This window comes from Pecten maximus, chromosome 4 (genome assembly GCF_902652985.1).
Source record: "Pecten maximus chromosome 4, xPecMax1.1, whole genome shotgun sequence".
Lineage (NCBI taxonomy): Eukaryota > Metazoa > Mollusca > Bivalvia > Pectinida > Pectinidae > Pecten > Pecten maximus.
This window is the reverse complement of record NC_047018.1, coordinates 17,718,428-17,790,516: the sequence shown is the minus strand read 5'-3', so window position 1 is coordinate 17,790,516 and position 72,089 is coordinate 17,718,428. Positions and strand designations below refer to the sequence as shown.

Genomic DNA, 72,089 nt, shown 5'->3' with positions numbered 1-72,089 from the left:
GTATAAGTTTCTCCCCTATCCATGGTGTCCGTACTATAGAAACATTACTCATTCCTTGAAGGATTATGGTCAAACTTCACACAATTACAAAGGACCCAAGTATCTTGGACAAATTTGATGTTCAGGCTTTCACTTTCACTTTATAATACCATTCCTCAGTCAAAATGGTAATGTTACAATTTCTCGTATTATCACATTAAAATAAGTTGCAAGCTAATGTGATACTTCTCATTTTCCAAAATTACTACCAAAGGGCACCATCACAAGAGTAGACATTATAAGGTATTGTCCTTGTAACCTTAGGTTGATTGTGACATATTGGTTATAGGTATCAACCCTCGGAACAGTGCCAAGAAGGACACAGGCAGTCCCTGGAATACTGGCATGAACAAAAACACTGGTGGGGGTACGAACATGGGCAGGAACCCTCTGCCGCCACTGGGTGAGTAGCCAGACATTTTCACTCTCAGTGTATGGCAACCAACATGTCACTTTGATCCTAGTGTAAGAAATCTAAATAATTCTTTGTGATCATTATTACCTTATCATTAGTTATTGTTTTAATACATATTACAGCCAGAAGTCTTGTAAGTATTAGAGATTGAGATACTGGTACTGATGATCATTAGTAAATGTACATTATTGTATATTATGGAATGCAGTGGTGAGAAGCAGAATCTGTTAATTTAAGAAGCAGAATCTCTTGATTTAAGAAGCAGAATCTCTTAATTTAAGAAGCAGAATCTCTTGATTTAAGGAACAGAATCTCTTGATTTAAGGAACAGAATCTCTTAATTTAAGAAGCAGAATCTCTTAATTTAAGAAGCAGAATCTCTTAATTTAAGAAGCAGAATCTCTTAATTTAAGAAGCAGAATCTCTTGATTTAAGAAGCAGAATCTCTTGATTTAAGGAACAGAATCTCTTAATTTAAGGAACAGAATCTCTTGATTTAAGGAACAGAATCTCTTAATTTCAGTCTAGTTTAGTTTTCTTTTGTTCTGTGTGTTTCAGGTGGACCAAGCTACAATTCACGGACAAATCAAGATTATTCCTCTCGAAATCAAGATAATTCATATGTTCCATCATTTCTATCACAGCCCAAAGGCAATGGTATGTATAGATGATTTCAAGGATACCAATTCTATTTAAAAAAGTGAATTTTTACAGTGAAGGCAGATCATTTTCCATTTCATCTGAATACATGTATAAATATTTTACAATTCAGCATTCTCACTTGTAACAAACAAATGTACTAGTGTCACATAAAAGACATCAGTGGCAAATCTATTCCCTTTCTTTTGGCTCTGAGGAAATCACATTCATATGAATTTATAGATTCATGCTACAGCTTTCAATTGGGAAGATGAAAAAGGAGATTATTTAAATTTCATGATATCTGACACATTGGCATTCATGTGTTTCATTTTGCATATGAAAATGATCAAGGTTTCTTATGTCTTTTTAAATATTATTTCAGCATGCCATGATAATCTATTTCTCTGTTCGTTCAGCTTATTCCACGATGAATTGGAAGCGAGCACAACCAGCAGGTCCAATGTCGCTGAATAAGAACTCTGCAGGCTTTCGGCAACCTGTGGGTGCCACTAACACACGAACAGATTGGGCCGCTAAGTAAGTATAGGTGTATCAAGTCTGGTGATTGGTTCTGTATAGTTTAACATCCTATCAACAGCTTATTTAATTTAACGACGGCAAGTCAGATGAACTAGATTGATTTCAACCCCTTTCCTTTCACTGCCTCGCTGTCTTACCCAACATTCTTGACAAAAAAACTGGTTCCCCATTCATGAAACTCTAACCTATACATTACAACACAACCTCTACCTCACATTTAACACGGCAACACCATGGGCATCCCTACATTTTGTCCTCAACATCCCGCTAGTTGGTACAAGTTTTCACAACTCTCCCCTCATCGCAATTCAATTAACGCTCAGATTCCCTACGCCACATTACCACTGCCCTACAGTCCCCACGTCCCTTACAACCCCCATCACTACCCCAGTCCTCACAGTCCCCACACCCCTTACAACCCCCATCACTACCCCAGTCCTCACAGTCCCCACACCCCTTACAACCCCCATCACTACCCCAGTCCTCACAGTCCCCACACCCCTTACAACCCCAATCACTACCCCAGTCCTCACAGTCCCCACACCCCTTACAACCCCCATCACTACCCCAGTCCTCCAGTCCCCACACCCCCTTACAACCCCATCACTACCCCAGTCCTCACAGTCCCCACACCCCTTACAACCCCCATCACTACCCCAGGCCTCACAGTCCCCACACCCCTTACAACCCCCATCACTACCCCAGTCCTCACAGTCCCCACACCCCTTACAACCCCCATCACTACCCCAGTCCTCCACAGTCCCCACACCCCTTACAACCCCCATCACTACCCAAGGCCTCACAGTCCCCACACCCCTTACAACCCCCATCACTACCCCAGTCCTCACAGTCCCCACACCCCTTACAACCCCCATCACTACCCCAGTCCTCACAGTCCCCACACCCCTTACAACCCCCATCACTACCCCAGTCCTCACAGTCCCCACACCCCTTACAACCCCCATCACTACCCCAGTCCTCACAGTCCCCACACCCTTACAACCCCCATCACTACCCCGGCCTCACATGTCCCCACACCCCTTACAACCCCCTCACTACCCCAGTCCTCACGTCCCCACACCTTACAACCCATCATACCCAGGCCTCACAGTCCCCACACCCCTTACAACCCCATCCTACCCAAGTCCCAGTCCAACCCCTGTACAACCCCCATCACTACCCCAGTCCTCACAGTCCCCACACCCCTTACAACCCCCTCACTCCCACTACCCCAGCCTCACGCCCCACAACCCCTTACAACCCCCATCACTGACCCCAGTCCTCACAGTCCCCACAACCCCTTACAACCCCCATCACTACCCCAGCCTCACAGTCCCCCCACCCCTACAACCCCCATCATACCCGTCTCACAGTCCCCACACCCTTACAACCCCCATCAACTACCCCAGTCCTCACAGTCCCCACACCCCTTACAACCCCCATCACTACCCCAGGCCTCACAGTCCCCACACCCCCTTACAACCCCCATCACTACCCCAGGCCTCACAGTCCCCACACCCCTTACAACCCCCATCACTACCCCAGTCCTCACAGTCCCCACACCCCTTACAACCCCCATCACTACCCCAGTCCTCACAGTCCCCACGTCACTTACAACCTCCATCACTACCCCAGTCCTCACAGTCCCCACACCCCTTACAACCCCCATCACTACCCCAGTCCTCACAGTCCCCACACCCTCTTACAACCCCAATCACTACCCCAGTCCTCACAGTCCCCATACCCCTTACAACCCCCATCACTACCCCAGTCCCTCACAGTCCCCACACCCCTTACAACCCCCATCACTACCCCAGTCCTCACAGTCCCCACACCCCTTACAACCCCCATCACTACCCCAGTCCTCACAGTCCCCACACCCCTTACAACCCCCATCACTACCCCAGTCCCCACAGTCCCCACACCCCTTACAACCCCCCATCACTACCCCCCAGTCCTCACAGTCCCCACACCCCTTACAACCCCCATCACTACCCCAGTCCTCACAGTCCCCACCCCTTACAACCCCCATCACTACCCCAGTCCTCACAGTCCCCACACCCCACTTACAACCCCCATCACTACCCCAGTCCTCACAGTCCCCACACCCCTTACAACCCCCATCACTACCCCAGTCCTCACAGTCCCCACAACCCCTTACAACCCCCCATCACTACCCCAGTCCTCCACAGTCCCCAACACCCTTACAACCCCCATCACTACCCCAGTCTCTCACAGTCCCCAACCCCTTACAAACCCCCATCACTCCCAGCCTAAGTCCCCAAACCCTTACAACCCCCATCAACCCCCAGTCCTCACAATCCCACCCCTTACAAACCTCACTACCCCAGTCCCACAGTCCCCCACACCCCTTACAACACCCCCTCACTACCCCAGCCTCACAGTCCCCACACCTCCTACAACCCCATTCACTACCCCCAGTCCTCACAGTCCCCACACCCCTTACAACCCCAATCACTACCCCAGTCCTCACAGTCCCCACACCCCTTACAACCCCCATCACTACCCCAGTCCTCACAGTCCCCAGCATCCCCTTACAACCCCCATCACTACCCCAGTCCCCACAGTCCCCACACCCCCCTTACAACCCCCATCACTACCCCAGTCCTCACAGTCCCCACACCCCTTACAACCCCCCATCACTACCCCAGTCCTCACAGTTCCCCACATCCCCTACAACCCCCCATCACTACCCCAGTCCCTCACAGTCCCCACACCCCTTACAACCCCCATCACTACCCCAGTCCTCACAGTCCCCACACCCCTTACAAACCCCCATCACTACCCCAGTCCTCACAGTCCCCACACCCCTTACAACCCCATCACTACCCCAGTCCTCACAGTCCCCACACCCCTTACACCCCCCATCACTACCCCAGTCCTCACAGTCCCCACACCCCTTACAACCCCCATCACTACCCCAGGCCTCACAGTCCCCACACCCCTTACAACCCCCATCACTACCCCAGCTCCTCACAGTCCCCACACCCCTTACAACCCCCATCACTACCCCAGTCCTCACAGTCCCCACACCCCTTACAACCCCCATCACTACCCAGGCCTCACAGTCCCCACACCCCTTACAACCCCCATCACTACCCCAGTCCTCACAGTCCCCACACCCCTTACAACCCCCATCACTACCCCAGTCCTCACAGTCCCCACACCCCTTACAACCCCCATCACTACCCAAGGCCTCACAGTCCCCACACCCCTTACAACCCCCATCACTACCCCATGCCTCACAGTCCCCACACCCCTTACAACCCCCATCACTACCCAGTCCTCACAGTCCCCACACCCATTACAACCCCCATCACTACCCCAGTCCTCACAGTCCCCACATCCCTTACAACCCCCATCACTACCCCAGGCCTCACAGTCCCCACACCCCTTACAACCCCCATCACTACCCCAGTCCTCACAGTCCCCACACCCCTTACAACCCCCATCACTACCCCAGTCCTCCAGTCCCCACACCCCTTACAACCCCAATCACTTCCCCAGGCCTCACAGTCCCCACACCCCTTACAACCCCCATCACTACCCAAGGCCTCACAGTCCCCACACCCCTTACAACACCCATCACTACCCCAGGCCTCACAGTCCCCACACCCCTTACAACCCTCATCACTACTCCAGTCCTCACAGTCCCCACACCCCTTACAACCCTCATCACTACCCCAGTCCTCACAGATTCCCCACACCCCTTACAACCCCCATCACTACCCTTGCTCTCACAGTCCCCATACCCTGCCCTCACACTTCTCACAGCCTTCCCTTACAATCTTCCCTCCAAATCTCTCCCTCTTCTACCCTCACAACCTGCTTCGCAACTCCTCCATTCTCCCTCAAAATACCCACACTTAGTCCCTGCCCTCATAACTCTCACACCCTGCAAAAGTTATAATTGACCTATTCCAAGGAAGCTCTATCGCTATTTATAATTTGTTTGATGTTTGTTTGTGAATCTTGTATATGATATTAACAGTGTCTTTTTTTTGTTACTTTCAGGTATTTAAAGTGATGGACTTTGGTAACATTTAATGACAACTAAGTGCCAAGTGTGGACTCGGTAGTACAGACATTATGTCGGAGACGGCCAGTGCTAGTGATCCTCTGTTATCTTCAGTGAATACTTGTGATACAAGTCCCGAGTATATTCCTCCTGATGTTGATGCAACATTTAGTAGCATTTGGCTTAACCATAGAATGGGAAAATAATGATTTTCTTCAGAATTATGTACTCAATTTTTTGTTGGAAGTAAACTCCACGTAATTTTAAGATTGAATTTCATTATGACGTGTTCATTTTTATAAGATAAAGGAGGTTATCAGTGTCTTTGATAATGAAGTGTTAAATGTGATAAAAAAGACACCTGTTGTTGTTTTGTCTACTTTGATGTGGGAGATGTTTTTGTTGATATGTTATTCTAACACCCTCCATTAGTGTGGGCTGGAGTAAGTTAGGACCAGGCAGAGGAGAGGTGTTATTCACTGTTTCAATGTTTACAAATGTCTTAAAATTCTGACTCCAGAGATGGTGCAACCTTGCAAAAGTTGTTTGTTAATTATATTTAATCATGCCCCGTGGAAAACTTTGGAGAGCAAGAGAGTTTACCCATCTTTACTTTACACATCGATCAGTGATTGTATCCATGTCATTCAACGTGAACTTTATAATATAGGTAATGAATCAAATTCAACCAAAATACACATTTCCAAGAAATACAGGACTCCAACTGTAGTATTGATCTGTAATTAGATGTTTAGTACTCCAACTGTAGTATTGATCTGTAATTAGATGTTCAGTACTCCAACTGTAGTATTGATCTGTAATTAGATGTTCAGTACTCCAACTGTAGTATTGATCTGTAATTAGATGTACAGTACTCAACTGTAGTATTGATCTGTAATTAGATGTTCAGTACTCCAACTGTAGTATTGATCTGTAATTAGATGTTCAGTACTTTAACTGTAGTTTTGATCTGTAATTAGATGTTCAGTACTCCAACTGTAGTATTGATCTGTAATTAGATGTTCAGTACTCCAACTGTAGTATTGATCTGTAATTAGATGTAAAAAGAATGAGTAACCTGTTGAATGAATTATTTAACAGTATTTAAGTAACAAATAAAACCCAAAACTTCAGTTAATATTTTGAAATATAGCGGTCCCTTTCATAAGTATGTTGTGCACCAACCAATTTTAGTGAGTGTAAGGGTTAGTCTGGCACCTGGGAACATCAAATGTTCTTAATACTACCAATGGACTTACTGGTAAATAATTTCATTTTAACGGTTTCATATTTGCTATGATTATTTCCAAATATAATTATAGATATTGAGTACATTTCTCTCATCCATGAATATACATGGTAAGTAATTAACGTATAAACTTGCAATCATAGGTTGTGAAATAAGACTGAGGGGACACTGATGTCCGGATATATAATTAAATTAAAGCAAGTAAATTATTAATTGAGCATGTACATCAGGAGTTCATTTAATTTCCTTTTTTTTTACAATGTGTACAGTATAACTGAAGTCTAGTGGAATGGAACCTAAGTGGATTACACAAAACCTAAGTTTGGTTAAGAAAACCGACAAAATCCCTGTAGGTACAGTCTCAATCAAAACAAGAGCATTAGGCCCATTCATCATTTAATCAGACATACTTGTGGTATGCATTTTAAAAATTTTCAGCTGAAATTGGATATAAAATATTGTTCAAAATGGTCCTGTGGATACTACATATTCCTGAATGCACCACATGTACTGTACTTGACTTGTAATATAGCATACCCATTACCATTTGTTGTGTCCAGCGGTTGTTGATATTACACACTTAATACCAGAGGTGGGGCTGTCTAAAAAATTATCAGGAATGGTTTGGAGACAAGAAGACATGAAATTTTGCTCTTGTGTGTGGGGAAAATTAAATAAATATGATTAAGATTTAATCATTCTGTTCAATTTCAACTATTAATTTCAGAATCTTATTTTTATTAAGAACAGGAAGTGACTACTAACCTATAGTTGGTGCTAGATGCAGGTTATGTAACACACACCATTCCTGTCCTGTGAACAGTTTAATCATGGTCATCAATCATCATTATCATTTCACATTATTTTCACCAATGATTTATTGTACGTAGGTGGTTTCATCTTGTTGAGATCACAATGGTTTTGTCTGTGATACATTTCTTTCCATCCTGTAAATACAGAATTATATATATATATTGAAACAACACTGTGATATATTTGATACAAGACAAAATGATCTTGATTTTCATTGTAAAATTGTTTTAGATATTTTGGGAAATCTAATATGGCTGATCTGATGCTATTGCAGAAAAAAACAATAGAATTTTAGTCAGCAGTTACAAATTAGCTAGTTAGAACCTGACCCGGAGATCTGAAGCTCATGACTGCCATTCCTTCAAAACCTTTGTCTCCTGAATGTGTTTTAAATTATAGATAAAACCTAAGCTTTTAAATATCATATTGATATGTTAGATATTTTTGACATTTATATATCTTACTAGGTATAGGTAACTATGTAGATTTTGTAGCAATTCTTATCAAAATACTTTTGCTCTCCTCATGTTCTTGTATTCCTCACAATCATAAATTGTATTTTTTCTGATTTCCCTCAACTATAAAAGTCATCTCTTAGTAAACCACAAACATGGAAAGCATCTGCATGTGTCCCTAGATTATGACACCAAGTCACCATGTTTCTCAATCACTGACATGTCCCTATTTCCTCAAACACACATATAAGACGTCCTTGCTTTACTTGAACATGAATATCAAATCTTGTATTCCTTAAACACAACTGTTGAGCTCCATCGTCTCAGATCCTTGTATCTCTCACACATATGATACTCCTAATAATTATTATTTTCTCTTTGAAAACCTACCCCTCATCCATTAGATAACACCTGGAGTTTTCAAGCAATTCTAAAAGAATCAACATCATATCTCACTTTAAAATCCACCAACTGGATTGTTGGGCATCCCAAATTGGTGTAGATGTTTTTCCAACACTAACTGGTTCCCTTTTGATGTTGTGATGATGTATTTAAGAAATATTACTTGATATTTTATCAATTTTGATGAAATATCTCTCTTAGCTGTGTAAAACAAATGTTGATTTTAGTGAAATGTGCTTCACAGTTTGTGATGTTGAATAGAAGTGGATGAATGTGTTCTATATATAGACCATGGTTTGTTAATGATACATCAGATCTGGGTGGCTACAACAAAATCAAATAATGATACAATGGTATAGTTGTTATACATTTTGAAAGCAATAAATTCTTAGGATAAAATTTTTGTGAAATTTTAAGTCATTGTTAAGTTCACCCTTGTAAAATATATTACATTTTGTATGTGGCAGATGAAAATTTTAATACATACGCAATTTAGGATGGAAAAATTGTAGGAGCAACATAGACTGATGGTACATTTTGTATGTTAAACATGAAAACAATGCATGCTAGAGAAAGTACATTTTTTTTATCTCTTAAAATGTCATAGATTTTAAACATTAAAGCACTTTTAAATGGTAACGGGGCAAGTTGTTTCCTGTAATTGCATGAGAATGACAGTTGTGTGGTAGCTGCTAGCATGTTGACCAATGTTCATACATGTTTTTTTTGTTTGTTTGTTATATATCAGGTGGACTACATTATTATGTATTAGATAGTTTGTGCACTTTTTAAGCTTATTACAACTGTTTTGAATAATCATATGTCAACAAATATCAGAAACTGCAAGTTCCTTTTAGTATTACCAAAGACAGATGCTGAATAATTCTTCACTGAAGTCAAGAAACTCTATCAATTCAGATTCCTCCAAGTAATATACTTTTTCAGAGAATTTTTTAAAGAAGAAAATATTTTAAGAAGGAAATTTCATACTTGATTTTAGACAAAATTTGATTGATATTATGTGAAGAAACTAATTACATATAGCAAATTAGCTCTGAACAATGCCTAATTTACATATTCCGTCCAAGGGGTTGTTCTAGCAAAAAACAAAACAAAAAAGGAAAAAAATTACATTTCCGTCCAGCTATGTTGTGCTTTATATGTAATTTACATGTAGGTAGATTGCGCTCCACTGTCCCAACTTTAGGTTTGTAAGCATAATTGCAATATTTTATGAAAGACATTTGGTTTTACGTGACACCTTGTTATACATTTGTCATGGAGTAACTACAGAAAGCCAGTCAGTTATATACATCACTCTTTACGACCTCCCACGACATGTGACTTTCTAAGTCCTACTCAAATAAAATCAACAGCTACACATCGTGTTTGACTTGTTTCTTTAGAGGATGCAGACGAGAAACCTGCATCAAGATGAAGAGGACCTAGAGTGTTTGTCCATCTTTTGCTGGACAGAGGTATCTTTCTGAAATTTTGCTTGATAGTACCCTTATGGCCTTAGATGGGACTTTTATTGGATAATTTTTATTTGTTTTTCTTTTCTGTTAAGGTGACAAGAAATTTACTAATTAGTTAAGTATATGTATGTATGACATAAAAACTTGTTGGATGCAAGTTGGATCAAAGGTAAAATCTTCATGGGTTCAAAGTCAAATGTTTTGCCAGAGCTCAGCATTAGGGTCAGACACACATGGGCATCATTATATCTATGAACCTCAATATTGGCATCATTACATCTATGAACCTCAATATTGGGGTCAGACACACATGGACATCAATATATCTATGAACCTCAATATTGGCATTGTTACATCTATGAACCTCAATTTTGGGTTCAGACACACATGGGGATCATTATATCTATGAACCTCAATATTGGCATTGTTACAAAGATGAACCTCAATATTGGGGTCAGACACACATGGACATCATTATATCTATGATTCTCCTGAATATATTGCTGTCAGGCACGCATAGGCATCATTACATCTATGAACCTCAATATTGGGGTCAGACACACATAGTCATTATATTTATGAACCTTAATATTGGGGTCACACACATGGGCATCATTATATCTATAAACCTTAATATTGGGGTTCAGACACACATGGGCATCATTATATCTATGAACCTTAATATTGGGGTCAGACACACATGGACATCATTATATTTATGAACCTTAATATTGGGGTCAGACACACATGGACATCATTATATTTATGAACCTCAATATTGGGGTCAGACACATGGGCATCATTACATCTATGAACCTCAATATTGGGTTCTGACACACATGGGCATTATTATATCTATGAACCTCAATATTGGGGTCAGACACATGGGCATCATTATATCTATGAATCTTAATATTGGGGTCAAACGCACATGGGCATCATTATATCTATGAACCTTAATATTGGGGTCAGACACATGGGCATCATTATATCTATGAACCTCAATATTGGGTTCTGACACATGGACATCATTATTTCTATGAACCTCAATATTGGGGTCAGACACACATGGACATCATTACATCTATGAACCTCAATATTGGGGTCAGACACACATGGACATCATCATATCTATGAACCTTAATATTGGGGTCAGACACACATGGGCATCATTACATCTATGAACCTCAATATTGGGGTCAGACACATGGACATCATCATATCTATGAACTTTAATATTGGGGTCAGATACACATGGGCATCATTATATCTATGAACCTCAATATTGGGGTCAGACATACATAGGCATTATTATATCTATGAACCTTAATATTGGGGTCAGATACACATGGACATCATCATATCTATGAACTTTAATATTAGGGTCAGATACACATGGGCATCATTATATCTATGAACCTCAATATTGGGGTCAGACATACATAGGCATCATTATATCTATGAACTTTAATATTGGGGTCAGATACATGGGCATCATTATATCTATGAACCTTAATATTGGGGTCAGACACATGGACATCATTATATCTATGAATCTTAATATTGGGGTCAAACGCACATGGGCATCATTATATCTATGAACCTTAATATTGGGGTCAGACACATGGGCATCATTATATCTATGAACCTCAATATTGGGTTCTGACACATGGACATCATTATTTCTATGAACCTCAATATTGGGGTCAGACACACATGGACATCATTACATCTATGAACCTCAATATTGGGGTCAGACACATGGACATCATCATATCTATGAACTTTAATATTGGGGTCAGATACACATGGGCATCATTATATCTATGAACCTCAATATTGGGGTCAGACACACATGGACATCATCATATCTATGAACCTTAATATTGGGGTCAGACACACATGGGCATCATTACATCTATGAACCTCAATATTGGGGTCAGACACACATGGACATCATCATATCTATGAACCTTAATATTGGGGTCAGACACACATGGGCATCATTACATCTATGAACCTCAATATTGGGGTCAGACACATGGACATCATCATATCTATGAACTTTAATATTGGGGTCAGATACACATGGGCATCATTATATCTATGAACCTCAATATTGGGGTCAGACATACATAGGCATCATTATATCTATGAACCTTAATATTGGGGTCAGATACACATGGACATCATCATATCTATGAACTTTAATATTGGGGTCAGATACACATGGGCATCATTATATCTATGAACCTCAATATTGGGGTCAGACATACATAGGCATCATTATATCTATGAACTTTAATATTGGGGTCAGATACATGGGCATCATTATATCTATGAACCTTAATATTGGGGTCAGACACATGGACATCATTATATCTATGAATCTTAATATTGGGGTCAAACGCACATGGGCATCATTATATCTATGAACCTTAATATTGGGGTCAGACACATGGGCATCATTATTTCTATGAACCTCAATATTGGGTTCTGACACATGGACATCATTATTTCTATGAACCTCAATATTGGGGTCAGACACACATGGACATCATTACATCTATGAACCTCAATATTGGGGTCAGACACATGGACATCATCATATCTATGAACTTTAATATTGGGGTCAGATACACATGGGCATCATTATATCTATGAACCTCAATATTGGGGTCAGACACATGGACATCATCATATCTATGAACTTTAATATTGGGGTCAGATACACATGGGCATCATTATATCTATGAACCTCAATATTGGGGTCAGACATACATAGGCATCATTATATCTATGAACCTTAATATTGGGGTCAGATACACATGGACATCATCATATCTATGAACTTTAATATTAGGGTCAGATACACATGGGCATCATTATATCTATGAACCTCAATATTGGGGTCAGACATACATAGGCATCATTATATCTATGAACTTTAATATTGGGGTCAGATACATGGGCATCATTATATCTATGAACCTTAATATTGGGGTCAGACACATGGACATCATTATATCTATGAACCTCAATATTGGGGTCAGACACATGGACATCATCATATCTATGAACTTTAATATTGGGGTCAGATACACATGGGCATCATTATATCTATGAACCTCTGTTAATGTTGTAGGTCCCAGGATATGAATTCATTGAGTGAAATTAAGCATCCTAAAAAGTGAATAGTGGTCGTGAATGCACTTATATTTCGCCAAAGCTTACAGAATTCTTGTTTAATATTGGGTCTGGTCACAAGTATAGGTCCTCTCACGACATTACAAAAATCAGTAATTTCATTTGGCAGAGATGTTTAAAACCTGTAAATGTGAAGGAAAGGAACTATAGATCCATAGATTATGAATAGAGTTTCATTGGAATCCTTTGCCTTGATATTCCTATATGGCAGGTTTGACTATACAGTATTCACGATAAACATTTGTATGGAAAACTGAAAAGAAAGAAAGAGGATATATGAAATGAATGGTAAGAAACAATTAGGATATAATAAGGGACCTATTTTGTGAACTTCATAGAAAAAAAATAATTTAGTTTCCAAACCCATCTAAGACATTTGAGGTGTCCGGACACTTGATCACTTAGCTAGCCCACCACCTGTGGGTCGCGAGTTCGAAACCTACGTGGGGCAGTTGCCAGGTACTGACCGTAGGCCATTGATTTTTCTCCTGGTACCCCGGCTTTCCTCCACCTTCAAAACCTGGAACGTTATTTAATGATCCTGGCTGTTAATAGGATGTTAAAGTAAAAAAAAAACCCAAGGCATTTGACAGTTCGTTATACATTTGAGAGTTGGTCTAATGAAAGTCCATGTGCGTCTAGTGGGTAGACATGATGTCTATAATCGTATCTAGGATATTTTATGTAGGATTACATGTTGTTGGCATCCGTGAAATTACTACTTGTAGTGTGATAAAGGTACCCAGACCAGTAGAGAACTGTTTCGCAATGCCTGTGATGTTAGCTTTCTTACACAAGGTTTGCCGAGCACCTCCGAAACTATTGTATGGTCTCAATTAAAGAGTTATAAAACTGTCGTTAGGTTGTCTAAATAACTATGCTATATTAAGTAATCCTGTTAACAATCACATCAAAACAACGCTAAATCATTATAATAAACCGTTGTGTCTTAATGGTCTAAAAGGCCCGATAGTCCAGAAAGGCATAAATATTACGTGGTGGCAGGAAAAATTACATAAAAAGAAAAAATGACGCGAATATAATATACGAAGAAAAACATCAGAAACGAAGAGAATTCTTGACAAAAAAAGAAAAGAAAAGCAAAGGAAAGAAAAAATGATTCAATTCAATGGTATATCGTCAAATCAATAGAACTTATATACTTGTATTAGGGTCATCTATATAGCAGACTAACATTGAATTTCAAACACGAATAAATATATAAAGCTGATTTGCACAAAAATAGTCATGTAATATACCAAAATGTTTGTTTGGACATGTAGCTTCTTACAATCACCAATAATTTGCTGTAGGTGCTACCAGTTTCTTCTATAGAGTAACTTTGTGGTAAAATGTAGCATGGAATAATTCTAAGTCACGCAAATTATCAAACCTGAAAAATAGCCAAATTGTTATGTTCACAAGTGTCTATAGCCCAGGGTAGAAGCGTATAAACACTTATTTTGTTTTGACCTTGAAATGCAAATGGCGGCTGTGAATAACATTACACAAATATGCCTAAAGGGAGTTATTTCAGTTAACAAAAACGCTCCTATATCGTACTTTTAAGACATCTAATCATAGTAAGAAGGACCTTTGAAAGTCAAATTGTTAAACTGGTGAGTTTGCGGCCTTTTTCAGAAATAGGCAAATTTTACCTCAAACTCGACGGTTGAACAATATTTTCCTAAAAGCAGTCTTCTTGCCACTTCAAGAATTAATTATATTGTCTAATAAGAGCATTTTGATGTTTTAAATATCTCCTTATATGCCATATTTTTAGATATCATTCACGACAGCCATTTGCATTTCAAGGTCAAAACAAAAACAGCGTTCATACATTTAATAACGACAAAGCTGGTCAAACCAATGCTCCTAACATGTAAACGACAGGGCAAGTTTGTGTAATATATGGGTTAAATGAGTTAATTATGTCCCCCTGAAACATGCATTTTTCTTTCGTCAACAACATTTTACATGTCAACAGCAAGTCCCACGATTTGCCATGAAACATTCTAAAAGTTCATCATGTTACTATTGTGAAATTGCACTACAGTAGGAATTTATAGGCCTGTAAAATATCAGTGTTTTTACTGGATTTGCTGTTTAGATGCCCCTTAATGTCTCATGAGTCATTACTTGGCATTAATGATGAAGATTTATCAAATGCGCATACTGTGTTGAAGTCTTGGCAGCACTGTATAAGACTTAGGCCTACTGCACTATAGATGATGTGTCTGATGACTAAACTTAACGCTACTTATGAATTTGAAGATTTTTTTTTTTACAATAGTTATCCATTTTTGACCTCCACCGTGCGAAATATTTAGAATCAGCGGCATCTTGGTCATTGTTCGATCGTCCATGCAACAGTGATCCAAGGGAGTTATAACGAGTGATATGATATGAGGGACAGACAAATAGGAATTAACTCAAATTAGAGTTGAGACAAATATGAACATTTCTAACTTGGATTTATATCATTATCATTCTTTACAAAAAAAATCACATATATACAGAACCGTTTACTGTAATTGCTTTCTTATTTTGCCGTTGCCATTTAGTGATTTTAGCAAAAATGTTGCAGCACAGCGCGCAGCAGCCATCAGTCAAACTGTAATAAATCAAAGACGCGTAGGCTCTAACTTATAAAGGAGGAGTATAGGAGTTCCAAGCAGGTCAGCAATTACGTATACTCGGCTAGTAAAATGGCACGATAAAACTTATTTTTTACTAAGTTATCACGACAAATAGCAAGTATCCCTAATTAGAGTCGAGACCAATATAAACATTTATAATTTGGATCATTATCATTAATATAAAAAATGTACATATGCCATATATAACTGCTTTTTTGCCGTTGCAAAACGCTGCAGTCATTTATAACGATAGCCCAGTTGTTGGACATGGTTTTCTACGTCAAATAGATTTCTTGCCATTCTCCTCTGATCTTCATTTAATGTTGCTTGGCAATCTTGAAAATATGTCAGTCATGTGCATTCAAACGTAAAATATTGCCCGTTTCAAACAGATGCCCATACATATATATATGTCCCCGGTTAAAATTTACTGCTTGATACCAACGTCTAGTTTGTAAGAGTTATTTCCCTTGTGATGAAGTAATGCAATAGAACCCGTATAAGGAAGTGACGTGATTCGAGGCGACTGATGAAGTCTGCCGATTATTGATCTGATATAATATCCAGAAATAGAAATTAGATTGTCAATTTATCCAAGATTGACACAGGAAATGACAGAGATTCGAGGACTGTCGAAGTTAAAGTAGAGGAGGTTCAAAGGAAAGAGTAATCTTCTTGCTCTTAACTTAATCGGACTCCGCCATTTTGTGTTATTTGAAAAGTCTGAGATGGCCAAAAAGACATATGATCTGTTGTTCAAATTGCTTCTGATCGGAGATTCAGGCGTAGGCAAAACTTGTCTTCTTTTTCGTTTTTCTGATGATGCTTTTAATACAACATTTATCTCCACAATAGGTAAGTCATCTGCGTTAGTACTATGTTTTGATTCCGATCAGGTGCCCCCTCCCTAATTTTAAATGGCCCGACATCATCATACACATCTCTTCCGATTGTTGAGTCATACTCACGTATCAGTTTTTAATATAAACATCCATGATGGCAAAATAAATGTTATTAGTCATTACGGAAATCCGTTAATGTAGTCTGACAACTGCATCTATTTGATAGAGGGAATTGACACATCCAAATTCTGATAAATGATACAACACATTTTAAGTGGTGGGCCATTGAGTAGCCTATACATAGATGGATGTAAACTTGAGATGATAACTGTAAAAGCAAGTGTATACACTAATAGCTAGGGTGATTAGACCTGGGGATTACTCCTGTGACTATCACAGGTAGTGGACATGCTTATGATGTTTTAAAATGTTACATTATAGACGAGTAAATTATTGTATTACAATTCAATCGCATGCTTAATTTGTAAAAATATATTATAAGGCCAGGGTACAGTATTTTTTCCAGTCCACCACAGATTGCGGAAAACCACCAACTTGCGTATAATACGCAACCTTGCATACTATACGCTAATTGAGGTATAGTTTGTGCATAATTGTACAGCAAATTTAGATAAAGAAGCTTAGGCACGCACAACAAATGAATGATGTGAGTGAATTATTTTCAATGTGTATACGTATATGTTCGTAAAGTTACCAGAGAAGAATATTCTGTATTTTCAGTAATAAAATTATATATTGAGCTTAAAGGTTGCATATTATACAGTGGTTTTCCCCAATCTGTCAGTGTGCACGTGCACGTGGTGGACTGGAAAAAATATTGTACCTGGCCTTATAATATATATTTTCTTCAAATTAAGCCGGCGATTAATTGTAATACAATAATTTACTCATCTATAATGTAACATTTTAATTAAAATCATGTCCACAAGTTTGAGAATAGACTAGGGAATAAAGGGAATTGTTCACATCAAAAAGAAAATACCAAAAAAATTATCGGGCTATCACTACTATTATATTGTAGTTATTATAACGTACACTGTAGGGTGTTTGATTAATGCTCATGTATACAGTACTGCATTCCGCTTAATTGGGTTGCCTGTTTGCGGGGGCATTTTACCCGATTAACCAACTTCTGCAATAAGCCGAAATGCATGTTGCCATCTTGGATTTGGTCCGTTATGGTTGTTTAATGACTTGGGTCGATTTTGGATGAAAATATTTGTATATAATTATATATATAGCCAATTAACTACCAGTTGCGGTTACTGGTGGTCTAGATGATCTATGTATATCTGTATCATGATTAATGTTCTTGTCCTGAGTATAGGATGCATGTATATGTACTTTTGAAAGGTTTGATATCTAGTTGTTTATTGTACAGAACAACACTATTTGAAGTTCTCTGATTTTCAGTCACTTGATCCATGATATGATATGCTGCGCAGCAATTCAGAAGTCATGTCAAAACCACATTTTGTATGAAGTCTGATCATGATGATGAGTTGTTGTCAAATATAGCTATATAATATAAGTCCAGCTTAATTTTGGAGACGTAAAAGCATACATATTCTAAAAGATTAACTGAAACTCTTGAGTCACATTTGTTCATGTATTAATATTCTTCTACACAAAACATCCTGCTAGATCTGTATGCAAAGTCAGGATTTAGAACTAAAGTTCAAATAAATGTACAGGTAAAATGTGATAAACCAGGTATAATTGTTATGCAGTATATTGATATTACAATATCATATACAAGGTACATGTACATTTAATTTATATATCTTCATGATCAGCATATAATTTTCTTTTTTCAGGTATCGACTTTAAGATAAAGACGGTAGAATTAGGAGGCAAGAAGATAAAACTGCAAATATGGTAAGTATATTTAGTTTTGTAAATTCCTGAACTGAGGGGAACTATAGGATAATGTTGGTGTCCATCTATTTTCCTGCATTATAGCTTGTCCAGGATCTATGTCATACTCTATTTGTCTCTGGATGTTCATACTTTGGTCATATTTTATTCATAATTGTTCAGATAATCATAAACGTATAATTATAACCAAGTGACAAGTTTGCGTATCAGGTGTGCCTCTGCGATTTAGTATACTGTTGTGAATGAATGTGATGAGCTGACTTCTCTAAGCGAAGGTGTTTATGTCACCTCGTCCTGAATGTGATGTTTTCGGCCGTGTGTGACTACAATCGGCGTAGTCTACAGCTGGTCAAGCTCGTATTAGGACGTACTTTACACTCCCATACTTGGGTGATCGTAGACTACATCTGCCATTGTTGGCAATCTAGATATTGAGCATATAATTATAACATTGTATATTCGGTCATCTTTCACAACAATACAATACAAATCTAAAAGTAGTCCTATTATGTAAACTGCTCTTTTGAAACAATTTTGCATAGTTGGATGCATTACATAGATATTCTTCTTTATATACATGTATTTATAATGACTAGGAGGCAATAACAGGTTGGAAAACTACTTGTAGTATATATACTTACGTCATGACTGACAAATCACAAATTTCTCTGCATTAAAATCATGATTATCACCACATAACAAGTTTACATGCATTAATCTGAATATAGATTATAATAGTCAATACTTATTCAGTTTATATATATCAGGTATTGATGCGTGATATAATATTGTTTGTATGAGAAGGTAATATGATGAGATTTGTGTTATAGGGACACGGCTGGACAGGAGCGTTTCCACACCATCACCACTTCTTACTACCGTGGAGCTATGGGCATCATGCTAGTCTATGACATCACTAATACAAAGTCTTTCGAAAATATATCCAAGTGGTTAAGGAACATTGATGAGGTATAACTGCTAACATAATTGCATTTCAATTTTACTTGATGTTTTATTGAGAACAATAATTTAGAATTTATTGGAACCCTTGGTTTATATTTCGGTAACCTGATATCTGTATTTGTGAACATTATGATTATATAATTAACATAAATTCTGCATGCTTTTTGTTGGTGCCATTTTCCCAGAAGTTATCAAACAGATCATAATTTTTTATATCAGCTTCATTTTCAAGGTATCTAATTCATTCTATGATTGAAAAAAACAAACAAAATTACCCATTGAAAATGACTGTACTGCAAGTTAATCTTGCTGTCCAATGTCATGTTAGAATGAATCTAGAATGGACAATGAATTGTCCGAGATAATGATATGGAGTAGAAGTAATCATGATACTGGTATTGTCTGGTCGTAGATAGGTAGACCACTGGTTAAAAGGCGGCTTGGTTGTCATTGGATGAGCTGAAATAGTAGATTGTTATCGGGATTCATACACAGAATGATGTAATTGAATGCTAGACATGTGTTTTTAGCTCACCTGGCCCGAACATTTGCTTAAAATCGCTACTGGTCATAAAATACTGAGTGGATTTTAACCTAATTTGGTCAGAAAGGTCCTTGGGGGATGGGAAACATATTTTGCCTAAATGGTGACTCAGACCCCGAGGGGAAAAAGGGGCAGGGCCCAATAGGGAAAATAAAGGTAATTTCTTTAAATCACTAACTAGTCATAAAGTTCTTGATGGATTTCAACCCAATTTGGTAAGAAACATCCTGGGGGGAAACAAAACATATTGTGCATAAATGGTAACTGACCCCAACTGGACAGAGGGGCAGGGCCCAATAGGGAAAATAAAGGTAATTTCTTTAAATCACTAACTAGTCATAAAGTTCTTGATGGATTTCAACCCAATTTGGTAAGAAACATCCTTGGGGGAAACGGAACATATTGTGCATAAATGGTGACTGACCCCAACTGGCCAGAGGGGCAGAGTCCAATTGGGGAAATAGAGGTAATTCCTTTAAATTGCTACTAAAAAGTTATTAATGGATTTGAACCCAATTTTGGTCAGAAACATCCTTGGGGGCAGGGGAACAGATTTTGCATAAATAATGACTCAATAAGGGCCCAATGAGGGAAATTGAAGTAAATCTTTAAAATCCCTACTTGTTCTAAAATTAAATGACTAAATGGATTTTGATGAAATTTAGTCTGAAGTATTATTTGGCTAAGGGGATCTAATGTTGTATAAATGGAGGATATGGGTAACTTACAACTGGAGAAAAGGGCTTGAAAGAGGGGGCCTAATAGGGGAATGTTTCAAAAGGAAAAAAAGAAAAGAAAAAATAACTTTTAACCATAGTTGGAAGATGCAGCAAAAAAGGTAGAAAAATAATTGAAATGTATCATAAAATATTTTTGCAATGATTACTGACATGCAGGCCCTCTTTGCCTCTTGTTCTTGTGGATCTAAAATTTGAGTACCCATTACAATTTTAGAAATTGTGTTCTGGACATGCCTGAAAAACCATAAAAAAATTACTGAGGAGTGTGGATTATTGCAAAACATCCTGAAAATCACATCATTCTGTTGCTGTTGGAATGACTTCATTTTGTATGTAAATTATCATTTTTCTCTTAGCACTTAAATGAATTTCTTTGTCAGAAAAAGTTTTATTTTTGTATTTCAGCATGCCAATGAAGATGTAGAAAAAATGATCTTAGGTAATAAATGTGACATGGAGAACAAACGTCAAGTGTCAAAGGACCGTGGAGAGTCGGTAAGTGAAACATGGCCAAGCTTGAAAACTTTGAATTACTCTTTGTAGTGCATCCGTCATACCTACAGACATATATACAGGCTTATTAGTACTGTACATTTCTACAACAGGATGTGCATGTAGTTTAGTCAATTTGATACCAGACTAATCTGATGTATGAAATGGGTCGGTCGGGGATAGATGAATTAAGCCTGATAAGAAAAATAGGACTCCATATTCCAACCTTAAACAGAATCATTTCCTGACGAGTCTTTGTTTGTGCAGGAGTGAAAGTTACATTACTTTATGATCAGTGTCTGATTACCAATACAGGGCTTTAGGCATCTTGGAACTGATGAAAAAGTCTCCATTCCTAGATAAGAATTGTCATCAACATTTCTCTTCAAAGTTTTACATAGAGATCCGTCACTCAAAAAGTATAGCTCAAAGTTAGCCAAACTTGGTACATTGTATATAGTTAGATCATATAGTGGACATCACATCTTTCATGTACGGAATGTCATGCAGAATTTTTGGTCCAGTAGCTCTGGAAATTGGTGATGCTGGAAATCTGGAGTTTTGATGTTTTGTGTTTAGCTCAGTGTTTCAAAATTTCTTTAGTGTAAATGTTATTATTCCAACCAAACCTGAACTATAGTTGCAACACACCCTACAGATTATGTGTTATTTTCTTTTCTGTATTTTTGGGTCAAAAACAGGGTGGTTCCATACTATCAAGCCGGGACTTTTTTGTTCTGGAAAAAAATACGGATATTTTAGTGAAATTTGGAGTTAGCTTAAAACTTACTGTACAAACCAGACAAAGCAGGAAAGGAGAGGCAGAATATAGATAATAATGTTTAATTCCTGTTAATATGTTATTCAATCAGTTATTTCCCCTCATTGTACCCACACTTGACCACTTTTGAAATGAAAAGCTTAATTATGTACTCTATATCTCATAAAACCTTGGATACATTTTGTTTATATTTACTCCATAATGCCACACCATCAAGTTCTTCACCTGAGTAGATTTTAGTGGTCATCTGTCAAGATCAAAAGTCACACTTGACCACTTTTCAAATATGATGCTGGTACATGTGATGATATCTAATCCACCCCTGGACAGATTTATTTTATTGATGACGGAGGTTGTATTATAGCTCCTGCTCACTTTGTTTTTACTATCAATATTCGTAAGTATTGCTTTGTATTAAAGGGTTTTAGACACAAAAAGGTTAAAGTTGTCTATAGGTTGGTTTTCTGAAAAGCCAGTCAAATTACCCTCACACTCCTGGGGTTGTGTATGTACACGCTGAGATACAGGGCATGGTATGGGTCCATCTGGACAACTGACCTATATGCAAAATTTCATTCTGTTAACGAGGTCGGTCAGCCTCCTACGTCACAGGTTCACTGCTGCCGAGATGATAGTACATTTGTATAACTAACGTTATAAACACCCAAATGTGTGTCGCATTAAATCACTATTTACACACTATCTACCAAAGGTTTTGTGATGTGGGAATACTTTACATTAATATATTGGGTTACAACAGTACATGTACTCCAGTGATGATCCCGTTATTCATTAAACAACTGTATTCAATTCAACTTTATTCCATAAGTTCTACAACTTATTGGATAAAATAGTATATAACATTAATGGACAAAGGCATCCACTCTTACATGATTTATAATTCAATAAACTAATTTGTCAGATTTGTTACAGGGAAACAGAGAAATAATCATTAAAAATGAATATATTCTAATTAAAATCTTATAAAAAATCTTTCCTTTAGTTTAATTATTTGTTGGTGATAAATATTTTCCTAAATTGTTAAGTTCTTTTATATTTTCTACTTTGAGTAACTGAATACGTTTAAACATACTAGAGTATTTAAAATGATATGTTTTAATCAAATCAATACGAATGTCTGCGTAACATTTTCACCACATCAAATACATTTCCTTCATAACCTTCATAAAACATTCTTTAAGGAAATTGTCAAAAAAGGACATTGTTTGAATACATAACTGTAAAATTGATCAGAACAGTAACCGATTTCTTCAAACATTTACCCAAGACTGACAGTTCAAAGTTCCTGATTTAAATAAAGAATCCAAGGATATTTAGTTTCCAACATGTCATCATAACATGCTTTGAGTACAAAATTATCTGGACGCTTTCATTTCAACCAATATTTAAAAATTGTATTTCAAACTACTGCATTTTTATCAAATCTTTATCTTGCAAAATTAAGAAATGGATATTTTTATGTTAATATTACATCAGGAAAGGGTAAAACATGTTCTTAAAGGTGTACAAAATCTGATCAAATTATGCCAAAAATAAAATGGTTAACAAGGCTAGGAAAAAAAATAAAAAGACTGCACAAGTGAGATCATTTTGTCACCTCACTGTATAGTAGACCAGAGATGTATATATCACATATGTGATATTTACATCTCTGAGTAGACCTATAGTGTATATGCCATTGTTTGAGTTTTTAAAATAGAAAAATAAATAAAAAAGATGACATGTGATATTAGTAAATTACCAAGGTTATAATATTGTCGGCTGGTCTACTATTTTGATTATACAATTACAGACATGAGGTGTGGAAAGAAAATCTAAACATGTAAGATGATAAAATCAGGGCATTCACTAGCTGTCATTGCTTTCAATGTTTACAAAATAATATGGGGCTCTTTGAATTTTCCCTCTATAAATGCATATAACAAGGCAGATTCTAGCCTAGTGATACTGGTGAGGTGAACCAGATGACGCGTCGGACCACGTGACCACCTAGCTCATTAAAATTTTTCAGCCAGCAGCAATATCCCCCTACTGGCCTAAAATAGATAAACAGCTTTGTAAGGCGAGGTAAAACCTGTGTCAGCCAACATTTATGGGGTCGGGCTAACAGAAAATGGAAAAATACCCTATGTGTCCAAAACCCTTTAAGTTGTCTTGAGATATATTTCCCGACCATGCAGACAACCATTACTAACTCACTAATGTTATGTTGTCTTTTCCAGATTGCAAAGGAACACTCAATACCCTTCTTAGAAACGAGTGCAAAAGCTAATATAAATGTGGAAAAAGCATTTATGGATTTAGCCAATGCAATATTACTGAAGGTAAGTTAACTGGATAGTGATTTTGTAATATTATCATACAGATCATCAAATATCTATTATGTACAGCAACTTATTCTGGTCAGCAGATTTTGATTTTGAAAAAGTTTTATGCAGGTTTTTATGGTGCAGCATATTCCTTTGAATTGCTACCAGTCCAATAATAATATAGGACCATAACATCTCAGACAATTACAAGTTCCAGGGATTTAGGGTCAAGGTCTTTGTTACTGTTTTAGTAGGTAGTCGGTAGGAGACGTGCATAGCTTTAGCAATCCTCAGTATACTTCATATTAAACTTCTGTTAAATTTTGATCTGGAAATCAAATTAAATGTTTATGATGTTCTTTTTGAGGCATTTCTTGGTCATGCCATTGTTTTATTATGTACTTAAACTGTTTTATTATGCACTTAAATTCTGTAATTTTGTTTTTATTTCATTATTGACTGATTCCTCTTACAGACACCAGGTAGAGATTCGGAACCCAAGGGAGAGACCCTCACAGGTGGTTCAAAACAAGAAAAGAAAAATTGCTGTTCAACATAGTGATATGTTGGGTAACTTTCAAAGACAATTTTCTTTGCTGACTGTTTGTCCCTTCTCCTCTCCCTCCCTTGTAGAAGGGAGCAACAAATGGATCCGACCATTGGTTCTCCCCGTTCTTCCTCCTCGTAGATGGGATTGACAGATGGACCTGGACTTTTCCACAGAAACACAGATTCATATGCTGCTTCCTTACATTGAAGCAGATCTAGTCGTGCGGTTTCTTGGAGTTTTCTGCACCAGACCTTTATCCCATCGTTTCCTTAGTACAGAAAAGGTTCTTTTTAAAAAACCTTGAAATAAAAAATGCTTTCATTAATTAATTGCTATTCAAGATTACCATAAGATATGTTGATTTTTAAAAAATTACGTTGAGTAAACATTTCTGTTTTCTGCGGGAAAATTATCTACTCAATTATTTGGATAATTTCTCTCCTACTCGGATTCATGGAATGATACAAGTAATTTAATGCACTGGCATAAATGTGCTTTTTCATCACATCAGGCTGGTATGAAATGAAAGCTTTATCATCAAATTTACCCCTCTGTATACGTATACCACTGATTGTTCAGAATGAACTTTGGCACCTAATTCATAATGATGTAATATAGTCTTTCGTTGAAATTTAAGGTATGAAGAACTGATTTTATGAATTATTCAGATTGCCAAAATGAGATGTATAATAATTCAAGCTTGTTATAAGCTGTGATCAGGTGTGTATCCTTCCCATCCTATGTACTTCCTAACAGAATCAACCTATCAGCCCAGTGACATTCTCAGAACAGTTTGCTGCCAGTATGTTTTTACTGATGTAACAATGGAGTTAAAAGACACTAATAGTGTTTGGTCAGTATTGATTAGTGGAAAGACAAAATATTCCTCAAAGATTTCATTTACAGTTCAAGTTTAAGGAAGAGTTCAATTTGACATAGTAAAACCTTTGCTCTGCATATTTTCTGTACACATTTATTGCATTTTCACTGAATATTCTCACATTGTAACCAATGGTGTAAAGCTAAATGCACCTGTGGAATTGTGTGGAGTTGTTTACTAGAAAATTGTAAACTTAATTAACTCAAACAATATTTTAACTTAAATTATCTTGACCTGTACATTTTGAAAATGTCACTATTACCCTTCAATTTCAATCGACATTTAAGGTAACAACAGCTCATAAAGAAAAATCTGATTTTAAAAATTTAATCTTAAAATGGAAAGAGATTGTATGATTTTGGGGGTAAGCACCTCAATTAACTGTCTGTAACAGGTAGTAACCATTGGCCATGTGAACTCTAATGCTGTGTTACCAGGATGTTTTAATACGGCTTGCTGTCTATATTGTTGTACAAACACTTGAGAGAAAGTGATTGTGATTGCAAGGACATAACACAAAAGCTAGCAGCCATGAAATGATATGCTTGTCAATGTTTTTGCCGCTTAAAAACAGTTTTTTAATGTGAGTTCTGCACTCGATAACACAAAGATAAAAATTTCAGCAATTGAAATGATCATTATCTATTAGTTTTAACATTCCTTTTAAGTTGAAGAAATTTAACAGGTCAGTGGTAAAATCTTTTCAGTAGATTGTATAACTTCACCTGCATCTAAGAATAATTGTTGAAAATTATACATATTCACAGTCCCAATTGAAAGTGTTGTATTTCTTTTGTTTTCACACTTTATTGTCTGATCATAGATGGTGTCAAACCATGTTCATTTCAGGCTGTGCTCCAAAGTCACACATCAAGGTCAATTATACTAATGTGTACCCTTCTAATGCACTGTTCTGAGGTCAGAAGTCATGGTCAAAGATCTGTCATATATATAGACTCCACTCCTGGGACTTAATTAGTGTTCAAATCTCTGGTCCTGCTTCAAGGTCACACAAGCTGAGACATTTCAAAGATGAAGGCAATGTTTATGATTTTTATTGTGAGAAATAATGTTTGTGGTAATTTGTTAATAACATGATCAGATTGGTTCTTCATCAGTCCTTCACTTTAGAACTTTTGAAAATTATTTAATATTTATGGCATAGAACTTCCATTGCAAGGATTGATTTAAAAAAAATAATAGATCATTCCATATCCTAGTAGACTATTCATCAATAATGCATGTTGACCTCCTTTAAATGAGGAAGCCAGAAGCATTACTTACAATAATAAGGTTGGAAATCCTTATCCAGTGATCCTGCCTGGAAACTTCAAAGTTCCCGAATAGAGAGTTATTTCCCTTTAGCTCAGAGTGATAGGTCGTGTCCAATTTGAATGAGGAAGCTGCTTTCCTTGTGAAACACATTTATGTGCAAGAGATAGAGAGTTGTCTCCCATGTGTAACAGATGTTAATATTGTCCCATGTGTAACTGAGAGTTACGTTGAGAGTTGGCTCCCATATCCCCTTCGAAGGAGATTAGAGAGATACAGTTGCCTCCCTCTTGTATCCTTGTGTAGTGCTAATTCAGTAGTGCAATCACGCGGCACTTAATCTGCAACAGTATTGATATACATTGCTGTTAATGGTGAAGTTTCTGTCCAATGTATCTGTACATTTATTCAAGTCCTGAGTTTACATGTGTTTTGTTAAACCTGTAAAACTGTACATGGTATTACATTTGAATTAGAAGAGTGCCAATGTTGGTCACATTCATAATAAGACAGAGAAAAGAAGTCTTTTTGTTATTATTGTTTGTTTTTAAGCTGTATTGTATAACAGACTTTTAATTGTACACAATATTAATTTATATGAAAGTAGAACTAATCGCATGCAGTAGTATGTAAGCTATGACACTGTAAGTAAGCTATGACACTGTAAGTAAGCCTTGACAGTAAGTAGGATGATGTACCTTTACAGTGATGTTATGTTCCTTATACCTGCTGCTGTATATTCATGATAGTAATTTACTTTGTACAATGTACATGTGTCAGAGTGCAATTTCTTTGTGTTGAATGACAAAATGAATTAACATTTCAGTAACATGCCCCAATTTCTCAAATATTGTGTTATATTCAGACTTAACTTATTCAAACATTATTCTTTCGAATCAGAATTTTCTTGTTGATTTCTTCAATTGGCAATCTTTCGAGCTATGCTTGCCAGTCTATTGTTGATGGTGGCATCTTCAGACACTACCTGGCCTCTTTTAACGTGTGCTTAATTTGTACATGAATTTGGACTTTATTCCGTATGAAGTTATTGATTCAAATATCATCAGAATTGTCTTTATGTGTGGAGTAGCATTATCACATTTGAAGTGATTTCAGTTGGCTCTCATAGTCATTATTAATGCCAGCTGAATTCACATATTCAACATGAAACGAAAGGAACTTTCATGAAATTTGTCATTTCAAGATTGCATTTATATTGATGAATGCTACATGAAAACATGTCTGTCTTTAAATTGGTCAATGTGCAACAAGAAATAAATCATTTGGGGAAAATTTGAGGATGATAACAACTTTTGATAAATCAGGGTTTTAGTTTTCATACTTTAGTACTACTGGGTCCTCCTATATAACATTCTTAACTTTTGAATTATTGGATCTGTCATTTTTTATACCATCTAGCCCAAACAGTTTTGATTTTATTGCAGACCATATTGACTAGAATAACAAATGGTACTAAAGGTTCACTTTCATCAATAATTTCACTAGTAGGATATCATTTACTTGTTTGACAACAATTGCAAGAGAAACCCTCTTCACATGTTAATGAACCAAAAGTTTAAAAAAAAGCTTGCTGCTTTAAAAATAAAATATTCTTAAATAGAAGATTGTGGTTATTATCTGGCAAACCCAGCTTTGTATCTAATTCCAAGAAACCATTTCTGTCTGATTGAACCAGTATTTCTAGATATATGTAGCACAACTAGACTGTACATACCGTGCCTATATTAAGATTGTTGTCTGCCATTTCACAATTTGGACCAGTTCAGTTTTATAAGGAGAATTGTAGGGTCGCTTCTTTATGATTGACACTACCGTAAATGAATCCTGTTTTAAATAATACAGTATTTCAAATTATGTTTGCAATCTTTCTTTTAATAACATACACAAATTTCAGTGGCTGATTGCTACCAATTAGGCTGTCAAAATATATAATTTTAGAATGTGTTGTTATTCTGTATTGATTTAAGTCAGTCTTCTGTCAAAAATCAGATAGGTAAACGATAAAGTTATTACAATGTAAATATCCAGCTGTGAAATGTTTCAATCATGTATGAAAACATTATGAACTACTGATTTACTCCTGTTTATATTTTCTTTGTGGTACATGTTTTCCATGTACGGGTACACAGGTGACTGAATGTATGCTTGTTGTGTATTGTCACTCCCATTTACGACATGAAATGATATAACTGTATTTCTCATATATTGATACATAAAGTTTACAAGTGTTAGTATGAATGCATGAGTGATGCTTTTAAAAACCTCACCTCTTTCCCCCGATATCTGGTAATGTCCCATTTTTTTTCAACAGCAATGCTGGTTTGTCTGACGCTGTCTGGGGATATGGTGTTTTGTTTGTGCTTAAATTTGTGAACGGCTTGGTAAAATTCCTCTTATAGAATTTAGAATGTAACAGGAACATGAACGTATGTATCGAGAACTAGAACCATTTCTTTTTGTTTTCATTTTTTGTTTATGATAGTTATAATTCAATATTTTGTTGACATAAGTTATCCACCACTTGAAGGTTTATGAAACAATGTAATTACAGTAATTCATAAAAATAACCTGATGGAGGTAGGAAGTTAATAGCCCCAATATTCGTAACTTGAGAGAAATTAAAACAAACATATAACAAAGACATACAATTTATTTATAGCCAAACCTGGCTATCTCAAAATCAGTGGGGTCATGAAAAATTTAGATAACCCGAGTATTTGAAAAAAAAACCGGTATGTTTTATATGAATTTGTGTTGTCAGAACTGAGTTTTTACTTCCAAGTTCAGCAGATTCTTCGCATTATCAGAATTCTACATAACAAAGTTTGAGTTTACTTTACATCAGAAGAAGATGCCAAGTATTTTGTATGTTGGTATCGATAAAACAGAGGCTTAAGTGTCATCAAATGTAAACTGTCCGCTGAATTGTGAGCATTACAAGATTGGAAAAAATTTGCTTATATTTCGTTCATTATGTAAGATAATTAATCAATTTCCTTTGGTTTGTTGTGGATAATTAATCCTTTTCACAGGTAACTTGATTATTTATAGAATAGTCAATACAGTTCTATTTTGTCTAAATTTCCCACTTGTCATGCTACATTTATAGACAAATAGACCCATCACCCACACCCCGAGATTTTCATATAGTCTGTCTGTAATTTGAAATATCCCTATATTCAAATTCAGTAATTAAAAGGTGTAATTTAAACACGATACATGTTAAAGTCTTACAGATGTTTTAAAAAATTAATTTATGTCCAAAATCTAACATTGTTTTGTAACGTTTACCAGGGTTCTCGTTATAAGTGCCATACCTGATGCAATATTGGCATCCGGGATGGCACTTATAACGAGATCAGGTTATGATGTGATTTCCTGCATTTTTCACTTATTCCATACAAAAAAATTGACTTATGATATTCCCTACAAAAATTCTCGAGTTACATTAATATTTTCATGAGAGCTACAAAAAAGATAGTATGGTGAATAATCATTGTTTGTGATGAGAAAATTTCTGGATGATGAAAATGCACCAAAGTTACGTATATTGGGACTCCCAACAACATATATATATATATATATATTGATACTTTTCATCTGGTCTGTTATAAACTACATCTTTAGTTTATTAAGTACTTGTTACATTGGTTCATTACAGAGAAAGTTTGTTCTGGGATCATTGAACTGTTTTTTCCCGAAGTGAATAGACCAATATTATTTTATATAACCATATATATATCTATATCCAGTGTGTATTAATATGGCTATGTGGAGCCTTTTAAGGGCGCTACATCGTCTTATATTGTGTTGCTCATTGGATGTGTGTAAAAGGTGTCTAGAATTTCTGGACTTGTCCAAGCTAAAATAATATTTTACATGATGTAGCTTCTAATCAGATAATGTAGATTACAAATTATTATTTAAGTGTACAACATGTATCAGCCTAAATATCATGCATTCACGCATCAAATCAGTATGTATACACTGAGTCATAAGAGGAATAAAGGAATTCTAATTCTTACAATATTGTTTTTTCATTTTTATTGCAATATGTGATATGAAGGATTAACCATAGAATATATGTACAGATTTTAGTTCTTTTAAAATTATCTGAAATTCCCAATTCACCAGTTTGAGATATGGTGGAGATAGTGCATCTCACCCTCCATATTAAAGTGGATTACAATGTTGGCATCTCGCCCTCCATATTAAAATAGATAACAATGTTGGCATCTCGCCCTCCATATTAAAGTAGATTACAATGTTGGCATCTCACCCTCCATATTAAAGTGGATTACAATGTTGGCATCTCGCCCTCCATATTAAAGTAGATTACAATGTTGGCATCTCGCCCTCCTATATTAAAGTGGATTACAATGTTGGCATCTCGCCCTACATATTAAAGTGGATTACAATGTTGGTATCTCACCCTCCTATATTCAAGTAGATTACAATGTTGGCATCTCGCCCTCCTATATTCAAGTAGATTACAATGATGGCATCTCGCCCTCCTATATTAAAGTGGATTACAATGTTGGTATCTCGCCCTCCTATATTCAAGTAGATTACAATGTTGGCATCTCGCCCTCCTATATTAAAGTAGATTACAATGTTGGCATCTCGCCCTCCTATATTCAAGTAGATTACAATGTTGGCATCTCGCCCTCCTATATTCAAGTGGATTACAATGTTGGCATCTCACCCTCCATATTAAAGTGGATTACAATGTTGGCATCTCGCCCCCCTATATTCAAGTAGATTACAATGTTGGCATCTCGCCCTCCTATATTAAAGTGGATTACAATGTTGGCATCTCGCCCTCCTATATTCAAGTAGATTACAATGTTGGCATCTCACCCTCCATATTAAAGTGGATTACAATGTTGGCATCTCGCCCTCCTATATTCAAGTAGATTACAATGTTGGCATCTCACCCTCCATATTAAAGTGGATTACAATGTTGGCATCTCGCCCTCCTATATTCAAGTAGATTACAATGTTGGCATAATTAACTGTTTCCTGACTGTTTCCCTTTTTTCATGAATGAGGGATTGCAATTCGAGTTCAATCCTTGTATCAAATTCCATCCATTGCCGGAGTTATGTCCATACACAATAGTATTATGCAATCGTGATATCATCCACAAATGACCTCAGACGTTGTGTGGACGTTAAACTCCATCAACTAACCAACCTACCAACTAACCGGCAACATAAAGCATATGGCTTTTCATATGGTGACCATGGAATTTTCAAAATGACATTTCAATTAAGTGGGTGCAGGCGACACATCCAAATCAATGTAAGGATAGTCTGGTAATACAGTTGTAACACGCCTGCCTTTCACCCTGAAAAGGTATGTGGTCATCTGTCGGATGACGTGGGTTTCTTCCCATAGAAAAACTTCTTGAATGCTTTCATCCGGACCAACAAGATTGACAAATCGGGTTTAGAATTGCATTATATCGAAAAAAAATTCAGAAACTGAACATTTTCGGATATCAGTTTGCTGAAGTGCCACTAGTTTTCTGACAACGAGTTGAGATGTAGAATCACTTCTTGGTTGCACGCGACGTAACTCTCCTGCAAAGGGAAACAAACTGTCACGTTAGTATGTAAGAAAAATATGATGTGATCGAATTAGGATTTCAGTCAAATCATAAAGATATTAATGTTACATCGCATTGGAGATAATAACCTCAAACCTCAAAAATGCGACCGAAACATTTCATCTAGGAGAGGAAATGTATATTTTGCGAATATTCATATAAAGACAAAACGACAGGTGCAACCTTCCACCAAAGAGAGAACAACTTATATCATATATTACATCACAATGGAGACAAAAGAAGCAACTATGACAACGCTGGCAGTTGTGACGTTGGGAGAAAATACATGGCATTTAAACACGCCACCATCACCAAGACAAGCAGTTTTCTATGTCCAGTCTTGACGAAGGAAGGTACTTTTGTCGAGTTTTTGACTCCGAATCATATTTAATGTACTAAACATCAGACAGATATATCTTTATCGTATGCTAAATTAACAGCTTTGAATCATATTTTGTTCTAGAATAATTGAAAAGGACTTTTTGGTATAAGTCCTACTCAATGAAATATGTAATAGATACATAATGGGTACGAGTGATGTATCGGATATATCACACGAGTGCGTAGCACGAGTGTGATATATGCGATACGTCACGAGTACCCATTTTGTATCTGTTTTATCCAATGACAGCCGAGGTTTTGTCACCCACGTGCCTAGGGGTGGAGCTATAAAATTGATCAAAACCTGTCACTGTGATATGTTTCCCGCCAATTTCTGACACGTTTCATTCTGTCACAGTCTAGTCCATTCATTTCTAGTGAGACTGTCAACCATGGCGGATCATGAACTGATCATTGATGTCGATGTATTTACCGACCAAGTATGAGTATGAACTGGAAGATAGTGACACTGTAGCTACTGACATTGGATTATTTGATACCAAGGAATTAACGTAACCAATTGTTGTAAATAAACTGAACGGTAATGTGAAAAACATGTGAAAGACTGCAGGATTCGAGGGAAATTACACAAACGGTAACTGCTCCGGAAAGAGGACCTGCGCTACTTCCCTTTACCAAGCAGGTAAGTCTAAAATCATATTGTTTGAACAAATTGTAAAATGAAATATTTTTCGTAAATTTCGACGTTCACGATGTCACGAATCTTTCAAAGTCCATGAAATTGTTTAAATACATCGATGAATCGGTTAATCGGTATTTTTATCCACTCGTCCTGTTATCATTTTCATCACTATTTTGCTTATGATAAGATTTTTGTGCAACGAAAATGTATGGTTACATTTGGCGTAATCTGTATAACCATTTTTTTTAAATGACTGAAATTTTATATGTAATCATGAATGCGTTTTTTTACTGATCTGTTAGACCTAAAATATACTCAACAGGGTTTTATATTCTGTTTCGTCAGGTTTTGATGAGCAACTCAATATGGACAGGACGGAACATCGCAGCACGGCTGTATGCATACAAGGTGAAGAAAGAAGACAACAAAGAATATTTCTAAACGGCACTCGTATTTCATTAAATTTTGTTTAAAATGTTTTCCTGTCTTTGTTCATTTGCCACGCCCACATTTGAAATTGGCCCCGCCTCAAGACTGAGGCATGGACCAATCAGAAATGCCATGTGATATTTCAGATATCACATATGTGATATTTGAAATGTCACATAGTATGCAATATAACGCCAACAAAAGATCAAAGAAAAACCGAGGCGTCATTGGATAAATAAAAAAAAGAAAGGCAAGTGATGAATGTATTTTTCCGCCTCGAATTGTACCACAATGTTCAGTGATAGAATAACATGAAATATTTAACTTTGTTTATAAGAAAAGGTGTGTAAACTTACATAAGTGCCAATAAAAGACGGACATCGAAGCTGGAGCTGTCTCACCACCTGAATCAGGCTTGTCCTCTGGTTGAGGTTGATGTTTTCTATGGCATTGGCCACCGTGCAAAATATTCCACATTTCGAGGACCCATTTCTGACAAAAAAAAACCTTTATTTCATCGTATGCTATCACTATGATATAACTTGTTTCGCAATTGTTGTAAAATAAATAAAGTTTAAATTTAGTGTTGATACGATTTATTCATTTTGTAGCCAAACGATGTATGTGGTTATCGGCAAAGTTTAATGTGAAGACAGAGATCTAGCGTAAATTCGATGTATTTTTGTTGATAAAACAATTTATCACTTTTACTTTTATACTGTTCTATTGTCAATTGGTAGCTTTTAAAGGGGTATTTTATTACTAAACACATTATAAATAAAGACATCAAATATATAGACAGGAAACAACACCTGCAGACGACGGTTACAGGACCGGCGAAAGTGGCTTGTTTCTGCCATCCCTGTACCGCATACACCATTTGCGTGATGTAGCCCTCGGAACATGTTTGCTTGTCGTAGGGCCAGTCGCACATTCTTAATATCTTGAGCTTGTGTGAGGTATCATTCCCCTGAAAGACAATAAATAACGTATAAAGTGCAAAGGCGTGAGTTTCGGTAAAATAAGCTGCAATTGAACAACAACAACAACAACAATTGATACCTTAAATCAGAATTAATTTTGTTCAGGTTTATCTTATAAATCTGTCAATTTGGGTACACATTCAAACAAACACTTTTCAAGCATCACTTTATAAACGTAATATATTAATCCTATTCCATTAAGGATAAGATAGGTATTAAAGTCGGCCTACAGGACTGTAGAATAAAGCATTTCGAGCGTGGGTACACCTACAGCTTTAGATAGGTAGACCTCTGTCATGACGATGGAGCCTTCACTACAAGATCTACTGGCAGTTTGTACAGAAAATAATCCCCCTGTTATTTCTGACTCCTGCGACGGCATCAGACTTGGATCCTGTGTGAAAAAAGAAGTTGGCTGTATATGACACTACAGAGGAAGGCATACTGCGTCTCTAAAAATTTGGGTAGGAACTGTATATTGATAATTATTTTTAGAAGATTACTTATACATGTAGTATGATATAGTGCCTCCTTAAAACGAAAGTTAAGTCGAACTATCAGAGTTGTTTATGTGACTAGATTAAAGAAGAATAGTCGATTATACTCATTGTTATTTAGGTGTTCATATGATATTTCTGTGAATATACCAGCTTAAACATACAATATAATATTATATATACAGATGTAGTCTAAAGGAATGTTCTTTTGTGGAGAGACATAAAACGCTGTATTGCATGTGAGTCGACAATTTTACAAACATCGACGTCAGCATCGCTGTCCAGAATGACTACAGCTGTAGACTTGTAGTCGTATATCATGGCCCAGAAGTCACCAGCAGTGTCCGGGAGTGGCCACTGTGTAGCAATGTATCCCTCATAGTTCTGAACGCTCTGTGAAAACACATCAATGTTAATTTCAAAAATATTAATTATCTATCACACACATCGTTAACCAAAGACACATACAAATGATTAAATCCATAAATTCTAATTTGGATTTTACCCAACTATCCATTAACTCTGATTATGTTTTATTAAACTTAGTCTAGACAGAAGCCTTCTACAAAAACTACTTGCATAACGCTTACTTTCGGTCTTATTATTTTCCCCCGTTTAATTTTGTGTATGATAACATGTATGAGTATGACACGATTACATATATGTCATCACCTGATTAAAACAAACGATTGATTAAACGATTATAAAACTATCCTAACCTGATTAAAATAAACGATTGATTAAACGATTATAAAACTATCCTAACCTGATTAAAACAAACGATTGATTAAACGATTATAAAACTATCCTAACCTGATTAAAATAAACCATTGACTAAAAGATAATATAACTATCCTAACCTGATTGAAATAAACCATTTATTAAACGATCATAAAACTATCCTAACCTGGTTAAAATAAACCATTGATTAAACGATCATATAACTATCCTAACCTGATTAAAATAAACCATTGATTAAACGATCATAAAACTATCATAACCTGATTAAAAGCAACCATTTATTAAACGATTATATAACTATCCTAAGCTGATTAAAATAAACCATTGATTAAACGATCATATGAACAACATTTTTTCCTCAAGGGTTACCTCCCGTAAATAATTGGTCAATGCAATAGGTCCCGTATACTTTATAAATACACTGTTTACAGTATATACATTGTACAATTTTAGTATGGGTATTTAAAAGTATTTGACCAATGTAACATATTTACTAAAATGAAATACATTCTATAAATATACTGAAATGTTGTTTTACCGGAAGGAACACGGCGTTGATATAATCTGTCCTGTTGGTTGGCTGTGACGACAAAAAGGGACGGTTCTTGTTGCCTACAAAATCAAAATACATGTAGATATTTTAAATAAGGGAGGAGATGATAAATTTACAATATATTTTGAGATAAAAATATGTCTTTTATTTTCAGTGTGATATCAATTACAGTATTTAGGTATAATGCTATTTATTGGATTAATAGATTGGACAACTTGATTTTATACTTACGAGTGGTCTCTATTTGTGCAAATGTTCAATTATTCAATCAGGGAATTTGGTCACACTGACGTTTGATATTTAAACAAGCAAATAACGAGTTAATCTTAATCTATATAATGCGAATTGTCGATTGTAGATACAATGTCTACTAAGATATGACTCTTAGAGAGCTAGACCTACGACAAGAACACATGCTTCTGATACAGGATTTCTTCAGTAAATGAAGATGACAACAGCCATAGTGATTTCAGAAATTTTTAGTTACTTGATGAAACAATGTCTGACTTACTTACCTGGCAGTATTTTCAAATCTCTGTTTTTCCCCTGGTTTTCTGGCATCATGCCTTCTGACAGTTGACCTGTGAGTAGGGTTGGACGTTTATCATCGAGCTTCTGTAAAGGAGAAAGAAAATAACATGCAAAATATCATGTCGAAAAGGAAAGGAAATAAATAAAATAAAAACTAACCACCTTGTACGCTATATCCTGTCTTGCTGTAACAAAAAGTCTCTTTCTCAAAATTACTTCCCTGTATACTTGAATAAAGGAACGAAAGGGGAAAACCAACACCTATAGTTAGACTGGCCAGGTCTAATCAATTGTTGTATTACAAAAATATGGCATTCAATGTCTCCAATGTTACCAAACGTAGAGTGAAACCTGAAGTGGAAAAGACTTGTTAGCGAACAAAGAGCATTTGTAGAAAATCATTCATTTTGTTGAAGAATGTTTTTTTTATAGTTTCACAGTATTTTCAATACCACATAATTGTTTTAAATATTAATTACTCTTATATGTTTGTGACACAAAATTTTAATAAATATCAGCAGTCTAAAGTTCGCATGACCTTATCTATTGAGTTAAAAAAAAACCTAATTAGAATTGATTATGACTTAAATTTATGTCCAGTTTTAGTTTAGGTTTCTCGCTTGTTTCGAGGTAACTAAAACATAACTATATATTTTTATCTTTTAATTTAATCAACAAATTTACTAGCTATATCATTGCAGTCATTCAATTTTATCAATTAGTTTATCATCCGTAGTGTTCCTAATTTCTACTGACCCTGTATTCCTGGAGGAGATCGCCCATGGGTACAGTTGTATTTTCAGTAAGAAAAAGCTCCACCAAGGCATGGTATATAAACTCGTACTGTACCTATAAGTGTAAACAAAACGTGATAATCTCTCTGAATCCTTTACATGGAATTGTGGAAACGTAAACAAAATATCCTGTAATGGAACATACAATCTATATGAATATGTGTTTTAAAGGCCGTTTTACAATGTGATATATAAAGTATAAAGTGTCACCCTTTGAGCGTCACACTAACGTTTTGCGACCAATTGTGATGACTGATAGAAATATGGTGCAATCAACTAATTGATAGTGATATGATGTCAGACACTCATTGATAGTGATATGATATCATGCACTGATTGATTGTGATATGATGTCAGACACTCATTGATAGTGATATGATGTCAGACACTCATTGATAGTGATATGATATCATGCACTGATTGATAGTGATATGATACCATGCACTGATTGATAGTGATATGATGTCAGACACTCATTGATAGTAATATGGTATCATGCACTGATTGATAGTAATATGATATCAGACACTAATTGATAGTAATATGGTACAATCAAGTGATTTATAATGATATGATGTCATGCACTGATTGATAGTGATATGATGTCATGCACTGATTGATAGTGATATGATGTCAGACAGTAATTGATAGTGATATGATGTCAGACACTGATTGATATTGATATGATGTCAGACAGTAATTGATAGTGATATGATATCATGCACTGATTTATAATATGATGTCATGCACTGATTGATAGTGATATGGTGTCATACACTCATTGATAGTGATATGATGTCATGCACTGATTGATAGTGATATATCATATACTAATTGATAGTGACATGATGTTAGACAGTAATTGATAGTGATATGATATCATGCACTGATTGATAGTGATATGATGTCATGCACTGATTGATAGTGACATGATGTCAGACAGTAATTGATAGTGATATGATGTCAGACACTCATTGATAGTGATATGATATCATGCACTGATTGATAGTGATATGATGTCATGCACTGATTGATAGTGACATGATGTCAGACACTCATTGATAGTGATATGATATCATGCACTGATTGATTGTGATATGATGTCAGACACTCATTGATAGTGATATGATATCATGCACTGATTGATAGTGATATGATGTCATGCACTGATTGATAGTGACATGATGTCAGACAGTAATTGATAATGATATGATATCATGCACTGATTGATTGTGATATTATGTCAGACACTCATTGATAGTGATATGATATCATGCACTGATTGATTGTGATAAGATGTCAGACAGTAATTGATAGTGATATGATGTCAGACACTCATTGATAGTGATATGATGTCAGACACTGATTGATATTGATATGATGTCAGACAGTAATTGATAGTGATATGATATCATGCACTGATTTATAATATGATGTCATGCACTGATTGATAGTGATATGGTGTCATACACTCATTGATAGTGATATGATGTCATGCACTGATTGATAGTGATATATCATATACTAATTGATAGTGACATGATGTCAGACAGTAATTGATAGTGATATGATATCATGCACTGATTGATAGTGATATGATGTCATGCACTGATTGATAGTGACATGATGTCAGACAGTAATTGATAGTGATATGATGTCAGACACTCATTGATAGTGATATGATATCATGCACTGATTGATAGTGATATGATGTCATGCACTGATTGATAGTGACATGATGTCAGACACTCATTGATAGTGATATGATATCATGCACTGATTGATTGTGATATGATGTCAGACACTCATTGATAGTGATATGATATCATGCACTGATTGATAGTGATATGATGTCATGCACTGATTGATAGTGACATGATGTCAGACAGTAATTGATAGTGATATGATATCATGCACTGATTGATTGTGATATTATGTCAGACACTCATTGATAGTGATATGATATCATGCACTGATTGATTGTGATATGATGTCAGACACTAATTGATAGTAATATGGTACAATAAAGTGATTTATAATGATATGATGTCAGACACTAATTGATAGTAATATGGTACAATCAAGTGATTTATAATGATATGATGTCAGACACTAATTGATAGTAATATGGTACAATCAAGTGATTTATAATGATATGATGTCATGCACTGATTGATAGTGATATGATGTCATGCACTGATTTATAATATGATGTTATGCGTTAATTGATAGTGATATGATGTCAGACACTAATTGATAGTGATATGATGTCATGCACTGATTGATAGTGACATGATGTCAGACAGTAATTGATAGTGATATGATGTAATCTACTGATTGATAGTGATATGATGTCAGACAGTAATTGATAGTGATATATCATATACTAATTGATAGTGATATGATGTCAGACAGTAATTGATATTGATATGATGTAATCTACTGATTGATAGTGATATGATGTCATGCACTGATTGAAAATGATTTTAGTAAAATTTGAATTCTTCTAAAAAAATTGACATGATTTAAAATTTGGGTAAATGTTGCATTAATTGCCATTTCCATCAAAATGGAAAGAAGTACACAAGTATACAAGTTAACAGCATATTCTAGTATACTTTGATGTACTTGCCTGATGTACGGTTTAATCGCAAAGTCAAGATGTAAAATTAACTATTTACGTAATTTTCGACCATTTTATTTATGGTCTAGTCAGCAGTTTAACTGGATAGGATTCTCACCTTTGTCTGAACCATGTCCATCCTATCCTGTCTCATGCTGTTGATAAATGCTGGAGGGTCCACCACACCCACGTCTTTCCCGTGTTTGAACAAGGCGTCTACTGCAATGTATGTCCCTGTGCGTCCAACACCAGCACTGTAGTAGAGACAAATGGAAAGACCATGTCTTCTCAGGTAACCTGTTTCGTGTCTATGCATTTTACATGTACTTTGCTATTATTGACTGCGCGATTTCGAATAGTGTTTTTATTTTGTAATATTACGGTACCTCCTAATTTCTTTAAATTTGAAGGGAAGGCGATGAACAGTGGTGTATTCACTTAAAGTTTTGTATTTAAATGTACGAGGACTGATTAATATTGAAGGATTTGAATTTTGCCAGATATATTGTATTATTTTTCAACATAATCTCCTTCACTATCTATACACTTTTACCAGCGGTGTTTAAGGGACTCGTTTCCTTGGCTGTTCAGAAAGTCATCAACTGTATGTTAGGGTTAGGGTTAGGGTGCCTGAAATAGCTGTTTTCAGTTTTGGAAATAGATGAAAGTCTGGTGGAGCGAGATCAGCTAAATAAGGCGGATGCTCAATCAATTTAAAGCCACAATCGTGAATGGCAGCCATGGCAATGACAGACTTACCCTAACCCTAACCGATTTTGTCCATTTTGGAAAAGCCGCTTCTCTTGTTTAAGTTAGAGTGCTACCTCGTCAATATAAATTAACCAAATGAGATTAGTCTTTGGTTACACGGCCATATATAGTCAGAGAATAGTAGGACTTAAAAAGAACATCCTTGTGTACCTCCTTTAATACGAGGCTCAATAAGCCCTCGTAATTCATATGAATCCTCTAAAGATTGAAATATTTCCATATTTAGTTTTTATGGGCCTTAATACTGATATTACTGTCTTAATTAAACAGGAGACACCTTTGTCCGCTTGACAAACTATTTCCTTATTATTATAAACAAAATCATCCATTAGCCATTAATGATGTAAGACATGTCCTAAACGTGTAACCTGGGTTATAATAAAATACTCCATTAATCATTAATGATGTAACACAGGTCCTAACCGTGTAGCCTGGGTTATAATAAAATACTCCATTAGCCATTAATGATGTAACACAGGTCCTAACCGTGTAGTCTGGGTTATAATAAAATACTCCATTAGCCATTAATGATGTAACACAGGTCCAAACGTGTAGCCTGGGTTATAATAAAATACCCCATTAATCATTAATGATGTAACACAGGTCCTAGCCGTGTAGCCTGGGTTATAACAAAATCGTCCATTAGCCATTAATGATGTAAGACAGGTCCTAACCATGTAGCCTGGGTTATAACAAAATACTCCATTAGCCATTAATGATGTAACACAGGTCCTAACCGTGTAGCCTGGGTTATAACAAAATCATCCATTAATCATTAATGATGTAACACAGGTCCTAACCATGTAGCCTGGGTTATAATAAAATACTCTATTAATCATTAATGATGTAACACATGTCCTAACGTGTAGCCTGGGTTATAATAAAATACTCCATTAATCATTAATGATGTAACACAGGTCCTAACCGTGTAGCCTGGGTTGTGACAAATGATCCATTAATCATTAATGATGTAACACAGGTCCTAAACGTATAACCTGGGTTATAATAAAATACTCCATTAGCCATTAATGATGTAACACATTAGCCATTAATGATGTAACACAGGTCCTAAACGTGTAGCCTGGGTTATAATAAAATACTCCATTAATCATTAATGATGTAACACAGGTCCTAACCGTGTAGCCTGGGTTATAACAAAATCGTCCATTAGCCATTAATGATGTAACACAGGTCCAAACGTGTAACCTGGGTTATAACAAAATACTCCATTAGCCATTAATGATGTAACACAGGTCCAAACGTGTAACCTGGGTTATAACAAAATACTCCATTAGCCATTAATGATGTAACACAGGTCCTAACCGTGTAGCCTGGGTTATAATAAAATACTCCATTAATCATTAATGATGTAACACAGGTCCTAACCGTGTAGCCTAGGTTATAATAAAATACTCCATTAGCCATTAATGATGTAACACAGGTCCTAACCGTGTAGCCTGGGTTATAATAAAATACTCCATTAGCCATTAATGATGTAACACAGGTCCTAACCATGTAGCCTGGGTTATAACAAAATACTCCATTAGCCATTAATGATGTAACACAGGTCCTAACCGTGTAGCCTGGGTTATAACAAAATCGTCCATTAGCCATTAATGATGTAAGACAGGTCCTAACCATGTAGCCTGGGTTATAACAAAATACTCCATTAGCCATTAATGATGTAACACAGGTCCTAACCGTGTAGCCTGGGTTATAACAAAATCATCCATTAATCATTAATGATGTAACACAGGTCCTAACCATGTAGCCTGGGTTATAATAAAATACTCCATTAATCATTAATGATGTAACACATGTCCTAACGTGTAGCCTGGGTTATAATAAAATACTCCATTAGCCATTAATGATGTAAGACAGGTCCTAACCATGTAGCCTGGGTTATAACAAAATACTCCATTAGCCATTAATGATGTAACACAGGTCCTAACCGTGTAGCCTGGGTTATAACAAAATCGTCCATTAGCCATTAATGATGTAAGACAGGTCCTAACCATGTAGCCTGGGTTATAACAAAATACTCCATTAGCCATTAATGATGTAACACAGGTCCTAACCGTGTAGCCTGGGTTATAACAAAATCATCCATTAATCATTAATGATGTAACACAGGTCCTAACCATGTAGCCTGGGTTATAATAAAATACTCCATTAATCATTAATGATGTAACACAGGTCCTAACCGTGTAGCCTGGGTTGTGACAAAATGATCCATTAATCATTAATGATGTAACACAGGTCCTAAACGTATAACCTGGGTTATAATAAAATACTCCATTAGCCATTAATGATGTAACACATTAGCCATTAATGATGTAACACAGGTCCTAAACGTGTAGCCTGGGTTATAATAAAATACTCCATTAATCATTAATGATGTAACACAGGTCCTAACCGTGTAGCCTGGGTTATAACAAAATCGTCCATTAGCCATTAATGATGTAACACAGGTCCAAACGTGTAACCTGGGTTATAACAAAATACTCCATTAGCCATTAATGATGTAACACAGGTCCTAACCGTGTAGCCTGGGTTATAATAAAGTACTCCATTAATCATTAATGATGTAACACAGGTCCAAACGTGTAGCCTGGGTTATAATAAAATACTCCATTAGCCATTAATGATGTAACACAGGTCCTAACCGTGTAGCCTGGGTTATAACAAAATACTCCATTAATCATTAATGATGTAACACAGGTCCTATCCGTGTAGCCTGGGTTATAATAAAATACTCCATTAGCCATTAATGATGTAACACAGGTCCTAACCATGTAGCCTGGGTTATAACAAAATCGTCCATTAGCCATTAATGATGTAACACAGGTCCTAACCATGTAGCCTGGGTTATAACAAAATCGTCCATTAGCCATTAATGATGTAACACAGGTCCTAACCATGTAGCCTGGGTTATAACAAAATACTCCATTAGCCATTAATGATGTAACACAGGTCCTAACCGTGTAGTCTGGGTTATAATAAAATACTCCATTAATCATTAATGATGTAACACAGGTCCTAACCATGTAGCCTGGGTTATAATAAAATACTCCATTAGCCATTAATGATGTAACACAGGTCCTAACCATGTAGCCTGGGTTATAATAAAATCGTCCATTAGCCATTAATGATGTAAGACAGGTCCTAACCATGTAGCCTGGGTTATAATAAAATACTCCATTAGCCATTAATGATGTAACACAGGTTCTAACCGTGTAGCCTGGGTCATAATAAAATACTTCATTAGCCATTAATGATGTAACACATGTCCTAACCGTACAGCCTTGGTTGTGACACAATCGTTCATTAGCCACTAGAGGTGTTATGTTTTTTTGAACCCTTTAACTACGTTGTAAATAGACCGTTAATTAGCAGCAGAAGGTGTGATTTGACCAGTGTTATCTTTGATCTTAAGACATGCATTTTCTAACTAAGACATCATTTCAACATGTACATTGAGGATTTTATATCGTGTGAAACTAACTACAAAATAAAACATGTTAAGTGCGGGTTAATATCAGCAAAAGAAACGTGTTCATACAATAAGATATGCTACTAATATGATTATGAGATATAGAGGATATCTAACAGTGTCTTCGTGAAAAATATCTAAATATTAGCCCCACTCGTGAAATATACTTGGTTTTATTGAAGACACTGTTAGATATTCTGTTTATTACATTGTAACACAGGTCCTAACCGTGTAGTCTGGGTTATAATAAAATACTCCATTAATCATTAATGATGTACCCCGTATGCTAACTAAGACTACAGCGATAATTTGTAAACAGGTGCTGACATATATGTCGGGCTTTCTGATTGGTCAATTATTTTGGTATTTTCTAATCATTAATTTGATTGGTCAAATCAGCAAAAGTGACTAGTGAAAAATATGATATTCTTCACTAGTGAAAAATATCACTTTTATAGAATGAATAATTTTTGATATTTCACTGGTAAAAATGTAATAAATATCATTTTCTTACCTGCAGTGGACAACAATTGGCCCGGACAGCTTAGAATTGATGCACTCTACATGGCGCAGAAGGAGTGCAAAATGCATGACGTCAGGTGTTCCGTGGTCTGGCCACTTGGTGAAATGAAATTGGCTGATCACTCTCTTCTCTTCTGCCTGAAACATATAGAAAAGAAAACCATAACCATGCGAATTGCCACCTTGCCGATTTGGAGTCTCCCTGATGATGTGCCTAAATGCATTGATTGCTTTTAAAACAATTGATAAATATAGAGCTATTACTTCATTTGTTTTAATAAAATTCATTCCAGTTAGCACACTTACGTTTTCCTTCTCAAGTCTAAGCTCGCGAATTGTGTACGCCGCATATTGCTTTAACGATATGAAACTTATCTTCATATCACCATGTTCTATGGAAGAAGCGTCTTCGGGCCAGTACTGGCTAACTTTAGGCTACAATAATGAGATAAGATATCAATCATGCTAGATTATAATCATATCATAACATCAAAGCTAAGAGTGTTATCATTATTATTTAACAAGCCTGCACTACCTTTCGTTGTAGTTCAGTCTAAGTGTCACGCAAAACACATCGGTGTATGTCAGAAATACAATAGATATTTATTTTTGCAACGCATGAAAACACAATACAACAATAACACACCCAATGCATAAAAATAACAGCAATCAACACGATTTAACCTGAAATATATCTAATGTAATTATGTTACCGTTTTAATGCTAATCTCATAACTATAGTTAATGTTCAATATAGGTTCATAGGTTGACTGTACCGTGTTCATTATCACAAACAATTCATTAAATGAGAAATGGTAAAAAAAACAAAACAAAAAACAAAAAAAAAACAAAAAAAAACAACAACCAATTAACGTCTTACGAACGATAGACGAACCTTTTCTAATTCCACACAATTTGCCAGCATCACGATCTTTCCAGTCTTAAGCTGCCATACCATGGTCCAAAAATCTCCAAGAGTACCCAATTTCGGACCTGTAACGTTTACAATAACACAGACCTTTTGGATTGAATAAGAGTTTATTATGTTGTCATCATCTGCAAAATACACCAAAGTAAGCCAGCAAACCAATTAATGTGTAATGTTCCTTAATTTATTATTAACCCTATCTATCTGCGATATTATTTGTTCTACATTAATAGTTTGAGAGTTTTTCTTAGTTTTTTGTTTAAACTGCAAACGTTACAAATGTTAAATCACAACGACTTAAATATGGATAATACAAAATTAATTTTTCCTATCGATATATAGTCAAGCTACTTCATTTTTATGTGACAGAGTATACTATGATTTGCGTCCCCAAAAGATTTATTTTGCATAGATCGCTATAGACATTTACTTATTCACAACAAACCTTGTGTCGCCACATATGCGTTTTTATTATCCAGGTTCTGAAAATAGTAAAGTAAAGTAAATCGTTAAGCACTTTCATACCATCATAGATAACCTTTCATACCACCATAGATAACCTTTCATACCACCATAGATAACCCATTCAATAACCTTCATAGATAACCTTATATACCACCATAGATAAATTTACTAATTCACCATAGATAACTTCATACCACAAGATAAACCTTTAACCAACATAAGATAACCTGATAATACCACCATAGATAACCTTTCATACCACCATAGATAGCTTCAATCACATAGATAACATTTATACCACCATAGATAAATTTATACCACCATAGATAACCTTTCATACCACCATAGATAACATTTCATATCACCATAGATAACCTTTCATACCACATAGATACCCTTATACCATAGATAACATTCATACCACCATAGATTAACACTTCATACCATCATAGATAACCTTTCATACCACCATAGATAACCTTTCATACCACCATAGATAACCTTTCATACCGTCATAGATAACCTTTCATACCACTATAGATAACCTTTCATACCACCATAGATAACCTTTCATACCACTATAGATAACCTTTCATACAATCACAGATAACATTTCATATCACCATAGATAACCTTTCATACCACCATAGATAACCTTTCATACCACCATAGATAACCTTTCATACCACCATAGATAACCTTTCATACCACCATAGATAACATTTCATACCACCATAGATAACCCTTCATACCACCATAGATAACATTATATACCACCATAGATAACATTATATACCACCATAGATAACATTATATACCACCATAGATAACATTATATACCACCATAGATAACCTTTCATACCACCATAGATAGCCCTTCATACCACCATAGATAACCTTTCATACCACCATAGATAACCTTTCATACCACCATAGATAACCTTTCATACCACTATAGATAACATTATATACCACCATAGATAACATTATATACCACCATAGATAACATTTCATACCACCATAGATAACCCTTCATATCACCATAGATAACCCTTCATACCACTATAGATAACCTTATATACCACCATAGATAACATTTCATACCACCATAGATAACCTTTCATACCACCATAGATAGCATTTCATATCACCATAGATAACCCTTCATACCACCATAGATAACCCTTCATACCGTCATAGATAACCTTATATACCACCATAGATAACATTTCATATCACCATAGATAACCCTTCATACCACTATAGATAACCTTATATACCACCATAGATAACCTTTCATACCACCATAGATAACCTTTCATACCACCATAGATAGCATTTCATATCACCATAGATAACATTATATACCACCATAGATAACATTATATACCACCATAGATAACCTTTCATACCACCATAGATAACATTTCATATCACCATAGATAACCTTTCATACCACCATAGATAACCCTTCATGCCGTCATAGATAACCCTTCATACCACCATAGATAACCCTTCATACCGTCATAGATAACCTTATATACCACCATAGATAACCTTATATACCACCATAGATAACCTTTCATACCACTATAGATAACCCTTCATACCGTCATAGATAACCTTATACCACCATAGATAACCTTATACCGTCATAGATAACCTTATATACCACCATAGATAACCTTTCATACCACCATAGATAACATTTCATACCGTCATAGATAACCTTCATACCGTCATAGATAACCCTTCATACCACCATAGATAACCCTTCATACCACCATAGATAACCCTTCATACCGTCATAGATAACCTTATATACCACCATAGATAACCTTATATACCACCATAGATAACCTTATATACCACCATAGATAACCTTTCATACCACCATAGATAACATTTCATACCACTATAGATAACCTTTCATACCACCATAGATAACATTATATACCACCATAGATAACCTTTCATACCACCATAGATAACCTTTCATACCACTATAGATAACCTGTCATACCGTCATAGATAACCCTTCATACCACTATAGATAACCTTTCATACCACCATAGATAACCCTTCATACCGTCATAGATAACCCTTCATACCACTATAGATAACCTTTCATACCACCATAGATAACCCTTCATACCACCATAGATAACATTATATACTACCATAGATAACATTTCATACCACCATAGATAACCCTTCATACCACCATAGATAACCCTTCATACCACTATAGATAACCCTTCATACCACCATAGATAACATTATATACCACCATAGATAACATTTCATACCACCATAGATAACCCTTCATACCACCATAGATAACCTTTCATTACACCATAGATAACATTATATACCACCATAGATAATATTATATACCACCATAGATAACATTTCATACCACCATAGATAACCCTTCATACCGTCATAGATAACCTTATATACCACCATAGATAACCTTATATACCACCATAGATAACCTTATATACCACCATAGATAACCTTTCATACCACCATAGATAACATTTCATACCACTATAGATAACCCTTCATACCGTCATAGATAACCTTATATACCACCATAGATAACCTTATATACCACCATAGATAACCTTATATACCACCATAGATAACCTTTCATACCACCATAGATAACATTTCATACCGTCATAGATAACCCTTCATACCACCATAGATAACCCTTCATACCACCATAGATAACCCTTCATACCACCATAGATAACCCTTCATACCGTCATAGATAACCTTATATACCACCATAGATAACCTTATATACCACCATAGATAACCTTATATACCACCATAGATAACCTTTCATACCACCATAGATAACATTTCATACCACTATAGATAACCTTTCATACCACCATAGATAACATTATATACCACCATAGATAACCTTTCATACCACCATAGATAACCTTTCATACCACTATAGATAATCTTTCATACCGTCATAGATAACCCTTCATACCACTATAGATAACCTTTCATACCACCATAGATAACCCTTCATACCGTCATAGATAACCCTTCATACCACTATAGATAACCTTTCATACCACCATAGATAACCCTTCATACCACCATAGATAACATTATATACTACCATAGATAACATTTCATACCACCATAGATAACCCTTCATACCACCATAGATAACCCTTCATACCACTATAGATAACCCTTCATACCACCATAGATAACATTATATACCACCATAGATAACATTTCATACCACCATAGATAACCCTTCATACCAACATAGATAACCTTTCATACCGTCATAGATAACATTTCATACCACCATAGATAACCCTTCATACCACCATAGATAACCTTTCATACCACCATAGATAACATTATATACCACCATAGATAACATTTCATACCACCATAGATAACATTTCATACCACCATAGATAACCCTTCATACCACCATAGATAGCCTTTCATACCGTCATAGATAACATTTCATACCACCATAGATAACCCTTCATACCACCATAGATAACCTTTCATACCACCATAGATAACCCTTCATACCACCATAGATAACATTATATACCACCATAGATAACATTTCATACCACCATAGATAACCCTTCATACCACCATAGATAACCCTTCATACCACCATAGATAACATTATATACCACCATAGATAACATTTCATACCACCATAGATAACCCTTCATACCACCATAGATAACCTTTCATACCACCATAGATAACATTATATACCACCATAGATAACATTTCATACCACCATAGATAACATTTCATATCACCATAGATAACCCTTCATACCACCATAGATAACCTTTCATACCACCATAGATAACATTATATACCACCATAGATAACATTTCATACCACCTTAGATACCATTATATACCACCATAGATAACCCTTCATGCCGTCATAGATAACCCTTCATACCACCATAGATAACATTATATACCACCATAGATAACATTATATACCACCATAGATAACATTATATACCACCATAGATAACATTATATACCACCATAGATAACCCTTCATACCACCATAGATAACCTTTCATTACACCATAGATAACATTATATACCACCATAGATAATATTATATACCACCATAGATAACATTTCATACCACCATAGATAACCTTTCATACCACCATAGATAGCATTTCATATCACCATAGATAACCCTTCATACCGTCATAGATAACCTTATATACCACCATAGATAACATTTCATAGCACCATAGATAACCCTTCATACCACCATAGATAACCCTTCATACCACCATAGATAACATTATATACCACCATAGATAACCTTTCATACCACCATAGATAACATTATATACCACCATAGATAACATTTCATACCACCATAGATAACCCTTCATACCACCATAGATAACATTTCATACCACCATAGATAACATTTCATACCACCATAGATAACCTTTCATACCACCATAGATAACCTTTCATACCACCATAGATAACATTATATACCACCATAGATAACATTTCATACCACCATAGATAACCCTTCATACCACCATAGATAACATTTCATACCACCATAGATAACCCTTCATACCACCATAGATAACATTATATACCACCATAGATAACCTTCATACCACCATAGATAACATTATATACCACCATAGATAACATTTCATACCACCATAGATAACCCTTCATACCACCATAGATAACCTTTCATACCGTCATAGATAACATTTCATACCACCATAGATAACCCTTCATACCACCATAGATAACCTTTCATACCACCATAGATAACATTATATACCACCATAGATAACATTTCATACCACCATAGATAACATTTCATACCACCATAGATAACCCTTCATACCACCATAGATAACCTTTCATACCGTCATAGATAACATTTCATACCACCATAGATAACCCTTCATACCACCATAGATAACCTTTCATACCACCATAGATAACATTATATACCACCATAGATAACATTTCATACCACCATAGATAACATTATATACCACCATAGATAACCCTTCATGCCGTCATAGATAACCCTTCATACCACCATAGATAACATTATATACCACCATAGATAACATTATATACCACCATAGATAACATTATATACCACCATAGATAACCTTTCATTACACCATAGATAACATTATATACCACCATAGATAACATTATATACCACCATAGATAACATTTCATACCACCATAGATAACCCTTCATACCACCATAGATAACATTATATACCACCATAGATAACCTTTCATACCACCATAGATAACATTATATACCACCATAGATAACATTTCATACCACCATAGATAACATTATATACCACCATAGATAACCCTTCATGCCGTCATAGATAACCCTTCATACCACCATAGATAACCCTTCATACCACCATAGATAACATTATATACCACCATAGATAACATTTCATATCACCATAGATAACCTTTCATACCACCATAGATAACATTATATACCACCATGGATAATAAATACACAAGAAGGTAAAATCATTCATACTTGAATTTAGTCAGGTATACCTGTTGATGTAGTTGCTTGTTTTTTTTAAGAAATGAGAGATTATGCATGACAAATATTTACTTCTCGAGAACAGATGATGGCAGATGTCCATTCTTGTGAGATTTTCTCAAAATTTTGTAAATTGTATTGAGAAAGAAGTAATGATATTCGATATCAATTTTAACCTATTATAAATATCAAGACACCCTCTGCGGAAACGGTAAATACAGATAGTGCAACCTTTCATATGCAGTGATCTTTCGACATATAATGCAGTCAGGACCAAACTAATTGTTAATGATATGAAGGAAAGTGTAAGGACAATTTCATCAAAATATTTCGGATTCATGAAAAAGGAAATTTTCTTCATGTAATACGTGTGCACCATTTCCCCCCTACAAAACACAAGCGGAGTGACAATCTGTTAAATGCTAGATATTAATTGAACTATGGAAACAACTTCAATTAAACCTCCAAACGGTATCCTTACCGCACCTGGCTAGGTCCATCTCAGGATCATTCCAGATAAGTTTGAACCAAATTTCACTGTAGAAGAAATCTGAAATGTGTTTTTTTTTTAAAGATGCCAGCCATTGCAGCCATCTTGGTTTTCGGACCGACCCGAAAAATAACAACACTTAGTTCGAACCATCTCGGGGTTATTTAGGAAAGTTTGACTGGTGGGATTTGAGAAGTTTAAAACAGCTATATAGATGTTGCTGAGGAAAACCACGATTACGCAATCATGTTACCAAATGGTCGCCGTGGGTTTTTTTACCAAGCGGAAAAATCACTTTGTCAGCTTTTTCTCCTGAACATCCAAACCATTTACAGTTCAATAGCAACACTGTTACTAGCAAAGAAGTTTAAAATATGGTTTTCAAAATAGCGGCAATGGCGACCATCTTTGATTTCGGACAAACCCAAACTAAAAAATAACAACACCTAGTCTTGGAACTTGATATGAAGTTTGTTTGAAAGTGAAACAAAGATTATGTACGGCGCGGACGACGACGACGGACGAATATCCTTCAGGTGGGATGGCCCTAAAATCAAACATTCCATTTAACAGTTCGACTATAATGCCTACCTTGATGAAGTTGGCATTGATGTAATTTTGACATCCGCCCAGTTGTACCCTCGAATGATCATCTGTAAGGAAAGAACACAAAATACTTCCGATACTGTCCATGCAGTTGCGTTCAATTTGTTACCTATACAGTTATGTTATTTTTATCAGTGTTATTTTTTGTGTCCTCTTCCCATATGTATACTTTTTGTCGGTTTATGTGTAATTCTAAATCGTAATACAATAGACATGGTGAACACATAAGTATACATATACCTGTATTTTTTATTACTATTCTAACACGATTCGCTTGCAATGCTTGTTTTGAACGGGCATGTTTTAATATGCGATAGATTCATGCTCAATCGTGTTAAGCTCCACCCATTGCATTGTGACGTCACACAACTACATTGCGACGTCACTCAACTACATTATGACGTCACATAACTACATTATAACGTCAAACAACTGCCGAGTGACACTGAGATCGCAGACTTTTTTAAACGTTTTTTTTAGAATGGGGATAGTACGTTAATTGTTTTTCATGGCTATACTGGCGATTAGTTTTAAACTCTCTACCTATCGGTCTGAAGTTCAAACCAATGATTTATGTTTTATGTTCTAATCGCCAGTATATATGTCGTTATAACATAGGCAACTTATTGTTGAGTAGGATTAAACATTACATGGAATTATATTCTTGTATCTGTTGCTATCTTTGTTATTGGCCTTCATAGCCACTTTACAAGGGATCTGAACACCAGTCAGGAACTCCTGAAATAGTAAAATACTACAATAAAGATAAGGAGAATGACATTATGAATTAGTATCAAAAGGATTTTTTTTTTCACAAGTAATTATCAACTTGCAGCAATGATGCGATGGAGCAAACCACGCCCATTCTGAGTGAAAATATATGGTGCTGCGGACCAAGGCCTTGAAGGGTCGTCATCGAAACATGACTTCATTTGTCAGATTTGGTACATCTTATTAATAAACTTTAAGTATAATATGAAATATTACGTTCTCAGAATGATTCTTTTATTATTGTTTGATGAGTTACCTTGAAGTCCTTTTCAAAATCATCACTGTCCTCTTTTCTGATGATTTCCCGAAGAAGATTTTCTGTCATCGCCTCACAGTGATGTTGGTCTTTTGGGATGATGATACTAGCGTTTTCATACGGTCCCTGGTCATGATCCATATCATGGGGTTCTCCATTAATATCCATGTTTATTGTCATGTTATTATACACGACATCTGTTTCAAATTAATCTAATTAATTCTCTATTCGATATAACACATGGTGATATATATTTGAAGATTAAAGATACTATAGCGGCGACAAAGAGAAATTAACATTCATGTAAAATAAGAATAGAGTGTTATATATTTTACCGATAGTTAAATGCTTCATGCTATTACCACTTTCTAAAAGTTTCAGCTTCTACTTGTATCTTTTAAATTAAAATGATTCTAAAATAGTGATGGATCTTTAATCAAACGTAATGAATTATTGTTATTTTATGCAATACCATTAAGCTGATATTTTACTGAACATAGACCCGGTGTCACACATTCAATATTGTGCACTTTAAACCACACCAAAAAGTTACATCATCACTCGAAATGTCTTATGTATCTCAATAATAGAGAGAAAACAACATTTAAACTTCTTATTTCATACCTGTTTGACATCATATTTTTATATTAGTGTACAAAACCAACGTTAAATGCCGACACAATAACGAAAACATAATTTCAAATCAAAATCGATAACAAAAACGAGAACAAAGTACGAACAAACATATTGATTTGTATGGAAACCTATGAAAAAGTACAAAGGAGACCAGGTGTTCCCGACATATTAGCGTCTTCTGCTTAATTGACGATGCTAAATCTAAGGGAAAATACAGCTGAAGTCACATTCTCAATATGAGAACTAGAGTGGTGACAGCGGAGCCACCAGACATACAAACACGGCCGACTTCAGTAAATATCAGTAAATAAAATATTTCCGAATGATATCACGATGTCCACAATCAGACTTCACTGCTGGCCTATCCAAATGACTATTTCGTTTTGTCAATCTTTTGCTGATATTTTTTTATATTTTGCTCCATTTTATCGATTTTGATTTAGACATACCAGAAATATTGTCATTGAAATATCATCAATGTATGTTTCAGTGAGCTGAAATAGCATCAATCTAGCAACCATTATTACCTTGATTTCTATCACGATCCAGATGTCTTGGAGTAAAACGAGGCGTTTGGCACTGTCTTGAAGTATATAAAAGAACCGTCTCAATTTCAGTTTTTACCATTAAATTAATATAAGCCAATTATCGTATATTATGTGAAACGTTTACTAAAATGATTTACAAATCTCATTGATTCATTTATTTCTCATTGTCAGTGATCAAGTTATAAAGATGAATGTCACTTATAAACAGAGCAGAAAAAGCATTGAACAAAACTGTCCATATGATAAACGAGAAACGTTACCCTTTCTTTATTGTCGTGACGATCAGGACAACAAGTAATATTGCTGCTACAGCTACCCCCACAATACCACCAATAGCACCTCCAGTTAACTGGGATGTCCGATCAGGAACAGCAGCCGTTGCCGAATCAAAAACAAAAACAAAAACAAAAAAACAACAACAACAACAAACAAACAAACAGAACTGACCATTAGAAACTGTTAAGTGATTACCTTATTTTCCCGCGTTATCGTGCTAATGAGTTTTCACATATTATATTTCTATAGCCATCGGTCGGGATGCACCAATTCATCATTCCACTAATCTGTTAAAATTATTGCAATAAGTACATTTGCAGTTTTCTTAAATGAAATCGAATGATTGATTTTTCGACATTACCTAGTCTGTGTTTAGCTTAGGCATTTACTACAACATTCACTACGTCGCAAATTCCTAGTCGATGCTAACTGATTTCTAAATTTGCATGCAGTACATCTTGCTTCGACAGATGAAGTATTTAGCTTGGTAAGGAAAATTTAAAGAATTGTAGATTAGTTTGATCAACGAAGATTACTATCAGAATTAAATGCAGTACATTATGAGATAGGACTACAACAACAACAACAACAACCAACAACAGAATTTCAATAAAGGGAAGTGTGATTAAATTTCTGATTACCACCCCTTTCCCATCCTATAATAGGCAACACTATCTATATGACTCACCAACTAACATTTCTGAACACTGAACACCTGTCCATCCGTCCAGACACCCTCCAGTACAGTTACCAGACACCGATTCACACGAGAAGTTAAAACATCGTCCACACGCCTGACTACAATCCGGTCCATACTCAGTACTATTGCAACCTGAATACATTGTAGGTATTTACTTCATGTCATGTTAACATCTGATATAATTAACCTCTGTTGTACATTGTACAAATTCTTCCTATAATGTACAAATTCTTCCTATTGTGCGTTAAAAAAGCAATGTTAATCAAAATTTGATCAGTTCGACCACTGAATTTTCGCATTCAATACAGGATATTTCCCTTCACTTGTGAGGCATGCGATTTCCATAAATATTATTATTTCTCTCTCAACTTGATTTTGGTCTTAAAGAAAACTTTTTAATATTTAGCAATTATTATTTATAAGTTGTTCGTACGATTTTTGCACGTTTCCCCTTTCCATCCCGGATCACACCGATAGGTCTCTTCAATGCTACATCCTCCACCGATATAATGACAAGTGCTTTCTCCTGCACAGTTACCACAATTCTCCTGACAGGCATCCCCATATCGCCCAGCTGGACATTCTTCATAAACGAAACATCATTATCAAAGTCATTATCATTGATAAAGTTAACCATACATATATCTTAATTCAATAAAGATGTTCATGTAAATGTCTGGCTGTAAATGATGCTTGAATAATTATCCAGCATAATTTAAAAAGTCAATCAGATTAGATTATAACTCTCTCTCTCTCTCTCTCTCTCTCTCTCTCTCTCTCTCTCTCTCCATACAATCACTCTTGTGATTGATATAGTGACTCTAAGTATACATGGCACTGTTATAAAGGAAAAGTTGAATAAGGAGAACAATTGACATTCTTAAAATACATTTCATAGCTAAATTTACTGAAGATGATAAAAGAGATAGTGGTGCAAGAGTATCATCCAGTTGCAGACAATATTTTGAACCAAAATACTGAACTGATAACATAATTTTGAGGACAAGGTATTCATTAAGAGTAGCATGATCACCTGAGCTCTGATTTATCGTTATTTCCTGTGATTCGACAAGGAAATTATCTCTAAACACAAAACACGGCAATCGAGGTAAAAAATGTCCTATCTTATACCTAATACATGTATACGGATTCAAGGTTGAGTATTTGATATTTGGATCTAAGTGAAGTAAAATGGTTAGATATTAAACCTATTTTGGCCCCACCCCTCTGTCAGTCTCTGAGAGAGGTAAAATTTGACATGTGTGAGTTTGATTCCAGTATATCTTAGTCTGCAGAAGAAAGTTATTGAAACTTTTGAAAAATGGAAACATGTGTCTACCTGCAACCCGCAAACTATCCAGGAAGAAGGGATACAATAAATGAATTCACAATTTATATGCATCTTTGGTCAGAGATCGCTTTGCAATATTCTATCGTAAGTTTAAGATCCTAGAGGGTCTTGGCTCCAAACATCAAATTATCCTTATTGGTTCTATGTAACACGAATGTTTTCTCTACTTTAATGATTTATTAAAAATTGGGCCTTACAGGAAATATAAGGGGGATCTAAGGAGAACTTTCTCTGAATTTTAAGTGTCAGTCGTTTTACTTTCTGGATCAAAATCAAGTGGGCAAACTGAAGACTTGGTGGAACCTACAAACGAAGTTTGAGACAAAGGAAATCTTCATATGATATCAAAGAAAAAATCTGTAAATTAGAAATAGCACTACTAAACTTCAACTGCCAGCCATGATGTATGCTGCCAGACACAAATTCAAATGGGGCCAACTAGGGACTAAGGGAAACCTACATGAACGTTTGAAAATTTGTCATGAAATAGCGAAATGAAAGATGGCCGCGTGTCATTTTGTTATTTGATTCATAAACTAGCGACTAGGGTATGCCTAAATGTGGCGTTTCAGAATTTCTCAAGAAAAGGCGATAACAAATCCCAACTGGCTGTCTGCCTATGCAGCATTTTATATCAAACCGCGTGCTTTCGAAAATGTAGAGTTTAGTTATTGTGAGACGCAAATGGACTCACAGCACAAAAAAAAAAAAAAAATGCTAGGTAAATTGTGGGAATATTCTAAATGACCATAAAAGGCCATAGTTGTCATAAAATTGACGAGCCAACACCAAATTACGATATGCGCTACTTCCTGTCATACTGATATCTGGATATATTCAGCTGAAAACTGCCACAAAAGCCTAAACATTTCACAAAACTTTGCCTCCCAATTACATGATATGCTTTTCCCAATGTCGTAAGGATGATTCATGTGTAACCTATAAATATGTGGTGTGTAAGTGTAAGACTAGTCATGGTGAATTGTTAATGGAAGGTCGCACGGACGGATGTACAGCTCAATAACATGCTCTGCTCATAGGTGTGTGTTTTAAGGTGTTCATCTGTTATCCAACGGAATCTGCTTACTCTTGCTGCATGTTTTGCCCGTGTAGCCAAGGCTACATCCGCCAGAAGGACAGGTGCCATCTATGTTATTGCAGGATCCGTTCTTACAATGACATTTGTAACTACAATCTTTTCCATAATTGTAGCTATTACAGGCTGAAACAAAAAATACGGAATAAAGATATTCATATATTCATTGCGAAATCGAATCAAAGTGACAAATCGTATTGGTTGTCAGACACCTTACTCTCACACATTTCATGGAATAAACCAAGAAACTATTGATTCCAATAACAATGATATAATGTTAGAGTAAGTCATGTTGATAAATCTGTAACCGTACCGAAAATTATACTGACACACTATTGAATTGAAAAAAAAAATTAATAAAAAAAGAAAGAAAAAAAAAAAAAAAAAAAACTTAACGCTGACAACTCGCACTTGATAGATTGATTACGATGAACACTTGATATGCTACGTCATTTTACTGCTGTTAAGGATTACCAATATGAAAACCATCAACGGGGCTACCTTTACAAATTATAGACTAATTATGACGTATTTTTTTTTTTTTTTTTTATATTTCCTGTTTTGGCATTAACGAAAAACCATTTTCTTCACTCGTGCTTTCTAGACTTCTAAAAAGGATTCCGAAGCTTGTGAAATACCAAGTACGCTGTACTCACGTTTGTGACATTTAGCTCCAGTAAAACCTACTGAACATCCTTTGATACATGTTCCATTCCTGGGAAAACAAAGTGTGTCCTTGCAGTTTAGTGGACATTTTTCTCTACAGTCATCGCCATATTTGTGTATTGGGCAACCTGTAGAATAAACCAATATTACACAGTGTTTCATTTCGTTACAAGTATGTACGGCTCGCTGGTGAATATTGTGTCTTCGTCGTTTGCTGCTGAAGTTATCGTTTTGAGTTTTGGAGATTAGACCAATATGACTCAAACTGCAGCATATAACAATTTTCAATATTGATTGTCTAAGAAAGAACTGTTAGTGCATATCTACATTCTGAACCGTGTCACTATTCAAATGTTTTCTCGGAATCAGTTTCTTTATAATTTGTCAATGGGCTGAGTAAGTTCCTTTCTTTCGTTGGTACGTTGTTTTCATGTGATCGATTTCGAATTTGAATAACGGATTTGTTATTCGTCGGAATACTGACGTAGTCACTTTACACAAGATGCTTCACTCATGCGAGACGATTCGATTCGTAACTTAACGATAATCTGACTCTAAAGACCCTTGTACTATTGTATTATACATACTCAGTAGCAAGTATAGTGGCACTGTTGACCACGGCGGTCATCGTGGATTTCGGACCGACCAGAAAATAAACAACACCATGGCTGCCATGTCAAAGTTTTTACGAGGTTGAAAAATAACAACACTTTGGTAGCTCCCCTTCCTTAACATCCTCACCAATTTCTACTTCAATGACACCAGTGGAAACTATAGAAGAAGCTTTAAGATTTCTGACCGAACCGAAAAATAACAGGACCATCTCAGGGTCATTTCATGTAAGATAGTGCTGAATCCCACTGGTGGAACTTGCGAAGAAGATTGAAAAAAAGGTGTTGTTTAGGAAAACCATGATTGCACAATCATGTTACAAAATGGCCGCCATGGCTGCCATGTCAAAGGCTTAACGAGGCCGAAAACTAATAACACTTTGTTGGCTCCCCTTCCTTAACATCCTCACCAATTTCTACCTTAATGGCACCAATGGAAATGAAGAAGACGTTTAAAATGTGTTTTTCAAGATGGCGGCCATGGCGGCGATCTTGGACTTCAGACCGACCCGAATAATAACAAGACTGGGCCAAGACCATCTCAGGATGATTCCAGGCAAGTTTCAGCTAAATCCCACCAGTTGAACTTGAGAAAAAGTTTGAAATGTGAAAAGTTTACGCACGGCGGAAGGCGCACGACGACCGACGAAGCATGGTGATGACCCTAATAAAAGTAAAGTCAATAAAATGGGAAATAAAAACTATCAAACCTTTTGTTATATGATTGATAATAAGATGTTTATATCTATCTAATGCCAAATATGGATATAGAATATTGATTCGATACATACCCATGACCTTAACCTCACACAACTCTAACACAGCATTTCTACTATAGGTTCGCCCCGAGAGGGTATTCCTTTGGTTGTAGATAGTGACATAACTGCCTATGTTACTACACCACTGGGTTTCGTTGTTTCTGTCACTCAGCCTAGGGTCCGTATCACTATAACAGGTGTTGTAAGGTGTCATGGGTAGGTATGTAGACGACCTTGACACAATGATGGAGTAGCCGTTTTGGCGTTTTCGATCTGTGGACACAATGTTTGATACGTTAAGATTTATATGAACTAAAGTTTCAACTGTAACTTTTACAATACTATATTTGGTAAGTAATTATGTTCTTGGAATATGCGATAAAGATATTGCAAGCATAGTAAATGACGTCATACGAATAACTGTTATATCGGCAGTATAAGCCTGTATTTATCAGTGGCAAACTTTCAATTATAAAATGATGGTATACCTTATCTTATATAATATATTGTATTAAAATTGTATATAATTTATCGTAAATTACCAATTGTATTTGTTGTATCAAACTAAATTGTACAATAGACACAAAAGTGAATATAATCTGTAATGGATATTATTAGCGGTTTGCGACGAATAACGAATATAAAACTGATCATACATCTGTACCATTCTCTAGGACTCGTCAATGATGCTTCAAAGTGTATATTTTATATATTTAGATAAATGATGAAATGTAGACGGGAAGAAGTCACAAGTGTAAAATTTAATTGACCTAGATAAATGAAGGAATGTATCTGTACAAAGTATAATCTTAACAGGTCATGCAATTTGTAGTCTATTCTGAATAAAAAAAACCATAGTCATATGATGATTTGTGATATAGCTCTTTAAATGAATTATGAATTTTGTCGAAGTAGGTTAAATCAATAAAGCCAACTTTGACACACGTTTGGTGGACATCTACCATAGCGTTACCTATAAGTGGACATCTACCATGACGCTACCCCAAAGTGGACATCTACCATAGCGTTACCTATAAGTGGACATCTACCATAGCGTTACCTATAAGTGGACATCTACCATAACGTTACCTATAAGTGGACATCTACCATGACGCCACCTATAAGTGGACATCTACCATGACGCCACCTATAAGTGGACATCTACCATGACGCTACCTATAAGTGGACATCTACCATGACGTTACCTATAAGTGGACATCTACCATAGCGTTACCTATAAGTGGACATCTACCATGACGCCACCTATAAGTGGACATCTACCATGACGTTACCTATAAGTGGACATCTACCATGACGCTACCTATAAGTGGACATCTACCATGACGTTACCCATAAGTGGACATCTACCATGACGTTACCTATAAGTGGACATCTACCATGACGTTACCTATAAGTGGACATCTACCATGACGTTACCTATAAGTGGACATCTACCATGACGTTACCTATAAGTGGACATCTACCATGACGTTACCTATAAGTGGACATCTACCATGACGTTACCTATAAGTGGACATCTACCATGACGTTACCTATAAGTGGACATCTACCATGACGTTACCTATAAGTGGACATCTACCATGACGCTACCTATAAGTGGACATCTACCATGACGTTACCTATAAGTGGACATCTACCATGACGCCACCTATAAGTGGACATCTACCATGACGTTACCTATAAGTGGACATCTACCATGACGTTACCTATAAGTGGACATCTACCATGACGTTACCTATAAGTGGACATCTACCATGACGTTACCTATAAGTGGACATCTACCATGACGCTACCTATAAGTGGACATCTGTTACACACACGGCAGTGCAGTCTGTTCCCGACCACATGTCCGAGACAGCAAAACAATATGGCGCAGCCAGCTGTTTGCACACGAGTCCGATTCTCCGCTGTTATATTCATTATACGTATTGACGATACAAGACTATTAAAACTAACGGTTCTTGAACACATAACACATACCTATTGATCATAATTACGATGTAGCAGTCTGTATTTCATCAGAAAATAGCGGTTTTTGCATCGTAAACAAGGAGAGTTGTTCTTCGTAAACATCGCCGGGATTCAAGAGCATTTGCCTAACTGTTGTAACAACGCTGCTGATTGGCTGACAGTATTGAGAGTCAACGAGCGCGGGAAATTGAATGGGTGTGACGTCTACAGATTTGTGACGTCACACAGTGCATAAATAGCGGTGACAGCCAGCACAGAGTGGCATTCTGTCGTGAACGGTAGCCCACGTCCCTGTAGCTGATAGCTGAACCAGATTGAACCAGATTGTATGCATAGCTATGGCAGCCGAGGTAAATACCCAGCAGGAGAACATAATGCTGTTGGACAGACAATTTACTGTATGATCCCAGTGCTGAATATATATATATATAAGTTGTGCTAAATAGCACCTTCAGACTTAGCAGCACCTTCAGACTTGGTTGCACCTTCAGGAAGATGTGTACGGTCGCGTGTATGGGGTTATAACTATTCAGTCAATCAATTTACTATTATTTATGTATTTATTATGTAAACCTTATGGTATATGAATATCTTAAGGCCAATAATGCACCTTAGTAGACACTGTAGCACCATTCTATGCTTGGTAGCACCTTCACTGATTGCACCTTCAGAGTAGGTAGCACCTTCACGGTCTGGTAGCACCTTCACAGTGCACCTTCTGAGGACTTGCCTTGCACCTTCACTATGACTGTGCATTATTAGGTACTGTATATTTCTAGGGGTAAGCCTATTAAATGAGGCATTAGGGGTAACTATACATTGTATATTTGTTGATTATTGTGCTTGTTAATAAATGCTTTAAATTTATATCTGTCTTTGTTTGTCTGTTCTGGTCTGTTTAACAACTGGGGACAAAAGATCCACAAAAAGTTGTTTTCTCTAGCCTTACGGGCTGGGCGGCAACATTGGTGTCAGAAGTGGGATCTTCATATTTTGTCATTCAGTGAACAGTCAGAGCAGAAAACTTAACAGATTAACAAGCCAAACAGCAAATGCAATGTATACATAGATGTTTGATAACATGCTTTCCTGGTAACACCTGACAAAGCCAGAGCAGTCATTTAAAGATATTTATTTTGTAATTAACAAGAACAAAAATGGATGACTCTGAGGTGTTCTTTGGCCGTAATCTGTTGATTGGCATGGATGAAAATGCTAGTACACATGAAGGTGATGATACTGAGGTGCAGATGAGCTCTAGTTGTCCCATTGAGGATGCTGAAATTGTTGTACCAGATAGAGAAACTGTATCTGAAAATAGAAATGTAGAGAACATTAAATGCAGGGCAGATAAAGGTGAATTAAAAGAACAAATCAATAATCTAAGAGCAGTTCTTGAAGATTTAGAAAATAAAGTACAAGATGCAGAGATAGGTGTTGAAGATGATCGTGGTGATCACATAATGGGTTCTAGGCATAGCACACCGTTAAACAATGACCGAAATAGGAATGATAACCGTACAAATTCATTTCCGAGTGTACCTTTCCAATCAAAACATGCTGCAGTAAATAAGGTTTTAATGAAGCCACAGCAGTATGACGGGTGCGAAGACTTTGAGGAATATATCTCGCAGTTTGAAATCTTAGCGGAACTAAACAATTGGTCATATGCTTCTAAATCACTGTATTTAGCTGGTAGTTTATCTGGAAGTGCCCGTGCAGTTCTGAGCGAGTTAGATGAAACCAGTCGTAGAGATTTCAAATCTTTAGTTGAAGCCTTGAAATTTAGATTTGGTTCTGCAGAAAAAGCGGAATTATTTCGAGCTCAATTACAAACTCGTGTACGTGCTAAAGAGGAATCAATTCCGGAATTAGCTCAATCAATAAGGAGACTGACACGACGTGCCTACCCGACTGCTGACTCCAAATTAGTAGGGACTCTAGCACTGGAAAATTTCATTGAATCAATTCCAGACGCTGACATAAGACTGCGACTAAAGGAGTCAAGACCAAGAGACATAAATGAAGCAGAAATCCAAGCAGTTAGACTTGAGACCCATCGACTTGCAGATAAGCAAAGGAGTAGACCTACACGCACAGTCTGTAGTACTACGGCTGACAGCACACAAAAACCCACTTGTGAAACTGACAGCACTGCCTCCTTGCTTCAGGGATTCAAAGATGAGCTTAGCTCTCTCACAAAGGAAATTAAGGCCTTGGTGAAATTACAGAAGCAGTCTGACAGTAAAACAAAAGTAGACTCAAATAAAGGGGGAAATAAACAAACTCAGTCAAATAACCACCAAAGGGGATGGAACCCGAGTGGTAATTCAAATAGAAAATGGTCCAACCAGAAAGGGGGAAACTCCAATGGGTGGTACAATGGAAACATCAACCAGGGAAACCAAGTTCAGTCGTAGTTGGGGGCCGCAGCTCGACTAGAATAGATGGGCCCTCAAGGGATCTTAAGTATAATAACAAGGGTGAAGGATATGAAAGAGAAAATATCAATCATGGAGAATCAGAGAAAAATAGAAAGCAGATTTCTGTTAGAAGTTCAGGGGGAACTAGAGAAGGGTTGTTTGTGTCAGCTAAGGTTCAGAATCAACTCATTCCTATGCTTATAGATACTGGGGCGAATGTTACTATTTTAAGTAATAACTTTATACAAAGCCTGGAGTTTGACCTGAATATTGTTCCTGTAGAAATAGATTTAGTAACAGCTACTGGGGATAGGAAACCCTTTGTTGGAGAATGTGTAGTCAATATACAGTTAGGATCAAATGTGTTTAAGCACAATGTGCTTGTGGCAGATATTAAGGACAAAGGAATCATTGGTATGGATTTCCTGTCTAAAAACTCCTGTGATGTGTTGCTGAGTAAGCAGTGTATAGCGGTTGACGGTATGAAGGTACCCTGTTTCAAATTTTGTGAGGAGAAAAAGCCCTCGTGTTCAAGAGTGGCTGTGGTGGAGAAACAGATTGTTCCCGCAAATAGTGAGATGATTATCACAGGCAGATTTATGGATCCCGTCTGGAGGGAAACCAATGGATTGGTAGAACCCTCACAGAGATTTAAGCAATCTGAGAATGTTCTCATTGCTAAAACTGTCATTGACCCCAGCAGAGGAGTAGTACCCATTAGAGTAGTGAATCTAGGTGATGAGCCCTATACGCTATACAGTGAAACTGTCATAGCCAATGTAGAAGCCTTAGATGACTGTACTATTGAGGAACATATTGTAAATCAAATAGGAACTGACCAAACACCTAAAGAGCAGGAAATACCAGAACATTTAAATGATATGTTCACAAGATCTAGTCACAATTTATCCCCAGGGGAGAGAGATTTACTAAAAGATCTGCTGATTGATAATCAGGATGTTTTCTCAAAATCAACAGACGACATGGGGATGACTAATTTAGTACAACACAAGATAGATACAGGTACTACACGCCCTATCCGACAACATCCTAGAAGGATACCCCTTTCTAAGGTTCAAGAGGCAGAACAAGAGATAAAGGATATGGCAGATAAAGGTATCATAGAACCTTCTGATAGCCCCTGGTCTTCGCCTGTAGTGTTAGTGAAAAAGAAAGATCAGTCAATTAGATTTTGCATTGACTATAGGAGACTTAATGACGTGACTATCAAAGATTCCCACCCTTTGCCTCGAATTGACGATACACTAGATGCTCTTGCAGGTTCAAAATGGTTTTCCACCCTTGACCTAAAATCGGGGTATTGGCAAGTTAAGGTTGCAGAAGAAGACAGACCAAAGACAGCATTCTCAATACCTGGCAGTGGATTATGGCAGTTCATATCCATGCCATTTGGATTATGTAATGCACCTGGTACATTTGAGAGGTTGATGGAGAAGGTGTTGATGAAGTTGTCCTTCAAAATATGCTTAGTGTACTTAGATGATATCATTGTTTTCTCAAAGACCTTTGATAAACACATAGAAAACCTTAGACTTGTATTTGAGAGGCTGAGAGAAGCAAACCTAAAGTTAAGTCCAAAGAAATGTAATCTTTTACAAAAACAAGTGTCCTTTCTTGGCCATGTAGTTAGCGATGAAGGTGTATCTACAGACCAGAGTAAAATTGCTGCAGTTCAGAACTGGCCCGTTCCAAAGAATGTCAAGGATATTCGTAGCTTCTTAGGACTTTGCTCCTATTATAGAAGATTTGTAAGGAACTTTGCAGATATAGCTAGACCTCTTCACAAATTGACTGAACATGATCAGACATTTACCTGGAGTGAGGGGTGTGCAGTTGCATTTGACAAACTGAAGCGAGCCCTAGTAAGTGCTCCCATACTAGCTTATCCTACACTTGAAGGTGCATTTATTTTGGACACAGATGCTAGTGACAATGGGTTAGGTGCTGTACTGTCTCAAGAGCAGGAAGGAAAAGAGAAGGTCCTCTGCTATTACAGTAAAGCCTTTTGCAAGACAGAAAGAAAGTATTGTGTGACTAGGAGAGAATTGCTCGCTATAGTGAGCTCTGTCAAACATTTCCACCATTACCTGTATGGACGACACTTTAAGGTCAGGACTGACCATGGTGCACTCAGGTGGCTGTTGAACTTCAAAAACCCTGAAGGCCAAATAGCCAGGTGGTTTGAACTGCTGTCCTCATATGACTTTGAGGTTGAACACAGGGCAGGTCGCAGTCATGGTAATGCTGATGCTCTATCTAGACGTCCATGCCATGGGGAGGATGACTGTAGGTTCTGTGGTAAAGCAGAAGGACGTTATAACTGTTCCATAGAGGTAGATGTTATTACTAGGTCCAGCAAATTACAGACTCCTACAAAACCATGTGTAGAGACCCAGACAAATGAAACAAATGACATTACACCAAAGAAACTAAAAGAGTTACAGGAAAGAGATCCTGACCTGAGGCATATTCTGCAATGGATATGTAAAGGAGAAAAACCTCCTTGGCCTGAAATAAGCCATTTGAGTGAGGCTGTCAAATACTACTGGTCAAGATTCGAATCTTTACAACTAGTAGATGGGGTGTTGACTAGACAATGGGAATCTAATTTTGGCAGTATCATAGAATATCACAAGGTAATACCTAGCTGTTTGGTTGACTTTGTTTTGAAAGAATTACATGATTCAATTACTGGTGGACATCTTGGTGTAAAGAAAACATTATCAAAAGTAAAATCAAGATATTTCTGGTACCATCTGAGGGAGGATGTAAAGCACTGGTGCAGAATTTGTGATCAGTGTGCACAGAGGAAGACAGTTAGAAGGAAACATAGATCCCCTTTAAAACAATATCTTGTTGGGGCCCCCATGGAAAGACTAGCAGTAGATATCATGGGACCACTACCAGTTAGCAGTAAAGGAAATAGCTATTTGTTGGTGATGGGTGATTACTTTACAAAGTGGGTAGATGCTGTACCAATTAGGGATCAAAAAGCTCACAGTATTGCAGAGAAAATTATAGAGAGAGTTGTCTCCCTTTTCGGAGTTCCCATGCAGTTACATTCAGACCAGGGTCAAAATTTTGAATCGACAGTTATACAAGAAATGTGTAATATTCTAGGAATAGAAAAGACAAGGACAACACCTTATCGACCCCAATCAGACGGAATGATTGAAAGAGCAAATAGAACAATCGCGAATATGTTATCCGCTTTTGTATCAAATAACCAAAAAGATTGGGACCAACACGTTTACCTGTTGATGCTAGCTTACCGATCAGCTGAACATGACAGTACCGGTGTCTCCCCCTGCGAGATGATGTTAGGCCGTAAGGTTTCCCTTCCGGTAGATTTGGTCCTCGGACGTGTAGAACCTGTTAAAGAAAATCACGAGTTTCAGAGTGATTATGCTTACAACTTGGCCAAACAATTAGAAACCATTCACAAATTTGCACGTGATAAATTAAAATTGTCAAGTGATAGGATGAAAAGAGCTTATGATGCACATGCAGAATTGCACAGATATGATCGCGGTGCCCAGGTTTGGCTTTATGATTCCCAAAGGAAAGGACGAAGAAATAAATTCCAGAAAAAGTGGAGCGGTCCATTTGTAGTACTCGAGCGTTTAAATGACAACATTTATCGTATCCAGCGCAGTGCTAAGTCCAAACCCAAGGTTGTACACCATGATCATCTGAAGTTATATGTTGGGAAAACCACAATAACTCTTTAGAAACTTATATATCGAGTAAAACGATTATTTCATCATAGCTTAGTTCCTCCTACTTTTTTTTATTGCAGGAGTGCATGTTTTCCTGCAGCCTGTGTGATAATACTTATCGTTTCCGTGCCAAATACCTGGCCAAGCGACATATGCTGGAGCAGCACTCCGGCTTTGCTTGGAAGTGCCAGAGATGCAAGCTGCTATTTAATCGGTCAACATCGAAGCATCAATGCTGCAAAGACGGGAAACTCCCCGAGATGACCCTGGTCAGGAGGGCAGATATGACGAGTGGTCCAGGGGTCGATGATGAGTACAATAGGTTCCTGAGGTCCACCGTCCAACTGATTACCACTGTTGCTGGAAAACCAAACCAGTCAACTGAGAACAGAACAATAAGCCATCAGAAGACAGAAAAAAGGAAAAGGGAGATCAGCAGGGAAAGTCTGGAAGTCATAGACAGTAACAAAGTGCAGAGGATTGATGATGGGAAACACGGAAATGAAAAGAAAGAAAAGGAAGAGAGCCCACAAAAGGTGGAGGAGAGACAAGACAAGGAGAGACTAGACAAGGAGAGACAAGAAAAAGAGAGACAGGAGAGAAGGAAGAAAAAAAAGAGACTGGAAAAGGAGAGACAAGAGAAGGAAAGACAGGAAAAAGAAAGACAGGGGAAGGAGAGACAAGAGAAGGAGAGACAAGAGAAGGAGAGACAAGAGAAGGAGAGACAAGAGAAGGAAAGACAAGAGAAGGAAAGACAGGAAAAGGAGAGACAGGAGAAGGAGACACAGGAGAAGGAGAGACAGGAGAAGGAGACACAGGAGAAGGAGAGACAGGAGAAGGAGAGACAGGAGAAGGAGAGACAGGAGAAGGAGAGACAAGAGAAAGAGAGACAGGAGAAGGAGAGACAAGACAAGGAGAGACAAGAGGAAAGACAGGAGGAGAGGAAACAGCAAGAAGAAAGAAGACAGGAGATAGAGGAGGCTGTCATACAGGAGAAGGAGAGGGAGGAGACAAAGAATGGGGATATGAATCAGTTGGAGATAGACGATTTAGGCGAGATAGAGGAGGTGACAGTTACAGAGGAACAAGTCAGTAGAGGAAGTAGTAGAAGCAGTAGTAGAGACAGTAGCGGAGACAGTAGGAGCAGAAGCAGCAGCAGAGGCTCTAGTCATGGTAGTAGCAGAGAAAGAAGTCATAGCAGTAGTAGTAGAACGGAGGGGGCAGTGGTAAGAGATAGACGAATGGAACAACTTAGAAGATCACAGAACAAACGAATTATATTAAATGTAGGCGGGAAGAGGTTCGAGACATCAGCGACAACTTTGGCAGAAGTTCCCAATAGTCTTCTTCACAGAATGGTGCAGAAGAAACTCGGAATCAAACCGTATTCTGTGGAGGGAGTTTATACATATTTTATCGATCGTGATTACTCACATTTTAGATTTATCCTAAATTATTATCGGAACAGGATGAGGGTAAACATGGAGACCCTTCCCACGGACATCCATTTCCTGAGAGAACTCCAGATGGAGGCTGACTACTACCAGCTGAGTCATCTCCATGATGTCCTGGACTTGAGAATATCTTCTCTCCTATAGAAATAGTAGAAAACAAATTATAGATTGTAGCAAAGTAGATTCCAGCCTCAATAGATTAAGAAAATACACAATTTTATATTTATTGAAACTTTAATTGTAGGCTTAAATTAATGGTTTTATTTTTACCAGACTACTATATAATTCTACAGATCAACAAACAGATCTTATACTTCTGCATTTCACAAAGTCTGTTTCTTTCTATTTATCTAATTGAACAATTACTTAATATAATATATGGAAATGTGAGAATGTTAGTCTTTTCAGGAGACTTAATATGACATTAGTATTATTGTCACTATATATATATCAGTGAAATAGCTTAAAACTAATGACTAGTAATGTATGGTTGTAATATATAACACATGGTGTGTGTATTAACTTAGATTCATGTAACTATGGATCATATAATGTATCTTTAATTAAGTACATACATTTTTGATATAGCAGTCATAGGACATGCAGGACACATATTGTAAATTTATGTTACATATTGTAAAATTACCCCTCAGGAGACTGATGGAGATATATATGTGAACTTCCTGATTCCTGCATGAGGACTTGCAATTGTGATACCTATAAGTTGAGTATAACCCTGAATACACCTGTGGTCATTACCGTCATAACAAGTTGCTGAGTTTTAACCCGAGCTGAGGTGCTTTGTAGCAGCCTGTTCCAGAACCTCCAACAACTGAAAGAAAATTAAGAAAATACTTGGAAATCAGGACTCAGGAGCATCATATATCACATTATGAATACAG

General features: G+C 36.5%; 5 protein-coding genes across 5 annotated transcripts in view; 4 read left to right on the top strand and 1 right to left on the bottom strand.

Annotated features, from left to right (window-relative positions):
- Positions 1–9,975, top strand: part of LOC117325403 (serine/threonine-protein kinase ICK-like) — a 22,858-nt gene extending 12,883 nt beyond the window's left edge. Inside the window, exons 12-15 of the mRNA XM_033881577.1 lie at positions 329–442; positions 1,013–1,111; positions 1,513–1,633; positions 5,672–9,975. Coding sequence (XP_033737468.1) covers positions 329–442; positions 1,013–1,111; positions 1,513–1,633; positions 5,672–5,684 — 347 coding nt within the window. The 3' untranslated portion in view covers positions 5,685–9,975. The remainder of the gene's footprint in view (positions 1–328; positions 443–1,012; positions 1,112–1,512; positions 1,634–5,671) is intronic.
- Positions 9,976–16,410: 6,435 nt separating this feature from the next.
- LOC117325402 (ras-related protein Rab-10-like) lies at positions 16,411–31,256 on the top strand. The gene is made up of 6 exons (XM_033881576.1): positions 16,411–16,773; positions 18,599–18,659; positions 19,490–19,628; positions 21,312–21,401; positions 24,423–24,524; positions 24,985–31,256. Exons 1-6 carry the CDS (start codon positions 16,647–16,649, stop codon positions 25,066–25,068), a joined length of 603 nt encoding a protein of 200 aa, XP_033737467.1. The 5' UTR covers positions 16,411–16,646; the 3' UTR covers positions 25,069–31,256.
- On the bottom strand, positions 29,705–56,948 carry LOC117325401 (receptor-type tyrosine-protein phosphatase alpha-like). Its single transcript, XM_033881575.1, has 18 exons — positions 56,381–56,948; positions 56,100–56,155; positions 54,937–55,133; positions 54,560–54,647; positions 53,895–53,956; positions 47,178–47,214; positions 46,700–46,797; positions 46,111–46,239; positions 45,797–45,942; positions 41,137–41,272; positions 38,358–38,450; positions 37,586–37,685; positions 37,056–37,129; positions 36,038–36,169; positions 35,551–35,673; positions 35,109–35,266; positions 34,653–34,788; positions 29,705–32,817 (listed from the first exon to the last, which is right to left on the bottom strand). Exons 3-18 carry the CDS (start codon positions 55,114–55,116, stop codon positions 32,755–32,757), a joined length of 1,755 nt encoding a protein of 584 aa, XP_033737466.1. The 5' UTR covers positions 55,117–55,133; positions 56,100–56,155; positions 56,381–56,948; the 3' UTR covers positions 29,705–32,754.
- A 7,081-nt stretch (positions 56,949–64,029) lies between these two features.
- Positions 64,030–65,990, top strand: LOC117326415. The gene has a single exon (XM_033883163.1). The coding sequence runs from the start codon at positions 64,728–64,730 to the stop codon at positions 65,988–65,990; it is 1,263 nt and encodes a 420-aa protein (XP_033739054.1). The 5' UTR covers positions 64,030–64,727.
- A 3,742-nt stretch (positions 65,991–69,732) lies between these two features.
- Positions 69,733–71,670, top strand: LOC117325400 (trichohyalin-like). Its single transcript, XM_033881574.1, has one exon. It carries the CDS (start codon positions 69,820–69,822, stop codon positions 71,329–71,331), a length of 1,512 nt encoding a protein of 503 aa, XP_033737465.1. The 5' UTR covers positions 69,733–69,819; the 3' UTR covers positions 71,332–71,670.
- Positions 71,671–72,089: the final 419 nt, after the last annotated feature.

Excerpts from the sequence above, each read along its gene's own strand:
- LOC117325402 (XM_033881576.1), top strand. The coding sequence starts at position 16,647 with ATGGCCAAAAAGACATATGATCTGTTGTTCAAATTGCTTCTGATCGGA. Across the intron at positions 16,774-18,598 it reads AACATTTATCTCCACAATAG|GTATCGACTTTAAGATAAAG; the intron begins GTAAGTCATCTG and ends TTCTTTTTTCAG. Across the intron at positions 24,525-24,984 it reads CCAATGCAATATTACTGAAG|ACACCAGGTAGAGATTCGGA; the intron begins GTAAGTTAACTG and ends TTCCTCTTACAG.
- LOC117325400 (XM_033881574.1), top strand. The coding sequence starts at position 69,820 with ATGTTTTCCTGCAGCCTGTGTGATAATACTTATCGTTTCCGTGCCAAA.
- LOC117326415 (XM_033883163.1), top strand. The coding sequence starts at position 64,728 with ATGGATGACTCTGAGGTGTTCTTTGGCCGTAATCTGTTGATTGGCATG.
- LOC117325401 (XM_033881575.1), bottom strand. The coding sequence starts at position 55,116 with ATGACAATAAACATGGATATTAATGGAGAACCCCATGATATGGATCAT. Across the intron at positions 45,943-46,110 it reads TTAGACTTGAGAAGGAAAAC|GCAGAAGAGAAGAGAGTGAT; the intron begins GTAAGTGTGCTA and ends TATATGTTTCAG. Across the intron at positions 35,267-35,550 it reads AGGTCTACCTATCTAAAGCT|GGGAATGATACCTCACACAA; the intron begins GTAGGTGTACCC and ends ATTGTCTTTCAG.